Below are 72,089 nucleotides of genomic sequence, written 5' to 3'. Positions count from 1 at the left end.
AAAAAAAAATTAATCAAATTTTAATATGATGTAATTATTTGGACTTGATTTCTCTTTATACATATATTCTTCTTCCTATTTTCTAGTATTTCAGTTTAGTAAGTAATTTTAAATTTCGGAGACGAAATTCTTTTAAGAGGGGTAGATTGTTACACCCACCCCCAATTTAAATTGTATTTTCATTTATCTTACTTTTAAAATTATTTTTTGATCTTAATAGGTGTGCCCAGGGCCCACCTTGCTTTTGTGTCACCGTCTCTCTTTTCTCTCAGATCTCTCTTTTCCCTCACTCTCTCATCTCTACCGTGCTCTCTCTCTGCACTCTCTCTGCACTCTCTGCACTCTCTTCTTTTCCCCGTGAACCAACCCACACGCCACACCCTCACTTTCACACCACTTAAACGGCGACACCCCCTCATCGCTCTCTGCACTCTCTCCTTCTCCCCGTGAACAACCCTCATTCTCCCTCTTCGCCCTCTCTGCACTCTCTGCACTCTCTGCACTCTCTCCTTCTCCCCGTGAACAACCCACACCCTCACTTCCACACCACATCAACGGCGACACCACCTCATCGCCATCTCCGTCTCTACGTCTCTGTCTCTGCCTCGGTCTCTCCGTCTCCGTCTCTCCCTCAGTCTCTCCGTCTTCGTCTCTGCCTCGGTCTCTCCGTCTCCGTCTCTCCCTCGGTCTCTCCGTCTCCGTCTCTGCCTCGGTCTCTCCGTCTCCGTCTCTCCCTCGGTCTCTCCGTCTTCGTCTCTCCCGCGATCTAGATCCTTCTTCTTCGATCTGGTTTCTGGATCCTTCTTCTTCGATCGGGTTTCTGGATCCATCTTCTTCGATCTCTCTTCTCCCAAACACACACACACACAGAGATCGCCGTTGATCGTGGCTCAGGCGAAGTCAGAGGTGCGCCGCGGAGCAAGGATCGTTCGTATTCCGCTTCGTCAGGTGAGATTCCATGAAACCCTAAACCCTAATCTCTCCGACTTCACCTTGCCTTGAATCGTTTGTATATTTGTGAAATCTGATGTATATTTGTGAAATTAATGTTAAGATTTGTGTTTTTGCAAGGTTTTTGGGACGAAACCGGCCCGGGAATCGCCCCACGGTCTCCGGCGTTCTTCTCCGACGTCGCCTCGGATTCCGATTCCACCGTCCATGGATATTTCGCCGATAATTTCCAAATATCGCGATATTATCGATATTATCGATAATATCGCGATATTTGGCCGAAAACCCCACGGAAACCAGTTAAAATATCGCCGACCGGAAAAATCGATATTATCGGCGAAATATCGCCGATAATATCGATATTTAAATCTGTGTTCACCACAAGCCTGTCCCCAGATTCCTGCACTCTTAAGTACTTGCTTGGTATTAGAAATGGGAGATTCAAAACATTTTTGAGCAAAATGCTTATTTGAACTTTTTTTTTTATTTCCTCCGTTTTTCTTCTCATCTTACAGCATTATACAATAAAAATAAACGTTTATTTTCTAAATCATGTTTTAAAGATCAAATATGTTGAAACTCAACTAAATTTAAAATTGTGTAGTAATTTAACTGTTAATTAAAATATAAACGAACCATATTATTAAATTAAATATTAAAAATTTGACAATATGAGATAAAGGGCTAGCTTTTAATATATTTGATTTTTCGACATAGTTGATCTTAAAAAATAAAAAAGCAATTTCGAATCATTGTGTTTGTCTGAAAATTTTTAGTTATGATCAGAATACAGATGATATAATACGTGTTTTTATGCAAATGGTGAAAATTTTTAATTTTTAAGTTATTAACTTTTTAATACACATAACCCAACATTTATATAGAAACATATGATGTACTACTTCGTGTGATAAAAACACTAAAAAATCTCTCGTGTTTGTCTGGTAACATCCCCTTTAATTCTTCTCAAATACCAATACAAGGGCACCTCCTCATATCTAGTGTGTATTGTGCTACTGTGTACCATGAGCACGGTAGCTATTGAAGGGCCCGCTTCCTTCACTTCAACTAGATACTTGGAAATCTACAGGTTTGGTGTTTTGCATGTGAAGGAATAAAATAGACTTCATCTTTTTCACCACAAGTCTGTCTCCAGTTTTGGTTTGCATTATATATACAGTACTCTTCATTGTCTCTTCCTCAACAACCACTCTTTCTTTCTTACCCTCATACCATCATCGGACATGGAAGGAAATAGGAAGCAAACAAAACTTGGTTCGAAAACCACCACCTCATCATCTTCATCAACCACAACCACTTTCAAAGATGAAGGTTCATCAGCAGCACTCGTTGTTGGAGCAGAACATGCTGTACCGCTCAACGTCGTTGAGTACGCGCCTATCGTGTCATCCTACAACGACAAAATCCGTCCGCTGCTCGATGCAGTTGACAAGCTGCGTAACCTCATGGTTATGGAGGAAGGTATACAGCTCCCCACCATTGTTGTCGTCGGAGACCAGTCGTCCGGCAAATCTAGCGTCCTCGAGTCCCTCGCCGGCATCAGCCTGCCACGTGGACACGGTATCTGCACCAGGGTGCCTCTCGTAATGAGGCTTCAACACCATTCCAGTCATGAACCGGAGCTCTCCTTGCAGTACAATGGCAGAGTGGAGCACACTGACGAGGACAACATTTCTGAAGACATTGTCAATGCTACTAATTTGATTGCTGGTGAAGGTAAGGGTATTTCAGATACCCCATTGACTTTGCTTGTGAAAAAGAAGGGCGTGCCTGATTTGACCATGGTTGATCTCCCTGGAATCACTAGGGTTCCAATCAATGGCCAGCCTGAAGATATTTGTGATCAAATTAAAAATATGATCAACGAGTATATAAAACAAGAAGAGTGCATCATACTAAATGTGTTGTCTGCTACTGTTGATTTTCCTACTTGTGAGTCGATTCAGATGTCACAGACTGCTGATAAAACCGGTGAGAGGACTCTTGCTGTGGTCACCAAGGTTGATAAAGCACCAGAAGGGTTACTTGAGAAGGTTACAGCTGATGATGTCAACATTGGTCTAGGTTATGTCTGCGTGCGGAACCGGATTGGAGATGAAACGTACGAGGAGGCAAGGGCAAATGCCGACAAACTGTTTCGAACTCATCCTCTTCTTTCAAAGATTGATAAGTCTATGGTGGGAATTCATGTTTTGGCTGACAAGTTGGTGCAAATTCAAGCTGCTAGCATAGCCAGGAACTTGCCGGATATCGTTAAGAAGATCAATGACAAGCTCAACTCTTGCATTTCAGAGCTCAAGAAAATGCCAAAGAGTCTATCCTCCGATGCTGAGGCTATCACTGCTTTCATGCAAATCATTGGAGTATCCAAAGAATCCCTCAGGAAAATTCTTGTGAGAGGAGAATTTGACGAATACCCGGGTGACAAGCGCATGCATTGCACCGCTAGGCTGGTTGAGATGCTCAATCAGTACTCGGATGAACTTCTTAAGTGCAATGAAAGTGACCCAACAGTTAATTTCTTGACTGAGGAGATTAGGATTTTGGAGGAAGCTAAAGGTATCACTCTTCCTAATTTTCTTCCGCGCAACGCTTTTCTTTCCATTTTGCAGGGAAAAGTGGGAGGGATTTCAGATATACCCATCAGGTTTGTTGAGCAGGTGTGGAGTTATATTGAGGATGTGGTTCTTGCTGTGCTAATGCATAATACACAAGACTATTATCATCTCCATTTGGCCACCAGAAGAGCTGGCCATAATCTCATAGCAAAGATGAAAGAAAAGTCAATCCACTGGATCTTGGAGATTGTGGAAATGGAGAAACACACTGATTACACTTGTAATCCTGAATATGCAGCTGAATGTAGTAGGCTTATGACCAAGCAGAATGCCTTCCTAGATGGTTTGAACGACGAGAAACGTCCTTCCAAGATAGTTATAGAGGGTATTGGGGAGGTTGAAGTTGAAGGCCTGAGGAAGTATAAACGTGTTGATCTATCTCAGGCTTACGACTTGAAAATGCGGATGACTGCCTATTGGAAGGTTGTTCTGAAAAGGCTGGTTGACAGTATGGCTTTGCATTTGCAGTTGAACGTTGCTAACCTTGTGAACAAGGACATGGAGATGGAGATTGTGGGAGAGCTAGTCGGACCTAATCACGGCTGTGGGATTGAAAAGATGCTGGAGGAATCTCCATCAACTGCAGTCAAGCGTGAGAAGCTCAACAAGAGCATCAAAAAGCTCAAGGATTCGAAAGAGGTGGTTGGTAAGATCATGGATGGCGTTATAACTTATGCTGGTTAACTTATGTGCATTGCGTGATGCATACTATGAACAATAATGGTCTGTTAATTTCTAGTTTAATATCTAGTTTGCTATCTAGTTGTCATCCATGTGTGGATGATCGGTTTCTACTTAAACAAGAACATATTTTGTTTATCATGTACCTCGATGTGTTCCTGTTTACCTCGATGTGTTCCCGTGTATGATATGTTCCTACTTAATTAACAGTGCAGTTTGCTTATAATCTACATGGATGTTTATCTTTGTTTCTCGGAAGTTTTAACGAAACTTTTTCGGTAATGTTTATTTTTAACGAAAATGATATTTTTACTCTAAAAAATCATTTAGGTACTATTCACTTACAACATATTTTTGTCCTCTTAGTTAAAACCTTTCTGAGTTGCTTCAAATCTTTACTTCAATTGATGAGCTATATGGAATCTAGTATAGCAGAATAACCAAAATGATTTTGTACTGAAAGAGTAAAATAATTTAAATTTAGAGACAAAAAAAATTATATTAATGTCAGTGATTATTTTGGCTTAAAAGCCAATAAAAAATCTTTTTTTTTTCTTATCGTATGGGAAGGTTTGATACGCGGTTCAAGTCCTCTATATTTCACATATCAACAAAGTACCAGTAGACCAGAAGTTAGTTGATACTCTATTTTGCTCTAAAACTTCTAAGAAATCAATATAACGCACGACTTCCAACTCCTTGCGAGCAGAGTTGGAGGAAGTCTTCATGGACCGCTAACATGAAAGATCTAGTACGACTTAATGAGACTGATAAGCAAAATCCAACTACTAGAATTTGGGCAAATTAAATCGAGTTGTTTACAATTCTCCAATTTTTGCAATTTTGTGGTTTATGTTTAAAAATTAACGAGAATGTCTTGGATTCAAAACATTATATTTATTTTTTACTTTTCTAACCTTTACAAATTTATTTTCATGAGAGTTTATTTAAATTTACAAAATTTAGCTAAATGATCAAGAAGTTTAATAAGAATAAAAGGTTTTTGTTGATTAAAATTAATGAGAGGTCATGAGTTCGAAATGCTATATACATGACATTCGTTCCAATTCAAGTCTAACATTCAACAAAGAGTAATGCGTAAACCAAATATTTAGACAAAATTTACAAATCATATGACGTGTCATTAACAAGTTTAATTTAGTGCTCATTCATTAATTATACATATCAATTAAAGACTCAAAAACATCATTATTTTTGGATCTCATATTGACAAGGTTAGTAAATAAAAAAAACACATCACGATTTATACAAAAATACTTTAAAAGTTTAGATAAAAGGAAAACAAAACTCATCGTCTATCTACTTGTAAGCCTGGATTTTTTTATTTCATTCTTTCGGTACAAAACAAATTAGTTTTTCCATGTTTATAAAATTATTATTTGAAGTACTTTTCTAAGTATAATTTTATCAAAATTTTACATGTGAAAACAAATAATTTTCTTATATAAAGCTAGGGCATATTTTTGACATTGCCCCAAGCCTAAAAAATCCCAGAAAACGGCACTATTTATAATCGTATTTTGTCTTCAGCAATATCTAACCTCCATCCTGCAACCCACCATTTTCAACTGCCAACACTCTTTTTCTTCCATCTCCCTCGTTGGCACCTTTTTCACATAGAAAACCCCTCCCACAACGTGTGCACAACACTAGGAGCGGCAATCCGGATCTGGTCGCCATATCCAAATACGTCCCTGATTGATCCTCACTCGACTGGCTTACCAGAATATCGGGGTCAAGCGAGTTGCGATTTTGCCCAAAGCAAGGGTGTCTTAGATGCCCCCTTTAGCCGCATTCGCTTATCATTTGTTTCGTTTGTTCTACTTGCAGGAGCATGTGATGGTAATTTAGATCTAGTGTTTCTCTTTCGGTGGTGACATTTGGTTAAGGATATCATCTTGTTGCGGGTTAAAAAGTTTTGTGTTGCGATACCTTCGTCGAATTCAACGGAGAATTGGATTTGAATAAACAAAAATGAAAATAGAATTTAGGCGGAGAGATCGAGAAAGATGAGAGAGAGATTAAACGGGATAAGGCTTGTCGTCAAGGGTAAATTTGGAAACTCAATAGGGTACTTGCTTGGGCCAAATTTATTAGGCTGTTTTGTCCCTAATTATTAAATAAAGTTGTTTGCATGCTTTTGGTTAATATTTAAAGTTTTAAAGCTATTTTTATTAATTTATCTTAAAATCAATTGATAATATAGGAGTAGCCCAATACTTATACACACGTGCAAGGTTACTTATTTCCCCGATGTTGGACGGATACTCCAGCACCCACCCACCCCCCTCCCCTAGGGCAAGAGCAAACTTTCAAGCCAAATAGGTGGACAAAATAAATTGAGTGAAGTAACGAGGGACAACTTGCTTTAATACCATGAAGAAGTTGAAATTCTACCATAAAATCAAATGACAATATAAGGAGTAGTGATGGGCAAAATACCCGCAGTTATGGGTAACCGCGGTTACCCGCCAATTTAAACTTTACGGTTACGGTTATGAGTAACCATTTAGATAAATAAACGGTTATGGGTATAACCGTTTACTTGTGAAATTTAAATGGATGGTTATGGGAATTAACCGCGGTTATAAACAGGTAACCGTTTACCCATTTATTTTATATATGTAATGTTGAATATTTTAAAAATAAAAATAATATATATATATATATTTATATGTGTGTGTGTGTGTGCGCGCGTGCGGCTGTTTGACAGGGGATGGGGAGTTGTGTTATTAACCCAACAATCACATCTTTTCCATTTGAATGTTGCATCTTTTGATTGTTGCCGAAAAGACATGATTCATGGTCAACAAGTGTAATCCTTCTCCTAACCATGTTCTCTATCGGACAAAATTTAGATCAATGCTATTAACTATAGTGCATGGTTTATATAGCTAATTATAATATAATGTAGCTCATTAGATATATATATATATATATATATATATATTATGTTAATACTTTACATTATGGGTTAAATAACCCAAAAATACTATCTTCTAAATAGTTTTCGTAACCCAAGAATACTTAACAAATAGTATTACCTTCATTGATAACAGTTAAAAATATCGTCCGTAAACTATTATTTCAATTATTAGAATGGTATAAGGACTTAAAAAAATTAAAATACGGAAATGTATGATGAATTATAATGGTGTTTAATTGTCAAAAAAAAAGAAAATTATGACAATTTTTATTTATTTACAAGTTGTTAAAAACATGTAGATGGGTGAAAAATGGGTAATAATAAAAAAACAAAAGATAAACTGGTTAAAAAGGGTAAATGGGTAAATAAGTATTAAACAGTTGCAGTTAAATGAGTATGCGGTTATGGGTAAGGTTAACCGTTTATAAACGGTTATGGGTATGAGTATAACCGTTTAGGCAATTATCCAACGGCTAAACAGTTATGCGGGTATGAACATAAACTGTTATGAGTAAATAACCGTGGTTACCCGCCTGCCACAACCGTTGCTCATCCCTAATAAGGAGTAACCCAATAATTTATAAGTACATGCAAGGTCTCTTATTTCTCTGATGGAATTATTCTCGGCCCAAAAAAGGGTTTAGGGCCTGTATTTGTTACATTATTTACAAAAAATATTTTTATACAAATGTTTTAGATTATTGACTTAACTTGCAAGTCAATGTTTTTTTAGCCTATGTTAGTGTGTGGAAAAGAGAGTTTGGAAAGTTTTTCATGTTTGGTAAAGTCCAAAGATCAGAAATGGATTTCTTGGCCCATAAAACCTTACTTGATTTCATTTCAAAATTACTTTGATTTTATTAAACAATTGCTTCCCTGTAAATTAAACATGAATAATGCACCGAAAATTTGTGAAATATGGTTTTTACATCTCAAATATAAGTTCTGGTGCTTCAAGGAAAAAGATTATTTGAGCCTAAGTGCCAGTACAACAGTACAAAGTAAATACAATTCTGAATTCAATAAAAAAAAATACAATTCTGAATTCAATAAAAAAAAATACAATTCTTTATTATTTCTCCTGGAGTAATTAAGCACATCCAATATCAATTACATTGCTAGAAAGATGCGTATCGTATTTATTTTTGAGGTGACTCCTGGTTTCATTTCAATTAACAAAGTGTGGTTAATGGTGGAAGTCCAAAAGGGTGCTATATTTGCCAACGTATTGTAATATCAATTTATCATCATCTCTCATATTTTACTCTTCGCAACTCCTGCTTTTCATCAGAAAATATTTTACTCTTCGCAACTCCTGCTTTTCATCAGAAATGGGTGGAGGAAAACAAACTCAAACATAAACCCTAGTTCTTTTCTTTTTGGAAAAATTAGTATCCGGTCCTTAGTTCTTACTGTTCATTGACTAAGACCTTATTAGTTCTTAAATTTTGATTCAAGTCCCTAGTATTAATGTAATAATGAATTTACATGTTTATTATATATTTTTTTAATATAAAAATTAGTAATTAATTTAGGGTTTAATACTCACACCTCTATTAAACTTCTAATTAATTTTCAATTCAAACATTTCCAAAATAATAAAAAATTAAATTAAATTAAGTTTGTACCTATTAGTTTTTTTTTATATATAAAAAGATTCTCAATTTTTTTAATCTTAAATGTACCCATTCTCAAGTATATCAATTTGTTATATGTAAAATGTATCCTTTTTTAATATAAAATCCATTCAAATTTTTTAATCCATGTTTAAACTTATATGGGTACATTATTTTTCGTTAATTTGAGAATGTATCCATGTTTTGGTACAATAACTATTTTTGTTAATTTTGGTTAATGTACCCATACATATATGTGTACATATATACACACACACATACACAATATAATAGAGAGTATAATTTATATTTTATTATTTTTAATCCCATAAATTATGGGTTTTATTTAAAATTTCATTAATATAAACAATTACAAATTTCAATTTTTAGTTTTTAATTTAAAAACTATAGTGACTTACATTATTACATTAATGTCAGGGATCTCAATCAAAAACTAAATACTAACAAGGTTTCAATCAAAGAATATTAATAACTAGGGACCGCGTCCAAAGTGTCCCCTTCTTTTTCTTGTCAGTATCAGTAACCCTAGGTTGCTTGTATCCGCATGAGAGCTATCTATTTTCTGTTTAAATGAGTTTCAACCTAAGAGGGTGCTTAGGTGGGTCTGGATGGGCTAGGCGGGTGTCTAGACGGTCTAGGAGGGCCTTAGCAGGTCTAGGAGCTCTTTTTTAATTTTCAAACGCCTAGACATTAATCGGGATGATAGCCAACTACCTAGCGCGGCGATGCTAGGCGGGAATTTTTAGAACAGTGAGCATATCCAAGAATTTACAGGATATTGTTAAGAAGATTGATGACAAGCTGAATTCTTACCTTTCAGAGCTTAACAAAATGCCAAGGTGTTTGTCCTCCGTTGGTGAGGCTACGACAGTTTTGATGCACATTATTGGATTATCTAAAGAATCCCACATGAAATTTCTTGTTAGAGGAGAATTTGACTAGAACCCTGATGACAAGCATTTGCATTACACTGCTAGGTTGGTCGAGATCCTCAATCAGTACTCAGATGAACTTCATAAGTGTGCAACGGAAGTGACCCGAAAGTTAACTTCTTAATAGAGGAGATGAGGATTTTGGAGGAAGCTAAAGGTATTGCTCTTCCCAATTTTCTACCGCTCAACGCCTTTCTTTTCATTTTGCAGGGAAAAGTGAGAGGGATTTCAGATATACCCATCAGGTTTGTTGCAGGTGTGGAGTTATATTGAGGATGTGGTTCTATCTGTGCTAATGCGTAACACGCAAGACTACTTTCATCTTCAGTTGGCCACCCGAAGAGCTGGCCATAATCTCATAGCAAAAATGAAAGAAATGTCATTGAACTGGATCTTGGAGATTGTGGAAATGGAGAAACATACAGATTACACTTGTAATCCTGAATATGCATCCGAATGGAATAGACTCATGACCAAGCAGAATGCCTTCATAGAGAGAATCTTGGACAACGAGAAACGTCCTCTAAGATAGTTGTTGGTGGTATTGGGAAGGTTGAAGTTGAAAGTCTAAGGAAGCATAAACATGCGGATAGCTACGTATTGGAATGTTGTTTTGAGAAGGTTGGTTGATTCCATGGCTTTGCATTTGCAGTTGAATGTTGCAAACCTTGTGAATCATGAAATAAAGATGGAGATTTTCAATGAGTTAACGTTCCCTTAAAGCTAAAACCACTAATCCGCTGATTCTTCTTCCAACGATTAACTAATTCACTGCAACGCCCAACCACTTTGTGCCAAATTGACAACCCCCGGTAACCAATACCAAATCCGAGTGCCAGCTAATGCTCCACAACACGCCACGTGGAAGTACGACACCAAGGAAGTCCATTCCGTCGAGAGTTTTTTCAGTGTGACTGTATACGAGGTGGTACATCACATGTCACTATACAAATAGTAGGATTTGTGTGTTAAAAAGTTAATAACTTAAAAAATAAAAATTTTCATCATTTACATAAAAGTATGTGATGTACCTACTCGTGTCCCGTCAAAATGAAAAATTTCTCCATTTTGTCAAGAAGATCCAAAAACCACCAGATCCCAATCGCATGTATATAGGTATTATTTGGTATGCAGACAGGACGGGACGGGATGTAATGGAGAGGGAGCAAAGATGCTCTCAGATGGAAATAAGGAGGAAGAAGAAGGAGATGGAAATGTTATAATATTGTGTTCCACGGACGTGAAACAAGTCATTCCAATGGGTGAGGTAGAATGAAAATTTATCCAAAACTCGTCCCGTGGAACAGTGCGTTCCATCCGTTTTAGGAGCATCAAACGTGGGACGGAACTTCTCGTCCCACTCCGTTCCGTCCCGTCCCACTTCGTTCCGTCCCGTCCCACGTATCAAACGGTACCATATAAAACCCAATAGTGGGTCCCCATTTGATCTATCGACCACGTGACTTTGACCACCATCACCGTCCGATTCGATCCGGTCTAACCGCTTTTATTTATTTATTTTATAATTTTATTCTCTCTCTCTCTCTCTCTCTCCCCTAAGCCAGCCCTCATTTTTCCCTCTCTTTCTCTCTGCAACCAAACCCTAAAAACAAAAACAGAACGAAATCTGAAATATACAGCCATTGGATGATGCGAGGGAGCGCCGGTTGCCGCCGTCGAAGCCCAGAGAACCAGTGCTGGGAGATTTATCCGGTGCGGGCGTGAGCATTGTGACATCGCGTAAAAAACCAAATTAAAGAACCAGAACGATTTCAATGGCGGAAGAGGAGGAGAGAAATTGTTGAAGATTTTCAAAAAAGAAGAGAAAAAGGATTGATTTTTTTTGGTTTGGGCGCTTAGTATGTGTGATATAGTGGCCCGTACGGGTCGGCATCAGCAACGCTACGAGGCCGGTTGTCGCCTTGTTGCCGGGTACTTAAATTTCTTCTCTGTACATATATTGCTTTATAAATACAAACATATAGGGTTGTCTTTATATGTGTGTGTATATATTCGTTTGTTTATGTTTGATTTGGATTGATGTTGATGTTGTTTGATTTGGGTTGATGTTGATGTTGTTTGTTTATGTGGTGTTCTAGTGGTGGAGGTGGACCAATGTGTCTCCAAAGTTGGAGGATTTTTCTTGTGAAGTGGTTTTTTGTGGTTTGTTTTTCGGATTTTGACTGGTTGATGGCAATCATTTGGATCTTTAAGCAGGGTCGGATTAATGGTTTCTTTTGTTTATTGATTGTGTGTGTATATATTCATGTTTATTATATAAGGCAGGTAGAGAATGTGGGTTTATTAGGACAAACAATGACCTTGTATTGACTTACCTGAGTTTCATCTATAAGTTATTCATGAGAAATTTTGTTGGATCACATATGAAAGTGACAGATATGGCGTGGTTATACTTCCTCAAATTTGTAAATTTTTGGGACTTTATTCAATATCTTGGTGATATTATTTGGGAATGTTTTCATTGATGCAATCATTTGGGCAACGATAAGCTAAGGAGTTGAGTGAACAAAAATTGGAAAGGAACTTATGTTATTTCATTGTTTGTGTCTACATTCCCAACTTAGGACCTAGTGGTAGTAATTATAACGCACCACAAAGTAGCCCACAATAATCTTATTAATTTTCCTTATTAACACTGAGATTTGTCAATTGTAGCATATGAAAATAATGGTCTTTCCCGCAGAAGATTGTTTTATCCAAATACTTAAAATGTCACAAAAACGGGGTGGCTGTCTCCACTGACCAGCCACCGAACAATAATTATTAGACTAACTTAAACTTATCCAAATCCAACGAAATTTTATACACATAAACTAGACACACCAAGCTATGCTCACACAAATTTTTGGGATTTTTGGAGTTGATTTGCTATTTAAATTAAATCGTACAAAAACAGTACAGAAACAGATTTTGAGTAGATCACAAGTTTGAGAAAAACGAGTTAGGGGAATTGTTATCCACCACCAAATAATCATGCAAACATGTTATGTTTCATTCAAATTCCTTTTATTCGGATGAAGATGCTCAAGTTGGCTCAATGTTAGAACACAACCTATTACTCTTTCTTACGTAGTATGTTAAGAGAATGTCGTTTTCAACTTAACGTAGTTCCTAGCATGCAATCTAGAATGGCGTGTTCATAGATTTAACAAGTAGAAATCATTAAGAACGAAAAGAGTTTGAGTCATCACAAGGCATGGTAAGTACTGGCGTTGTCTTACTTATCCTAGAAATCGGTTCACATGTTAACCACAATTAACAAGTGCTACTCTAGAACATATGTAGGTCCTCATTCAACAAGGGCAGACATACATATATTCATAGCATTAAAATCCTAGAAATGCTCACTATGTATGCATCCATAGAAACACATAAAGAATTTATCCATAACATAAGTAGTGAAATAATTTTCATCCTTTCATAAAAGTCATTCAAATAAAATATCACAACAAACTTACAATTATATTCGGGACTTCAAAACAGCCCCTAACTACTAAAAATTAGTTACACATTATTCTCAAATTAAACAAAAAATTAAACATGAGTTTGAGAAGATAAAACCAAGAAAAATGGAATGAAGCCTCTTCTTTTCTCCTTCTGCCTCTCCTGCCGTGCCTGCCCTCGTCTGTCGCTGTGTCTCTGTGCTTACTTCTTCTCACGTCTGACTCTCTCTCTGCTGCCCTCTGCTTTCTTATTTCTTTTATTTTTTTTTTCTTTCCCTCGTTTCTCTTAGTCTCTCCCCTTCTCTTCTGTCGCCCTCTCTTTATTTTCTGTATTTTCTTCCTTTTTCTGCGCGCGCCCCTGCTCCTGTTTTTCTGCTCCTGTTTTATCCCTTTTCCCTGCTACGTCTCTCTCTCTCCCCGTGTCTATATATGTTTTTCTGTTCCTGTCCTCCCTCTTTTATTTTATTTCTCTGCACAGTACGTGCTCTGCCTTCCGTCAGTATGCCATCCTCTCTTCTTTGTTTATGCCGTGTCCCTCTCTCTTTCCTCATCCTTTTCTTATATTTGTTTTCTTTTCTTTTCCTTCCACTCCATTTTGTCTGCCCGTGTCTTTCGAACCACTCCCTCTGATTTATTTCTTTTCTTTTTGCTGTGCCGCACTCCCTTCTTCTTTTCCTTTGATTATTCCTCCATCAGTCCATTATTTCTGCTCCCTTGTCTGCCCTTTGTGCCGTTTCTTTTTATTCTTTTTCTTACTGCCATCCCCACTCCCTCTGCCTATTTTATTCTTTATGCCGTGCTTTCCTTTCCGTTCCATTTATTTTTGTTGCTCCGTGTCTTTTATTTTCTTTTCAGCCCGTTTGAAATTAATTCTAAAATAAAATTAACTGTACATTAACACAAGATAAGGTAAAATATCACAATTTTAACACAAAAACATCACAAAGACTTTAGAAGTGGATGGTATAAATGCATGAAATATATGAGTGATCACCTAGCTTCTAGCCAACCATTTGGGCTTCGTTTTAATAATATTTTGCTCAGAATTTTTTATCAGGTGCTGCTATTTTTTTGCAAATTTAAGCTGTGTTGGTTTTTGGGTGATATATCATATATGCACTAGATGAATGTGACGTTTTGGTTTCCTCTGTGTTAAAAATGAGGAGCTTATCAATTTTCATGTGACTAGTCATCATTGTGTGGTAGCACAAATTGGCAGATAGCGTATGAATTGCATTATGTCTCATGTCTGCATTTTGGGTTGGCAGAGTTGTCTAGGTTGGTGGCCCTCTGTATTATGCTGTGTTTAGGGCCAGTGTGACATGCTGGCGAATGAATTTCCCTTTTCTGGTCTTTGGTTGAATATATTTTGTAATCAGTATTTAATTTTCCTTAATACCAGTTTTGTAGTCATCAATAAATTTTGATTAAAGATGGCTTATTTTATTCTGATTTGAAGTTTCACTAATAAATGTTTGTCTTTCTTCTTCTTCTTCTCTTCTTTTTTTTTTTTTTTTTTTTTTTTGGACAAGAATCACTATATAATTTATTTTCCCCATACACCAAAACCAAATGACGTGTAGATTAAAATGTTGATATAACCTGTCAATCAGACTTATAAAGTGTGAGCTTGGCAGTATGGTTATTGGTTATACAATAAATTATTTGCCAGGGCTGAGCGACCATGCAGACATTTCTATCTATATGCATAAGATTCTCGTTTTTCTATTACTCATCTTTAACTAGATTTGAGATTACTTACTGTTAAATTTTATGTATGTGAACAAGTTTTAATTTTTTATTTTTTCTGATATGAAGTAGCTAACTGAGATGACCTTGACAGGTGTATTCCATTTAGATACAAAAATTCTGATGAGACCGATGAGGCCAATTCTGAGAAGATCATTGAGAATACTCACCTAGTGGACCAGGTCTTTTGTTTCCAAAGGTATGTATATTTTCTGCTGGAGTTAAAAAATGTTTACAGTTGTGTGGTCTTTCTTCCTGACCTTTTTTTTTCTGAATACCCTTTTTTAGTAGATTACTATTGTATTTTTGTTCTGACGCCTCACTAACAGGTCAACAGTAAAAATTAGTTCAAGTTGTGCTAAATGTTAGTTTCAAAGTAACTTATGCTTGTGGGATAGGGATCAAGATCAAATTAAGTTGATAGGATTGCTTTATCTGGGAAACATTTAGGTATTAAACCTTCAAACTAATTTCTTTTCTTTTGATACCTATAGATACATTTAAGTACCATATCATGACTCTGGGCTTTGAAAACCTAGAGCAGAAAATATTAGAAATTTTCTGTAGGCTGTAAAGCCTAAATCCCAGTTACCCCAGTTGCTTGATATTCTCTCTTATTACCTGCTAGTGGGGTGGATTATTTCAATGGCTCTACAGAAACTGTGTGAATAGGTCTGGATTAAAAGGAGAAGGAACATTTGTTGGCTTAAGCCAGTCTTCTGCTTATTGATGATGCTAGACTGGAAGTAGCCTACTTTGTTTTGAATTGGAATGAGGCCTTTTAATTTTATAACCAATTATGTCATGAATTTAATTTTGCAGAAAATACAAAACTTTTGAGTAGTAGTCCTTTATAGATATGATCGATTAGTTCATTGGATATTTTTTTAGTCCATGATTCAGTCAATTATGATGCCCATAGACGTGTCGTCTCAAATACGTTTTGACATTTGCAAGGTTGGGAACAGAATTGTTGTTTTCACTTGCCCTAGATATGCAAATGTAGATACGTATGCTTTTGTTATGAATCTGATTATAGTGCCCTCTTAGCATTTGAACTAATATTAACACTGTCAGACTTTTTTTTCCTTCTGCTTTAGTTTGTTTCTCAGCATGATTTTCTTTCATGATGAAAAATAGAGTAAACTGGTTCCTTATAATCGCCAATTAATAGTTGAGTTCATAAAAGATATTGTTTTAGTGATGATTGTTGATTATTGACTCAAACATGTAGTCAAAGTCCAAATCTTTGGGCTACTTTGTGGTAATGGGAGGCAAACAACATTTGTGCCTAATTTGTGCCTAACTCTTTTTTGACTTGATGTTAGGCCTTTGGCCATTGATGTCTTTAAGAAGCTTTTCTTTGGCTATAAAAGGAGAGCAAGGTGCAGCTCATAAGCATGGAGTAGAGACAAGAGGAGAACAAGGAAGAGAGAAAAATAGCAAGAAGTCATTCGGCATAGAGAAGAATTTTCTCAAATTGTCTTGCTTTGTATTTTTGGTTTTCTCTTCCTATTGTAAGTGTGAGAGCTTGGGTTATTTGGGTCTTTGGGAAATTGAGTGATAAACACTATTGTATGTTCTCATTGATTATAGTGGAATACTCCGTCGTCTCCAAACTGGATGTAGGCATTGCCGAACCAGTATAAATCTTGGTGTTCTTGTTGATGTTGTTTTTATTCTGTTCTGTCTTACTATTCACTTACAGTCGAATGCCGCTTCCGCACAACAAGTGGTACCAGAGCCCAGTTTCGTGAATAGTGTTGGCGCTACAGTTCCGTGAACAGTGAACTGCTACAGTATCTATGAACAGTATTGTACCTGTGAACAGTGCAGTATTTGTGAACAGTGCCGAGTAGATGGCTGGAGATAAAGATGAATCTGTAAAGAGGGGGTCAGCATCGTCTTCGTCTACATCCAATAGACATCCAACTACTACTACAAGGTTAGAGGTTGATAAATTCAATGGCTCTAATAATTTTGGTATGTGGCAATGTGAAGTTATGGATGTGTTGTATCAACAAGAGTTGGATATGGTTCTGGAAGATAAACCAGAAGATATTGATGACAAGCAGTGGACGCGAATTAATCTTCATGCTTGTGCTGCTATTCGATCGTTCCTTGATAAGGAGTTGAAATACCCGTATATGAAGGAAACTTCTGCTAAGGAGTTATGGACGAAATTGGAGGAGAAGTATATGACCAAGAGCGCAGAAAATCGTCTCTTCTTGAAGAAGCGACTCTTCCGATTTCAGTATCGTCCAGGTATCTCTATGCACGAACACCTCAATGATTATAATAAAATACTTGCTGATTTAGCAAACCTTGATGTGAAAATTCCTGACGAGGACAAGGCACTATGTTTGTTAAATTCATTGCCTGATGATTATGATCATTTGACAACTACTCTGTTGTATGGAAAATCCGAGGTGAAACTTGATGAGGTGTCTGCGGCATTGGTGAATCATGAGTGTCGTAAGAAGGAACTGAAGACTCACAATTCACAAACCGAGGCATTTGTTGCAAGGGGTCGAACAGAGGAAAGAAAATCTGGGAAGCGGGGAAAATCTCGTTCAAAGTCACGAGGGAAGTTTCCTGCTAAAGATGAATGTGCTTTTTGTCGCCAAAAGGGGCATTAGAAGAAAGACTGCCCCAAATTGAAGAACAAAGAGAAGGAGAAAGCGGGTTCTGAAGCAAATATTGCAAAATCTGGAGATGATGATTTCGAGTTTGCTTTGGCTAGTTCATATGCTGATGGTCACTCAAATGAGTGGATTTTGGATTCAGGTTGCACCTATCATATGTGTCCCATTCGGGAATGGTTTTCTAATTTCGAGGAGCTGGATGGTGGAGTTGTTTTGATGGGTAATAATAATGCCTGCAAAACACAAGGGATAGGCAAAATCTATTTGAAGATGCATGATGGAACAGTCAGAGAATTAAGTGATGTTCGGTATGTACCGGATATGAAGAAAAATCTCATCTCACTGGGTGCATTGGAATCCAAGGGTCTCAAGATCACCATGGAGGGTGGAGTTCTTAAAGCTGTGTACGGGGCACTGGTGGTGATGAAAGGTACAAGACGAAATAACTTGTATTTCTTGCAGGGGAGTACAGTTATTGGTGGAGCAGCTGTCACCGAAGCTGCTGACGCAGATAGCACAGACACCACGAGGTTATGGCATATGCGTCTTGGGCATGCTGGTGAAAAAGCGTTGCAAGGATTGGTGAAGCAAGGCTTATTGAAAGGTGCAAAGGCATGCAAATTGGAATTCTGTGAGCATTGTGTGTTGGGTAAGCAAACTAGAGTAAAATTTGGCACTGCTATTCACCACACTAAAGGCATTCTTGATTATGTTCACACTGATGTTTGGGGACCTTCCAAGAATGCATCTTGGGGAGGTAGCCATTATTTTGTCTCCTTTGTTGATGACTTCTCTAGAAGAATATGGGTGTACACCATGAAGCGTAAAGATGAAGTCTTGAAGATATTCCTGAAGTGGAAAAAGATGATTGAAACGCAAAGCGGTCGAAAGATCAAGACTCTCAGATCAGACAATGGGGGTGAATATAAGTCTGATCCTTTCTTGAAAGTTTGTCAAGATGAGGGTATTGTGAGGCACTTCACGGTTAGGGAGACACCGCAACAGAATGGGGTGGCGGAGCGCATGAACCGTACTTTACTTGAGAAAGTTCGGTGTATGTTGTCTAATGCTGGATTAGGCAAGGCATTTTGGGCTGAGGCAATTACTTATGCAAGCCATCTCATTAATCGATTGCCAGCTGTTGCGAACGAGGGCAAAACGCCCATGGAGGTATGGTCTGGTAAACCTTGTACTGATTACAAGTTTTTACACATATTTGGTTGTCCAGCTTACTATCATGTCAGAGAAGGCAAGTTGGATCCAAGAGCAAAGAAAGCTCTATTTATGGGCTTTAGCACTGGCGTGAAGGGATACCGACTTTGGTGTCCAGATGAGAAGAAATTTGTTGTAAGCAGAGATGTGACTTTTGATGAGGCTGCTATGGTTAATAAGAACAAGCATGAAGGCGAAACTGAAGCGACCAAAACCATGAGGAGCTCAAAGCAGGTGGAGTTACTGAAGACTCCAGTTGTTCCAGTAAGGTCTGATGTTTCAAACACTAGTCCTACAGTTAATTCTGATGATGAGGACGAAGATGATGAAGAGGAGGCACCTACCCAAGAGCTTCCACAGCAACAAGACTATATTGCAACCAGAAGATCGAGAAGGGAAATCCGAAAGCCTGCTCGATTTACTGATATTGTGGCATATGCACTTCCCGTTATTGAAGATGATATTCCATCCGCCTACAAAGAAGCTGTCGTGAGTTCAGAGTGCGAGTTGTGGAAGAAATCTATGGATGAGGAGATGAAATCTCTTCATAAAAATAAGACTTGGAAGCTGGTTCAGTTACCAAAGGGGAAGAAAGCAATTGGTTGTAAATGGGTGTATGCCAAAAAGATGGAATCTTTGGGAAAAGACAATGTAAGATTCAAAGCCAGATTGGTAGCTAAAGGCTACGCGCAGAAGGAAGGCATTGACTACAATGAGGTATTTTCTCCTGTAGTAAAACATTCTTCTATTCGTATTTTGTTGGCTTTGGTTGTGCAGTTTGACCTTGAGTTGGCCCAACTTGATGTCAAGACTGCGTTCTTACATGGTGATTTGGAGGAAGAGATTTATATGTCTCAGCCAGAAGGTTTTAAGGTTGCTGGAAAGGAAAATTGGGTTTGCAAATTGGAAAAATCATTGTATGGCTTGAAGCAGTCTCCAAGACAATGGTACAAGCGATTTGATCGATTTATGATCGGGCAGGAGTACACAAGAAGTCACTATGACCATTGTGTATACTTTCGCAAACTACAAGATGGAACCTTCATTTATCTGCTTTTATATGTTGATGATATGCTTATAGCATGTAAGAGCAAAGTGGAGATTACAAGGTTGAAGACTCAACTAAGTAATGAATTTGAGATGAAGGACTTGGGAGAAGCTCGGAAGATACTAGGTATGGAAATTGAAAGAGATAGAGCGAAGGGCAAGATTAGTCTGTGTCAGAAGCAGTATTTGAAGAAGGTACTACAACGTTTCAGGATGAATGAAAATTCAAAACCGGTTAGTACACCTCTTGCCTCTCATTTCAAACTTAGCGCTTCTATGTCTCCTAAAACTGTTGAAGAGAGTTAGTACATGGCTCAAATTCCTTATGCAAATGTTGTTGGTAGTTTGATGTATGCTATGGTGTGTACTAGGCCTGATATTTCACAAGCTGTTAGTATTGTCAGTAGATATATGCATAATCCAGGAAAAGGGCATTGGCAAGCTGTGAAATGGATTCTACGGTATATTCTGGGTACTGTGGATGTTGGTTTATTGTTCCAGCAGGATAAAATTACTGGTCAATGTGTTGGATATGTGGATTCTGATTACGCAGGTGATTTGGACAAGCGTAGGTCCACTACTGGTTTTGTATTCTCTATTGCTGGAGGTCCAGTAAGTTGGAGGTCGATTCTGCAATCTACAGTTGCTTTGTCGACTACTGAGGCAGAATACATGGCTATGACAGAAGCTATAAAGGAAGCCATCTGGCTTCAAGGGTTGCTTGATGACTTAGGGGTTCAACAAGACCATGTGGATGTTCATTGCGACAGTCAGAGTGCTATTCATTTAGCAAAGAATCAAGTTCATCATGCACGTACGAAACACATTGACGTGAGGTTCCATTTTGTTCGTGAGGTTATTGACGAGGGAGATATTCTTCTTCAGAAGATTGGGACTGCTGACAATCATGCGGATATGTTAACAAAGCCAGTTTCATTGCACAAGTTTAAGCACTGCTTAGACTTGATTGGCATTTGTAAAATTTGTTGATTGCCCCATGGGGGATTGGGAGACGACTATTAGGAGTTCTACTTAAAGGGTTTGAGTCAAGGTGGAGATTGTTGATTATTGACTCAAACATGTAGTCAAAGTCCAAATCTTTGGGCTACTTTGTGGTAATGGGAGGCAAACAACATTTGTGCCTAATTTGTGCCTAATTTGTGCCTAACTCTTTTTTGACTTGATGTTAGGCCTTTGGCCATTGATGTCTTTAAGAAGCTTTTCTTTGGCTATAAAAGGAGAGCAAGGTGCAGCTCATAAGCATGGAGGAGGGGGAGGGCGTCAGGTAGTCGACAGCCGGCACTCCATGATCACGTCAAATCCTTATGAAAATGTAACTTTTTGTTTGATGAGTTAAATGTGGTGACTTCTTTGTTGACTTGTAAAATATTTATGTTGTACATACTTATAGGGTTATACATTACAATCTCATGTGCTTTGGCTTCCTCTGTTTTTTGCTCTTTTTATTTATGATATCCAAAGAAAGTGTGCATAAACTAGTGAGTTTTACACTAGTGGTGGGTAATTTAAATATGAGTAAACTAAACAAGGAACTACTTTGGAGTTTCCCTTTGGAAAGGGATTTCAGATGGAATTCTATGAGCCTATGATCAGAAACAAAATATTCAATTTATGTTAATGGCTGGAAGTCCAAAATAGTGAGTGGCTAGAGTCATCTCCCAAGGAAATACATTCTCAAGGCATCACTTATTTCTCTTGTTGTAGTGGATAATTGGTTGAAGGGACTTTTAGAAAATGGTATATTACACTCATCTAGACCAGACAGTAGGAGGTGGAAGTTGGAGTCAACTGGGACATTCTCTTGCCGATCCTATGTCATAATCAATCTATTTCATTGTTTCATCTCTCTTCTGATTTGGAAGGCTAAATTATCTCTCAAAGTGATTATGTGCTTCTTCGGGTGTGCGGGAAGTAGAGAACTTATAATAAGTTACTATTTAATTTAAGAATATGTTATTCACATGCAGGGAGGCTGGGAGAATGATGAAACTGTTGAGGAGGCAGCCGCAAGGGAAGCTGTTGAAGAAGCTGGAGTTCGAGGAGAGCTAATGGTGAAATACGTTTTTTCAACTTAAATTTCTTCTAATTGTTATTTCTTGAGCTTTTTCCATATTATCGCCTCTAACTTCTTTGAATAGTTTCTCTTCATCTGTTGATGACTTGAATTGCTTTTGGGGATTGCAATTTCTTACTTTTGCTTTGTTGCAAGATGATACATCCATTTAAGGCTTTAATTCTTTAGATTGTTTATCAGTTTGTGTCTTGATTGGATTTCTTGTGTTTAATATTGAAATGCTTTTGGGGATTGCAATTTCTTACTTTTGCTTTGTTGCAAGATGATGCATCCATTCAAGGCTTTAATTCTTTAGATTGTTTATCAGTTTGTGTCTTGATTGGATTTCTTGTGTTTAATATTGAAATGCTTTTGGGGATTGCAATTTCTTACCTTTGCTTTGTTGCAAGATGATGCATCCATTTAAGGCTTTAATTCAAGGGTAGTTTCAATGTTTTGATGGCTAAGGGGTAAGGTGGGTGCCTCGAAATGAGGCTTTCGGTACGATTGAGCGGCGGCCTAGGGGGATCTTCGCTACCTTTGAGTCGGAGATAGTCTAGGGTTCTTGGTGCTTCTGTCCGGTAGGTGAGAAGGAAAGGGCAAAGTAGGAAACCGAGAGGGCGGCTAGGGTTGTGGAAAACGGGTTGCGGAGAGGGTATAGGAGCGCGAAGCGGTGTTCATGAAAGAAGGGTGCCCTGCGAGGAGGGTTCCTGGGTTTTGAATGGTGGGCTCCTACATGGTGGAATCTGAGAATCCCTCTGCCTTCTGGTAAGGAATCTCTAAATTTGCGGCTTCCCTGTTATAGATCTATAGATTGGATAGATATATAAGGTTATAGTGGGTAATTCCGGGTGTGTTTGGGAGATCTATCGGAGTTCGTGGTTCGGAGGCGTCATCACTGCCTGGCTGTGCAGATCTAGGATCCCGTTCCTGGTGGAGCAGTGGGCGACGGGCATGGCAAGGGATGAACCTAAGAGCGATGTGGAAGACCTGGGGGCAGGATTCAGATCCAAACTCAGATTGTCAGAGAAAGAGCGCGGAGGCATTTGTATCGAAAGGAAAGATGTTGAAGGTGCTTTATTGGGCCTCCAATACACCATGATTGCCGAGGTTCTCACCTCTAAGGTGGTGAATGGGGAAGTGTTCATTGATTGCTTTATGTCACTATGGCGAGGACGGGAAGGGGTCTCCATTAGGGATATTGGAGAAAACAGGTTCTTAGCACGTTTTGCGAGTCAACAGGATTTGCTAAGGATCGTTGAAGCTGACCAACCTTGGTTCTTCAAAGGGGATTTGGTTATGACGGCGGACCGATCTGCTAAAGGGCTAAATAGATGGACTCCGTTACACCTTGGCACATTCTGGGTTCAAGTTCACAATGTTCCGGTTCTAAATATGACCCAAGCTGTGGCGGAATCTATTGGGGGTCTGATGGGTACGGTTCGAAAGGTGGATAAGTCCGGAAGTCGGGATTGCATTGGGAGATTTCTCCGAGTCAAAATCCGATTTAATGTCCGGGAACCTCTTATGCGTGGTACCTTTGTAGACTTCCCTGATGATGGAAGGATCTGGGTTGACTTCCGATATGAGGCGCTAACGAAATACTGTCTAATGTGTGGGATGCTGGGCCATACAACAAGAGCATGCACCGATACACGGGAGGAGGGGGTGAAAGGAGAGGGCTCTGGGGATTTAAATGATGGGTTAGGTTTCAAAGGTCTAGATGTTGTTATCGACTTACGAGGGAACCATTTAGGATCGGGGATCAGAAGTAAGGGATCTCGTGGGTCAAATGGTGGAGGGGTTGAGACGGGCAGTTGGAAAAGTAAGAGACATGATGAGCAAGACGATGGTAAGCGATCTGACCGATCTTCAATGGCCTCCGGCATGGGAAGTCGCTCATAATACGGAGGGCACACCCCACAAAGCGGGAGTGAGTACACTGATCAGGGAAACGAGGAGGAGAATGATACTGCTACCTCACCTAGTAAACCTCGTTGGTCATCAAGCAAAATTGAAAGAGGCGGAAAAATGCTGGCTGAAAAGATACGTAACCAACGGATAGAAGAGGAGAATGCACGACAGGCCAGAGAAACAGCCTTTGATGCAGGGCTAATTGGCCCTGGAGGGGTAATTGCAGATACTGCTACTCACATTATCCTTCATAAACCCCCTGAAATGGAAGCACAGCTGAATGATCCATGCTTGTCAGCAGAACGGGGGCAGAGTTTTGACTTAAACAGTGAGCCACTTGTAGTGGAGGACTATAATGCTGCAGAGAACAACATTGAGGTGAGTTGTGAGGGGCAGAAAAGAGAGGTGACACACACTGGAGAAGTTAGAGACATGGAGGATGACCCCTTTGAGCTAGTGCCCATTATTGAGGCGGTAATGAAAGATTCAAAGAGGAAAAAAAGACCCTTTCAGGAAGTGGAGTACAGCACTATGGAGAAGGGTGCGGAGCCAAAAAGATCCAAAATCAGGAATTGTCCTGATGCTGAGGCGGAGGGGACCAGCCGAAAGGGGTCCCCTACGACTCCATGAAGATAATCGCATGGAACTGTCAGGGTATTGGGGGTGACCTGACAGTTGACAACCTGATGGAGCAATATCGGCTCCACACCCCTGACATAGTGATTCTGCTTGAAACAAAGAACAACAGTAAAAACTATGTTCACTTGAAAAAGAGACTTAAAATGGAGCATCTATTTGCGGTTGAACCACGAGGAATTGGAGGTGGTCTTTGTGTGTTCTGGAAGGATGAAGTTCAGGTTATTCTTATGAACTCTGAGGAATTTATGATTGAGATAAAGCTCTGGGATGAATCCTTCAATTGCTTCTGGCGTCTGTTTGCCATTTATGCAAGCACTGATGAGAGGAACAGACGAATCCAATGGGTGTCCCTGAGTAAACGGATTGAGAAAGACAATGATATATGCCTTATTTTGGGAGACTTTAATGATATTTTGTGTAATGAAGAAAAGGAAGGCGGGAACTTCAGAGGTGCGGCTAGTATGAGAGATTTCCGAGGCTTTGTGGCAGGTAACGACCTCATGGATCTGGGGTATGAAGGATACCCCTTCACGTGGCGAAATAACAGGGAGTCTCTTCCCATTCAGCAGAGGCTTGACCGCGGCCTTGTTACTCATGGGTAGCACGACCTTTTTCCTGATACTATTATCAGACATGTTGACCTTGAAGGTTCGGACCATGCTATGCTGCTGCTATCTACGGAAAAGTTTCGGGCCTGGAGAGGTAGGAAATTTTCCTTTGATGGTCGTTGGAGTAAATCGAAGGAGTGTCGTGAGCTTGTGGTGGGGGAGTGGAAAGATAAGACCAGTGGATCCCATGCTTACCGGTTCTGTGAGAAAATTAAAACGCTCAGGAAAAGTCTTAAGCTCTGGTATAAAGAAACTGGCAGGAACTCTAAAAAGAAGGTTGAACTTTTAAAAGCTGAGATCAGAGTGGCGCTTCAGTCTAAGGATTTCTCCTCTGAGGCGGTTAAGCAAAAAGAGAAAGATCTCAGGGCAGCCCATAAGGACGAAGAGCGCTACTGGAAAACTAAGTCTAGGAATCAATGGCTTAATGAGGGGGATAAGAACACCAAGTTTTTTCATGCTCAGACGCTAAAAAGAAGGAGGCTAAATCAGATTCGATGGATTGAAGACTCCCAAGGGGTGTGGCACGAGGAGGACAAGGTGATTGCCGACACGGCTGTTGTCTATTTTACTGACTTGTTTCAATCTTCTAGATCGAATCAAATCGATGATATTGTGAGAAATGTTGAAGCCAGGATCACACCTGAGGATAACAATGCACTGACTGGCCCGGTGACTACCGCTGAAATCATATTGGTGGTCTCTCAAATTCCTCCTTCTCGGGCTCCGGGACCGGATGGATTCTCTGGTTGCTTCTATCAAGACCATTGGAATACTGTGGGAGAGGATGTGGTTAAGATCATTAAAGCCTTTTGGCATTCCGGTACTCTGTTGCGAAAGCTAAACCATACTAATTTGGTTCTCATCCCAAAAGTCAGATGCCCAAAGAATATGGCGCAATATAGACCCATTGCCCTGTGTAACGTAATTTATAAGATTCTTGCTAAGGTTCTCACCAACAGGTTAAAAGGGGTGATGTCTAAAGTGATTGGGGATAATCAGTCTGCCTTCGTTGCTGGTAAACAAATTCAGGATAATATTCTTGTGGTTCACGAAGTCCTTCACTCATTGCTTCATCAAAAGAGGGAGGACCAGGCTGGTATGGCTATCAAACTTGATATGGCTAAAGCCTATGATCGGGTCGAGTGGAACTTCCTTACCTCCATTATGTCCAAGTTGGGGTTCGCGCCCCTATTTTGCAAGTGGATTAAGGCATGTATCTCCACTGTATCTTTCAGCATTGTGGTTAATGGAACCCCGACCGGGTTCATCGTGCCGCAGCGAGGTTTGAGACAGGGTGATCCCTTCTCCCCCTTTTTATTTCTCTTGTGCACTGAAGGCCTCTCGGTGATACTCAGGAAAGGGCTTGAACTTGGTGCTCTCCACGGCTTCAAGGTCACGGCCACGGGAACCCCGCTTACCCATCTTTTCTTTGCTGATGATTCAGTTGTTTTCGGCAACGCCACAGTGGATGATGCGCGTGCGGTTGCTGAAGCTCTGAAGGTTTATGCTTGCGGATCTGGTCAAGAAGTTAACTTAACCAAGAGTTCGGTGTTCTTCAGCCCTAAAACCCCTAACCGCACAAAGAGGGAAATTGAGGGAACGTTGGGGATCCAAAGTAAGCAGGGTTTTGGGAAGTATTTAGGGCTGCAGGCAGATTTTGGTCACTAAAAAAAAGCTATCTTTGCGGAGGTTCGCGATAAGGTGGAAGCCCAGTTGGCTGGATGGACTGAACAATACTTATCCCAAGCTGGTAAGGAAGTTTTAATCAAAAGCGTGGCCATGGCTTTACCAAATTATGCCATGAGTTGTTTTAAGCTCCCTATTGAAGTGTGCAGGGACATTGAGAAAGCCATTCGGAAGTATTGGTGGAAAGGTAACGATCAACGCCACGGTATTCATTGGGTGTCCTGGGATAGGATATCGAAATGGAAGATGTCAGGAGGCCTGGGTTTTAAGGACATTCAGTGTTTCAACTTGGCAATGCTAGCTAAAATTGGATGGAGATTGACTTGCAATCCGACGTCCCTGCTAGCTACAGTACTGAAAGACAAATACCATCCTGGGTGTTCCTTTAAAGAAGCTGGGAGAGGGAAGCTCACTTCCTGGGGATGGAAAGGTATTTATGAGGCCCGGAAGGTCCTGCTGAAGGGGATTAGATGGAGGGTCGGGAACGGAAAATGTATAAATATCCGAGATGACCCTTGGTTCCCTAAACCCTCTACCTTCAGAGTTTGTCCTTCAGAAAACCTGGATGCCACTATGGTTTGTGATTTAATCGATCCGGGTTCAAATTCTTGGAAGGCTAACATCATTTTTGCAGGTTTTCAACGTGAGGATGCAGATACTATTCTTAGTATTCCGCTAAGTCATTTTGGCTGTGAAGACAGATTGATGTGGCACCACTCTGTGAATGGGGTTTATTCCGTGAAATCCGGATGTGGGATCGCTATGGAATTGATGGAAAATGGAGCTTTGGGAAAGAAGGGGCTAGGTGCCTCTAGTGAGCCGATGCAGCTAAACAAGATTTGGTCCAGGATTTGGCGCCTACAGGTCCCTAATAAAATCAAGCTCTTTATTTGGCGTTGTTGCAACAATGCTTTGGCTGTGCGGAGAAATATCCAGAGACGTCACATGAGGGTTGACAATGTCTGCGGAGTGTGTAATGCGGTGGATGAAATTGAGAATCACATATTTTTCCGATGCAGGTTCAGTCATATTTTCTGGTTCTGCTCTCCTCTTCACCTGAATTCCCACGAACTGGAAGGCTTTGACTTTCTCGATAGTTGGGGAAAGTTCCATGAGGGCATGAAAGGTAAGGAAAATGCAGAGGAGATATGTCAAGAATTTGCTTTTGGATTATGGAGACTATGGAAAAACAGGAATGATGTTGTCTTTAAAGGGCTGTATCGACAGCCCCTAGATGTTATGGATTTATGGTGGAAGAACATTATTGAATTTAGGGAGGCTTCAACCAGTTTGGGAGATGATGCGTGGAACTTGGATGCCACCCCCTCCCTGCTACTGCCCGTCTCAGCCTTCACTGGCAGAGACCTAGGTACGGGACCATCAAGATCAACACGGACGCGGCCTGGTGCAAGGTAACCCTCCGTGCTGGTGTGGGTTGGGTGGGGCGTGATTTTGCTGGGGTGCTCCAAGCTGCGGGTGGAATGGGTACTGTGCGTTGCCTTAGCGCAGCGGCGGCCGAAGCAATCGCGATACGTAATGCGTTGAAGGCTTGTATTACCCATAGATTCAAACATGTTGTTATTGAATCTGATGCTAAGCTGATTATTCAAATGATCAAAAAGGAAGTGACGATCGACTGTAATTTGGATTGTGTTTTTGGCGATATTGAGATCCTAGCGCAAATGTTGACGTCGGTGACGTTCGCGTTTGTGCCTAGGGAGAGCAATCATGCTGCTCACTTGGTGGCTAAGCACGTGTTCAAGGAAGGTCGTGACTTTATCTGGGATTGTATTGGCCCAGAGTTTTTGTTTAATGCCCTTGCTAAAGATGTAAACCTTTTGATTCGTCTTTAATTTATGCTATCCTTTGACAAAAAAAAAATTTAAGGCTTTAATTCTTTAGATTGTTTATCAGTTTGTGTCTTGATTGGATTTCTTGTGTTTCACAAGACTTGAGCAGTATGATTTACCTTGACAGAACTGTATGTTAGTTATATGGGCACCAGTTGAGTTTAGTAGTTGTAGAAAGCATAACTGAATTGAGCTGACCTCTCAGGGCATTGTAGTCTAAAGTAGTTATTTTCTCTATCCTATCTTATTGATAGATGAAGGAACTTGGGGGTTATTAAATTCCAGGTGCCGATGTCCAATTTAATCAATATATTGGCTGTCATGGAGAATAATAAGGATGCATTGAAATGTGGGCCTAGATAAATGAAAGACTTCTTTCAGTCTCTATTGAAATGTGAGAGACTTGCTGTTTACAAAGCCTTCAGAAAAGTAAGGTTGATCTTAATCGTTCCATTCGAATCCTATGGAGATCCCTTGCCTGATGCATGACAAGTGGGTGCATCCTCAGTTTTTATGCTCCCTAGGACATGGTTTGAAGAGAGGGGAGAGAGCCGTTTGGCCTCTGTGTTTGATGATTGACAGAGATAGACGACTGATGCCAGCTGCATGCCTTTCTTTAAAGGGAATCCAATGTTTATATCAAAAGGGCATTGCGTGCAGCAAGTGGCCCGTAGATTCAAAAAAAAAACAATTTATTGGCTGCCCTCCATCATGGCTTATTGTTCAAAGCATGCCACTTTTCAAATTGCATGCCACAATGGAGTCCACTTCTCTCAGGTTTTTTCTTTTCAAATTTTTTTTTAATGTTTTTTATTATGTTCCTTGTCATGCCGTTTTTGTCCTCTTTTTGTTAATTATTCATAGGTTTAGTTAGTGTCCTTTGTAATATTTAATTTTCTTTGTAAGGTTGTTGCTACATTTTTTTTTTCACACTTTGAGGACAAAGTGTGAAATAAGTTTGGGGGTGGGAAAGTAAATTTTAGTTTTTTTATTATTGTGTCAGTTTAAAATTTTCATTCTTGTTAAGTTAATATCCATAGATTATTTTAAACGTTAGAACAAATGGACATGGTGAAGATTAATCCCACATTAGAGTCTTTGCTATTTATCGTTACTTAGACACTAATTCATGAATTATACTTTGAACTTTGCACATCATACCAACATGGTTTGTGGGGAGTGAGATTGAAACACTTGCTTTTAGTCTAAGTTTATTTTTAATTTTTGTTTTAAGTAAAGTCAGTTATTATTGTGAAAAAAGTAATAATTGTCTCACCCGAGGTTTTGCCTAGTAACCGGGCCAGTCCTGCCTAATCAGCAGTGATTCTCGCGTCAAACGGTAGAATTTTGGCATGGGGCAGGGTGGTTAATTGGTTTCGTAGCCTTTTCAGCTCGGGTTAATAAGTCCTTAGGAGTGTTCTACACTTAGTGCCCTAAAGCCCTAGTGGTTTGGGAATCATTGACCTAAAGCTCGCTACATGGATTGGATTGAAAGCTTAAGTGAACCGACATTGCACGACCACTACTGTTACTGAAAAAAAAAAAAAAAAAAGAGCCAGAAAAAAAATTGAAAAGAAAAAGAAAAAGAAAAATAGTTATATTTAAAGTTAGTATGTGTGAAATAAAGAAGGACGAGAGGTAAGGGTTTTAGTCGAGTCTCCTTAATTATGTGGTTCACTTTACACCAAAGGAAGTTTGTGAATTCTTTTCTAATTGTTCTAAATGGTTTAGACTCTGTGGTGGGATTGGTTGGAACTTTTGAAAAAATGTTCTAGTTTTTAAAATTTGCTATGGATTGCAACTTTGAAGGTCAAATTTTTGTCAGTTAATTTTAGCTAGTTGTCTAGTTTGTTAAGTTTTTATTTTTGTTTGAGTCTTGTTTTGCTTGAGGACAAGCAAAAAGCTAAGTTTGGGGGTATTTTGATGAGTAGATTTTATATTATATATTTTACCCTAATCTTAGTATATTTTGGTTAATATTTTGGAAGAATTTTGATACTTTGAATTGTATTTTCAATATAGGACTTTCGACTTCCTCTGAAGCAAAACAGGACCAAATGGACGAATTTTGGAGTAATTCCAGTTGGAGGACATTCGTGAGTCACTTAGCTTGATCGTATCAAAATTTGTGATTTTTCCACCTAGCGGTTATTTTCTGGCAATGAAATAAAGAAGCAGTGCGCAGTGCTGAAAAATGACGTTTTTGGGCTTAAATTACGTTTTTGGAGCCCAAGATGACCTCGGATGGGTTCGTGGCCTTCTGGAAAAGTGTTCAGAATATTCTAAACATTAAATCCAGCTATATTGGGCCAGTTTTGGAGCAGCTTATGGGTCCAAAACATGGCTGTTCAGATTTTAGGCAAATTTTACCATTTAATTTAGGGTTATGTTTCCTAATTTATTGGATTATTAATTTTAGTTTTTAGGGTTTGTGTGGAGGCTTAGCAGATATATTGCTTGGCCGTCTACCATTTTTCTTTACGCTTCTTTTAAGCAATTTTGGAGACAGAGAGAATTGTTAGGGTTTTGGAGACTTTTTACTTGGAGGTACTTTCAATCCTTTTCTTGAATATATTTTCTATGATTTCAATTATGAATATGCAGAACTAATTTTTTTTTGCTAGGGCGAAGCCTTGAGCCTTAGCATGAATATGTGATTTTTATTTAATTGTTTATGATTGATTGCATGCATACTTTGAATTGTTAATCACCGGGATAAAAACTATCTAATTGTCTTAATGCTTGATCAGCATTAGGATATTTAGAAAAATAATTTGATGCAATTTTAGTCAGAAGGTTCCCTAAAATTGACGCTGGCTTCTTGTGATTAATAATTGTAATTTCACTTAGGATGAATATCACGTCTTAAGGATTGCATGGTTTTTCAAAGGATTTTCATAAAGCATAATGAGTCTTTCATGTTCAGATTTGATCCGAACGTCCGGACGGGTTGTATGTTAGATATACGTTCTATGTTGGAGGTTCCAAGTAGAATATGAATTAGGAAAATCTAACCTTCAAAGTGGCATGTGTAGATCATAAGTAATTGGTAAAAATTCATAGGATTGCTAGGTGATGGTAGAATCCTAGTGCTTTCTTAATTTTACTCCCAAAACTGTTTTCTTCTCTCTAGCTCTTGACACACCCTTAACCCGAAGACTAGGACGTGCTGGCCGTCACGTGAGCGTGACGTAACCATAAACGCAAGCGGAAACGATTATATAACAAAATACGAGTCAACGAAAACCACTAATTATACAGTTATTAACAACTTAGCATTCTATGTGCATAAAAGTGTACTAAACACACGTAAACAGAGCATAAGCATCTAGGTGCAGTCAAGTAGGAACATAGCTATTTTACAACACCCTCAGGTGAGTCCTACATTTATTTATTCTGTCAGAAACACGAAGTAGTCCTCGTAGGCCACCAACACCTCAACTATCAACTAGAACCTGGAGGGGCGAAAAACAGAAAACGTGAGTGGGCGAAAATCAAGCTTTTTCCAAATCATTTCATAAATCCACATTTATAACCCCTTTTTGGAAAACCTGTATACTTTCCCAGAAAAATAGTATATAGCATATATATCTCAACATCTCGATCATCAATCTTATAACAGATTCAATAAGAATGTACCATGCCAATTTCAACAGTTTATGAATGCATTGACATGATATAAATCAGGTAAAAGAAACAATCAATCGGAGGCCCTCTAATAGCCCTGAACGATTGAACCTAGAGCTCAACATCTATCAATCTCACTCTGCCGGAGTCACCTCTGTGACCTGTCCGACCTTCTGCACATAAGTCGGAACCACCTAATGTAGTCTGAACGACTCATGGTAATATTCGCTCTAGTGCTTCTCTCATCAATCATCTGTATACAATAATCTAAGGTCACCCACCAGTCATAATCTCACTAACACTCTAAGACTGGCCCGTCGCACCCACTCCGCGTGGACTGTGCGACCAGCATCTACTTGGATCCAAGACGAGCGTGCGATGCGGTGAATACTATAAGCACTAAACCATGGTGCAGGATATGAGCTCAGTATATGTCATCATCATCATAATATTAATTAAATACTTACCTGTGCGTCCACAGCACCATCATACATATATGCATCATACGACAGTTCATAATATCCATAACATTCTATGCATGGCAATCACATCATATTTCATTTCATTTCAATATACTTTTCATTTAGATTTGATTTCTGGGGAAATCGAGTATATAGGTATATATATAGAAAACAATGCACACTCACTGGTATGTCGCCGGGTCGTAACCCCCTTGACGCCCCTGGATGTGCTCGTCCTCGTTATATGACCCACCTATAAGTGAAATAACTTAAAACAATCATTTAACGCACATTTAACGCACCTAAACCAAACTAGACAATTAATTCTTCATACGATGCCCAAATTGGGTATATGAATATACCACAGTGACCTACACAACCTCAGGATCATCCCCATATTTTTAAAATAATTTTTGGAGGTCTCACGCGCCCCCACGCGCCTGACGTGGCACTGCCCTACGCGCCCCCACGCGCGGCCCACGTGCTTGGCACACTGACGGCACAGTAACTGCCGTTAGGAATATTCTCGGAATATTCCGTTAAAACCCAACGGTAACGGTAACGGCGTTAGGAATATTCCGTTAAAGTTAACGGAATATTCCATTGTCTTCTCCGACGGTCCCTCGCCGGACTCCGGTCACCGGAAAACTGGGAAAAATTTCAATTTCACTATTCTTCTTCATTTTTCGTCCATTTTTCACGTAATTTATACCAAAATGAATCATTTAACACCTACTATCACGTTGGAAGGGTTTTAAGGTCTAAAAACAACAAGATCATACCTTCCAAAATTCCTCAAATTCGGCCAAACTCGAACCCAACGATCCCGACGTCCATTTTGTTCAAACGAGGCACTCCGAGCCTCCTTGGAACTTCCTAAGACTCGTGGTGATCTTGTTTTAACCTAAAACATAACCATATTTAAGTTTGTGAACAGTACAAAATCACGGGGCTTTAAAAACTAGGGTTTCCCGAAGTGAAACTCACCTGAAACTTATACCCCCGTGCTTGTGAAGTTCCCAAGATCACGATGGTGATCTTAGATTGGACGTTGGTGTAGGATTGTGGTTATGCTTGGTGTTTGCCGTGAGTTCGAGTGAGTTCGAGAGTAAGAGAGAGAGTCTGAAATGATAGAATAAGAGAGAGAGTGACTAAGGAGATGAGAGAGAGACAACAAAACGGGTTTTGGGGAAGGATTTCAGGGTATAAGGCCCTACCTTAACCCATATAATATTAACACATACAATAAAATAATTCTAACCATAGTTTAGGATCTTAAAGTAAAACAAATGTCATACAATTACACACCTTAATCCCGTTTAAGGGTATTTCTGTAATTTCACGTCCTCGGAATTAAAATTCCGGGACGGGCTGTGACAGCTCTAATATTGCAGATTGTTTATTTTAATTCATTAATTTCGTTTTTATTTTAATTAGGTTATAAAATCAATCACCTAAACTTCTACTTTACAGTAATTAAATGGAATCTGATTAGTTTCGAATGATTTAATAGTCCATGTGGAGATGACCTTGCGAAATCCGTTTATACTACAATAACCTTGTGATTCTTGCAAGTAAAATAGGAAATTTAAGCCCGTTCACATGAGTAGTAAAAATCCTATCAATAATATACTTACTATAATGAGAATTAAAATTTAGGAAAAATTAGTATCCGGTCCCTAGTTCTTACTATTCATTGACTAAGACCTTATTAGTTCTCAAATTTTGATTCAAGTCCCTAGCATTAATGTAATAATGAATTTACATGTTTATTATATAATTTTTTAATATAAAAATTAGTAATTAATTTAGGGTTTAATACTCACACCTCTATTAAACTTCTAATTAATTTTCAATTCAAACATTTCCAAAATAATAAAAAATTAAATTAAATTAAGTTTGTACCTATTAGTTTTTTTTTATATATAAAAAGATTCTCAATTTTTTAATCTTAAATGTACCCATTCATATAATTTTTCAATTTTTTTAATCTTAAATGTACCCATTCTCAAATATATGAAATTGTTATATGTAAAATGTACCCTTTTTTTAATATAAAATCCTTTCAAATTTTTTAATCCATGTTTAAACTTATATGGGTACATTTTTTTTCGTTGATTTGAGAATGTATCCATGTTTTGGTACAATAACTTTTTTGTTAATTTTGGTTAATGTACCCATACATATATGTACACACACACACACACAATATAATAGAGAGTATAATTTATATTTTATTATTTTTAATCCCATAAAATTATGGGTTTTATTTAAAATCTCATTAATATAAACAATTACAAATTTCAATTTTTAATTTTTAATTTAAAAAATATAGTAACTTACATTATTACATTAATGTCAGGGACTTCAATCAAAAACTAAAAACTAACAAGGTTTCAATCAAAGAATATTGATAGCTAAGGACCGCATCCAAAGTGCCCCTAAAATTTATAATATAATCTTAAAATCTTATTTATGAACACCATAAAATTATAAATAAATAAGAGACATTAAATACATATACTGACATTAAATAGAGTCTAGAGACTAAAAATCAATTTTTAATCTTGTATAAAACATTTTTCTAAACTTCATCTTGTTTAAGGATTAAAATATATTTATTTATTTTTTTTCAATTTTCCTTTTGATCTTGCAACGTTGTATAATAATAAGAACAATTTACTTTTTAAATAATCTTTCTCATTTATTTTTGTTTTGTCAAGATAATCTTTCTCATTTTATTGTTTGATTTTTTGACATAGTTAATCTTTAAAAAAGTCATCGTTCGAATCATAACATTTGAAAATGAAAATAAATCAACATGATTCTTTTCGGATTCTTTTGGTGAGAATTCTGATAATTTGTGATTCGTGTTCGTTCATTGAATATCGTATAATCAGTTTTTATCAGATATTATTTATGTTTTATTTTAAATAAAAATATTTTAAATAATTTCTAACCGATATATAATTACCAAATACGATTTACGAATTTCTAAAATTCTCAAAATAAAATTCGGCGAGAATCCGGAATTGAAAATAAAAGCCTAAAAAGTTAGAAAATCAGTAACATCCTCTTATTTCTTGACACATCCAATACTGTGATAATATCTAGTGTACTATGTACTGTGGACATCCCATCAGCACAATTGGCTATCGAAGGGTCTGCTTCTATCGCTTCAACTAAATATTTGGAAATCCAGAGGTTTGGGGTTATGCATGTGACGGAATAAATTAACTTTAGCAAAATGCTTATTTGAACTTTTTTTTTGAATCTATTCTCATCTTACAGCATTTTTTTTTGAATCTATTCTCATCTTACAGCATTATACAATAAAAATAAACGTTTATTTTCTAAATCATGTTTTATAGATCCAATATGTTGAAACTCAACTAAATTTAAAATTGTGTAGTAATTTAACTGATAATTAACATATAAAGGAACCATATTATTAAATTAAATATTAAAATTTTGACAATATGAGATAAAGGGCTAGCTTTTAATATATTTGATTTTTCGACATAGTTGATCTTAAAAAAAAAAAAAGCAATTTCGAATCATTGTGTTTGTTGGAAAATTTTTAGTTATGACCAGAATACAGATGATATAACACGTGTTTTTATGCAAATGTTGAAAAATTTTAATTTTTAAGTTATTAACATTTTAATACACATAACCCACAATTTATATAGAAACACGTGATGTACCATTTATATAGATACTTGGAAATCTACAGGTTTGGCGTTTTGCTTGTGAAGGAATAAAATAGACTTCATCTTTTTCACCACAAGCCTGTCTCCAGTTTTGGTCTTCATTATATATACAGTACTCTTCATTGTCTCTTCGTCAACAACCACTCTTTCTTTCTTACCCTCATACCATCATCGGACATGGAAGGAAATAGGAAGCAAACAAAACTTGGTTCAAAAACCACCACCTCATCATCTTCATCAACCACAACCACTTTCAAAGATGAAGGTTCATCAGCAGCACTCGTTGTTGGAGCAGAACATGCTGTACCGCTCAGCGTCGTTGAGGACGCGCCTATCGTGTCATCCTACAACGACAAAATCCGTCCGCTGCTCGATGCAGTTGACAAGCTGCGTAACCTCATGGTTATGGAGGAAGGTATACAGCTCCCCACCATTGTTGTCGTCGGAGACCAGTCGTCCGGCAAATCTAGCGTCCTCGAGTCCCTCGCCGGCATCAGCCTGCCACGTGGACACGGTATCTGCACCAGGGTGCCTCTCGTAATGAGGCTTCAACACCATTCCAGTCGTGAACCGGAGCTCTCCTTGCAGTACAATCGCAGAGTGGAGCACACTGACGAGGACAACATTTCTGAAGACATTGTCAATGCCACTAATTTGATTGCTGGTGAAGGTAAGGGTATTTCAGATACCCCATTGACTTTGCTTGTGAAAAAGAAGGGCGTGCCTGATTTGACCATGGTTGATCTCCCTGGAATCACTAGGGTTCCAATCAATGGCCAGCCTGAAGATATTTGTGATCAAATTAAAAATATGATCAAGGAGTATATAAAACCAGAAGAGTGCATCATACTAAATGTGTTGTCTGCTACTGTTGATTTTCCTACTTGTGAGTCGATTCAGATGTCACAGACTGCTGATAAAACCGGTGAGAGGACTCTTGCTGTAGTCACCAAGGTTGATAAAGCACCAGAAGGGTTACTTGAGAAGGTTACAGCTGATGATGTCAACATTGGTCTAGGTTATGTCTGCGTGCGGAACCGGATCGGAGATGAAACGTACGAGGAGGCAAGGGCAAATGCCGACAAACTGTTTCGAACTCATCCTCTTCTTTCAAAGATTGATAAGTCTATGGTGGGAATTCATGTTTTGGCTGACAAGTTGGTGCAAATTCAAGCTGCTAGCATAGCCAGGAACTTGCCGGATATCGTTAAGAAGATCAATGACAAGCTCAACTCTTGCATTTCAGAGCTCAAGAAAATGCCAAAGAGTCTATCCTCCGATGCTGAGGCTATCACTGCTTTCATGCAAATCATTGGAGTATCCAAAGAATCCCTCAGGAAAATTCTTGTGAGAGGAGAATTTGACGAATACCCGGGTGACAAGCGCATGCATTGCACCGCTAGGCTGGTTGAGATGCTCAATCAGTACTCGGATGAACTTCTTAAGTGCAATGAAAGTGACCCAACAGTTAATTTCTTGACTGAGGAGATTAGGATTTTGGAGGAAGCTAAAGGTATCACTCTTCCTAATTTTCTTCCGCGCAACGCTTTTCTTTCCATTTTGCAGGGAAAAGTGAGAGGGATTTCAGATATACCCATCAGGTTTGTTGAGCAGGTGTGGAGTTATATTGAGGATGTGGTTCTTGCTGTGCTAATGCATAATACACAAGACTATTATCATCTCCATTTGGCCACCAGAAGAGCTGGCCATAATCTCATAGCAAAGATGAAAGAAAAGTCAATCAACTGGATCTTGGAGATTGTGGAAATGGAGAAACACACTGATTACACTTGTAATCCTGAATATGCAGCTGAATGTAGTAGGCTTATGACCAAGCAGAATGCCTTCCTAGACGGTTTGAACGACGAGAAACGTCCTTCCAAGATAGTTATAGGGGGTATTGGGGAGGTTGAAGTTGAAGGCCTGAGGAAGTATAAAAGTGTTGATCTATCTCAGGCTTACGACTTGAAAATCCGGATGACTGCCTATTGGAAGGTTGTTCTGAGAAGGCTGGTTGACAGTATGGCTTTGCATTTGCAGTTGAACGTTGCTAACCTTGTGAACAAGGACATGGAGATGGAGATTGTGGGAGAGCTAGTCGGACCTAATCACGGCTGTGGGATTGAAAAGATGCTGGAGGAATCTCCATCAACTGCAGTCAAGCGTGAGAAGCTCAACAAGAGCATCAAAAAGCTCAAGGATTCGAAAGAGGTGGTTGGTAAGATCATGGATGGCGTTATAACTTATGCTGGTTAACTTATGTGCATTGCGTGATGCACACTATGAACAATAATGGTCTGTTAATTTCTAGTTTAATATCTAGTTTGCTATCTAGTTGTCATCCATGTGTGGATGATCGGTTTCTACTTAAACAAGAACATATTTTGTTTATCATGTACCTCGATGTGTTCCCGTGTATGATATGTTCCTACTTAATTAACAGTGCAGTTTGCTTATAATCTACATGGATGTTGTTTATCTTTGTTTCTCGGAAGTTTTAACGAAACATTTACGGTAATGTTTACTTTTAACGAAAATAACATTTTTACTCTAAAAAGTCATTTTGGTACTATTTACTTACAACACATTTTTGTCCTCTTGGTTAAATCTCAAAGTTTTCAACCTCATTTCATTAGTTTTCCTTGTTTCTACTTGATGGAGAACGCATATCTTGTTTCTGAGTTGCTTCAAATCTTTACTTCAATTGATGAGCTATATGGAATCTAGTCTAGCTGAATAATCAAAATGATTTTGTGCTGAAAGAGTAAAATAATTTACGATAGACAAATTTAGAGACAAAAATAAATTATGTTAATGTCAGTGATTATTTTGGCTTAAAAGCCAATAAAAAATCCTTTTTTTTTCTTATCGTATGGGAAGGTTTGATACGCGGTTCAAGTCCTCTATATTTCACATATCAACAAAGTACCAGCATGTTGAAGAAGATCGAGCTTAGAATAGGAATGTTGACTTTGTTTATATTGTAAATAATTCCTTTCCTTATTTATGAATGTTTTAGCTTGATTGTAGGAACCATATTAGGTATTATTGTGACTACAAATAGGCTGTTCTGCCTCTTGAATATATATCAAATCTATTATACATCATTCTTTTACATGGTACTAGAGCATTGATCTGGGCAATAAAACAAACACAACAAAACCCTAGCCGACCTCCATGGCAGACGATAAACCATCAGGCACGGCTTCAGGAACCCAGTGGGATAATCCCACTCATCAACTATATCTTCATCATTCAGACCAACCCGGCGCTATTCTTGTGCCGCAGCCATTGGTCGAAGACAATTACAGCACATGGAAACAATCCATGACTATGGCCTTAACGGTCAAGAACAAAATCGGACTCGTAGACGGTTCGATCGAAGAACCAAGTGGAAAGAATCTCCATGAATGGCAGCAGTGGAATCGCTGCAATAATCTGGTCCAGACTTGGCTGCTAGGGTCGATGTCGAAAGACATCGCTAGCAGCGTTATCAATTGTAAGAACGCCAGGCAGATGTGGCTGGAACTGCAGGAGCGATGCTCGCATGTGAACGTGGTTCAACTGTTCAATATCGAGAACGAGATTCATGATTGTGTGCAAGGAGGTATGTCTGTGGGATCTTACTTCACGAAGTTAAAGGGACTCTGGGATGCCCGTGACGCTCTCTGCACTTTTCCGATCTGCACCTGTGGCTCAGTCAAGGAACTGGCTGCATATTTGGACACACAGAAAACTATGAAGTTCCTCATGGGCCTCAATGACTCATATGCAAGTGTTCGCAGCAACACCTTGCTGCAAGATCCATTACCCACAGTAAACAAAGCGTACTCCCTTGTTCTGAGGCATGAGAAGCAATCGGAAGTAACAGCAGGAAAAGCTTCAACACAACCGGATGCGGCTGTGTTTGCCGTGAAGAATGCCGTGAAGAATGCCAACCGTGAATCCGAAGGAGAAAAAGATGAGTTGAAGTGCACCAAGTGCAACAAGACAAACCACACTACCAAGACTTGTCGGGCACATCTCAAATGTGCATTTTGTGGCTGGAAGGGTCACACGGCAGAATACTGCCGCAAGAAGAAGGCAGCGGCTGAGACTAATTTTGGGGCAGTGCTTTCCAAAGGGAATCAAGCAGCAACGTGTTCGACAGACAAGAAGGAGATGAAGTTCCCGTTTACTGCTGAAGAATGCAAACAAATCTTGAGTATGCTACACAATAAATCCTCATCTGCCAATCATGTTAGTAATCCTGCAATCCATGAAGAACTTTCAGGTAAAGCTTTTTCACTCAACTCTCATGGAAAACAAAGCACTTGGATTTTAGACAGTGGCTGCACAGATCATATGATTTATGATCCCGACATGTTCTCCACCTCGAGGCCTGTCACTAATCACACAGTGGAATTGCCGAATGGATCCGTAGCACAAGTGACTCACATTGGCAAAGTTGTCTTGACCCCCAATTTGATCCTTGAGAACGTTTTATGTGTCCCGTACTTTAAGTTGAATTTGGTTTCAATTAGCAAATTAGCCAATTCATCTTGTATTACAATTTTTCTGAACCAATTTTGTATCATACAGGACCTACGTTCGGGGATGATGATTGGGACGGGAATTGAACGGGAGGGCCTCTACTATCTCGACCATACCAAGAAAGGAACATGCAATCAAACCCACAAGGCCCATCCCATCCTTTGGCACCAACGCCTTGGCCACCCATCTACCAGGATTCTTCCATTATTTCCTATTACTACTTTTACACATGCATCTTGTGATACCGACAAGTGCACAATTTGCCCCTTGGCTAAACAAACCAAGCTTCCCTTTTCTTCCAGTTTAATTACTACTCATTCTAGTTTTGATTTAATTCATATAGACATATGGGGTGGTTATAAAATTGCTTCCACTTCAGGTGCAAAATATTTCCTTACTATTGTTGATGATTATACTAGATGCACATGGATTTATCTTATGAAACACAAGTCTGATGCTCGGCATCTTCTAGTTAATTTCATCAATATGGTTTCCACTCAATTTGATTCCAAAATTAAAATCATTCATAGTGATAATGGCCCTGAATTCAAAATTGACAGTTTCTATGCAGAAAAAGGTATTATGCATCAAACTAGTTGTCTCAACACACCACAACAAAATGGGGTTGCTGAAAGAAAACATAGACACTTGTTAAATATGGCACGTGCCTTGCTTATTCAGGCCAGGCTTCCAACTTATTTTTGGGGGGATGCCATTCTCACATCAGCTTATCTCATCAATCGTACCCCTACTCCTCTTCTCGATGGCAAAACCCCGTATGAAAAATTGTTTAACAAAACTCCCAGTTATTCCCATTTGCGTGTTTTTGGTTTTTTATGTTTTACTTCTACCCATGCCCAAACTCGTTCCAAATTTGATCCACGAGCCTCTCGGTGTATTTTTTTGGGCTATCCTTATGGTAAAAAAGGCTATCGGGTTTTTGATCTTAGTCAACAAAAGGTCGTTGTGTCTCGTGATGTGAGTTTTTTTTAGGATGTGTTTCCTTTTCTTCTTCCTCACCATTCCGCTGCGTCACCACATTCCCAACATTTCTTCATCGCACCCTGACCCGTTTTTACCATCTGATTTGGACTCCCTTTCCGCAGCCTACCTGTCTACACCTCCCGTTGGGCCTTCACCCACACCTGGCCCACCTGACCCCACCTCTCTTAACCCCCTTCCTGCAGAATCCACACCCGCCGAACTCACACCTCTGCTTTCTCCTTCTCCGCTCCCCGATCATTCTCCACCGACACCTCTCCTTTCCCCACCACCGTCACCCCCGCCTACCAGCCTCGCTCCGCGCCGCAGCGGTCGCTCCACCCGACCGCCCGTCTATTTGCAGGACTTTCATCTCGAGACTAGCCTCCCTTCCCGGACCGCCTCATCATCGTCTTCGAACATGGTCACCCGTTCAGGTACGGCTCACCCGATCTCTCAATTTTTGTCTTATGCTCACCTTTCTCACCCTCACAAAACCTATCTTGCTCAACTTACTCTCCTTAAAGAACCCACAAGTTTCTCTCAGGCAGTCCAAATCCCCCACTGGCGTGATGCCATGAAAACTGAGATTGCTGCCTTACAAGCTAATGGGACTTGGAGCTTGGTGCCGTTGCCTCCTCATAAGCGGCCGATCGGGGCACAGTTGAACGCTACAAAGCCCGCTTAGTGGCCAAGGGCTACAGTCAGGTTGAAGGCGTTGATTACCGGGAAACCTTTGCCCCCGTTGCAAAAATGGTGACAGTTCGTGTTCTTCTTAGTGTGGCCTCTCTGCGTGGCTGACATCTCCATCAGTTGGATGTGAACAATGCGTTTCTGCATGGTGACCTTGATGAAGAGGTCTTTATGTCCTTGCCTCCCGGTTTTGGACGAAAGGGGGAGCATCGGGTCTGCCAATTGCACAAGTCGTTGTACGGGTTAAAACAGGCATCTAGGCAGTGGTTTATCAAGCTTTCCACTACCCTCAAGGCCGCGGGATTCCAACAGTCACGATCTGACTATTCTCTCTTCGTCCGACGTCGTCAAGACAACTTCCTAGTGTTGCTTGTATATGTTGATGATGTTATACTGGCAGGGAACAATTTGGAAGATATAGAAAACACAAAGTTGTTCTTGGCTAACCGATTCAAACTCAAGGATTTGGGGCAGTTGAAATATTTCCTTGGCATTGAAGTTGCCAGGTCACGACATGGAATTAGTTTGTCACAACGAAAGTATGCTTTGGAAATCTTGGATGATGCAGGCTTTTTGGGTGTCAAACCTTCTCGATTCCCTGTGGAACCGAATTTATCACTTACACAGCTCGATGGAAAGCTGTTAGAAGATGCTTCGGTATACAGAAGAATGGTTGGGAGATTAATATATTTGACCATAACTAGGCCAGACTTGACTTATGCTGTACATGTACTAAGCCAGTTCATGGACAAACCACGACAACCGCATCTGGAGGCAGCCCACAAAGTGCTTAAGTATATTAAGCGAACACCGGGCCAAGGCATCCTACTGCCATCTACAGGGTCACTACAATTGCGGGCATTCTGTGATGCCGATTGGGCACGTTGTAAGGATACAAGAAGATCGATCACGGGATACTGCATCTTACTTGGGCAAGCACCGGTTTCTTGGAAGACTAAGAAACAGACAACAGTATCACGTTCAAGTGCGGAAGCCGAGTATCGTTCCATGGCTACCACTTGCTGCGAAGTTACATGGTTGAAGAACATTTTGAAGGATTTGGGAGTTGATCACACGCAGCCAGTAGCCTTATTTTGTGACAATCAGGCGGCTATACACATAGCATCGAATCCGGTGTTTCATGAGAGAACCAAACACATAGAGATAGATTGCCATCTGGTTCGAGAAAAGGTACAAGAAGGGACGATCCGGACAGCTCACATTCGAACCACAAATCAGCCAGCAGATTTGTTCACTAAACCATTAAGCTCGACACAATTTGAGGTGCTACTTAGCAAGTTGGGTGTCATAAACATACACTCCAACTTGAGGGGGAGTGTTGAAGAAGATCGAGCTTAGAATAGGAATGTTGACTTTGTTTATATTGTAAATAATTCCTTTCCTTATTTATGAATGTTTTAGCTTGATTGTAGGAACCATATTAGGTATTATTGTGACTACAAATAGGCTGTTCTGCCTCTTGAATATATATCAAATCTATTATACATCATTCTTTTACACAGCAGACCAAAAGTTAACTGATACTCTTTTTTGCTCTAAAACTTCTAAGAAATCAATACAACGCACGACTTCCAACTCCTTGCGAGCAGAGTTGGAGAAAGTCTTCATGGACCGCTAACATGAAAGACCTAGTACGACTTAATGAGACTGATAAGCAAAATCCAACTACTAGAATTTGGGCAAATTAAATCGAGTTGTTTACAATTCTCCAATTTTTGCAATTTGTGGTTTATGTTGTTTAAAAATTAACGAGAAGGTCTTGGATTCAAAACACTATATTTATTTTTTACTTTCTAATCTTTACAAATTTATTTTTATAAGAGTTTATTTAAATTTACAAAATTTAGCTAAATGATCATGAAGTTTAATCAGAAGAAAAGGTTTTTGTTGATTAAAATTAATGAGAGGTCATGAGTTCAAAATGCTATATGCATGACATTCGTTCCAATTCAAGTCTAATATTCAACAAAGAATGATGCGCATACCAAATATTTAGACAAAATTTACAAATCATATGACGTGTCATCAACAAGTTTAATTTAGTGCTCAGTCATTACTTATACATATCAATTAAAGATTAAAAAACATCATTATTTTTGGATCTCATATTGACAAGGTTAGTAAATAAGAAAAAACACATCACGATTTATACAAAAATACTTTAAAAGTTTAGATAGAAGGAAAACAAAACTCATCATCTATCTACTTGTAAGCCTGAGTTTTTTGATTTCCTTCTCTCGGTACAAAACAAATTAGTTTTTCCATGTTTCTAAAATTATTATTTGAAGTATTTTTCTAAGTATAATTTTATCAAAATCTTACATGTGAAAACAAATAATTTTCTTATATAAAGTTAGGGCATATTTTTTGGCGTCGTCCCGAGCCTTAAAAATCTCAAAAAACGGCACTATTTATGATCGTATTTTGTCTTCAGCAATACCTAACCTCCATCCTGCAACCCACCATTTTCAACCGCCAACACTCTTTTTCTTCCATCTTCCTCGTTGACACCTTTTTCACATAGAAAACCCCTCCCACAACGTGTGCACAACACTAGGAGCGGTAATCCGGATCTGGTCGTCATATCCAAATACCATCCAGACTGATCCTCACTCCACTGGCTTACCAGAATATCGGGGTCAAGCGAGTTGCGGTTTTGCCGAAAGCAAGGGTGTCTTAGATGCCCCCTTTAGCCGCATTCGCTTTTCATTTGTTTCGTTCGTTCTACTTGCAGGAGCATGTGATGGTAATTTAGATCTAGTGTTTCTCTTTCGGTGGTGACATTTGGTTAAGGATATCATCTTGTTGCGGGTTAAAAAGTTTTGTGTTGTGATACCTTCGTCGAATTCAACGCATAATTGGAATTGAATAAACAAAAATGAAAACAGAATTTAGGAGGAGAGATCGAGAAAGATGAGAGAAAGATTAAACGGGCTAAGGCTTGTTGTCAAGGGTCAATTTGGAAACTCAATAGGGTACTTTCTTGTGCCAATTTTATTAGGCTGTTTTGTCCTAACTATTAAATAAAGTTGTTTGCATGCTTTTGGTTAAGATTTAAAGTCTTAAAGCCTTTTTTATTAGTTTCTTTTAAAACCAATTGATAATATAGGAGTAGCCCAATACTTATACGCACATGCAAGGTTACTTATTTCCCCAATGTTGGACGGATACTCCAGTACTCACCCACCCCCTCCCCCGGGGCGAGAGCAAACTTTCAAGCCAAATAGGTGGACAAAATAAATTGAGTGATGACACACCCCGATCCTAGAATCAGGGGCCGTCACGTGGGGCATGACGTAACCAAAAGTGCGACGCGAAAACAATAGATAAGAGAAATACGAAGGAATAAAAACCCAACTACTAGCAATAATATCCAACTAGCATGCTAGCGTAGGTTTAAGTGTGAAATACACATATTCAGAGCATAAGTACTAGGTGCAGTCAAGTAGGACCATAATAAATTACAACACCCAAAGGTGAGTCCTACATGAGTAGTCTGTCAGAATGCCGTGGGAATCCTCGTGAGCTACCACGCGACTAACTAAAACCTGGAGGGGTGCAAAACAAAATTAAGTGGGTCAGTAAAACAAAGATTTTCGAAAACATTTCAATTTAACAACATTTCTAACCCGTCGTTGTAAAACCTGTATACTTTCCCAGAAAATAACATAATATGCATATAATTCTTCGAATATCTCAAATCACCAATCTTTATCAAAAACTAGAAAATATGTCATGCTATAAGCGTCAATTACAAAATAAGGATGCAACATTATAACATGTGAAATAAGGAATCAACTAGAGACCCTGCAGTTGGTCCTGTACGGTTAATTCTAAAGCTCAATATCCAATCCAACCGGAGTCACCACAGTGACCTGTACGTCGCCACTCTGCACATAAATCGGAACTACCTGAAGTAGTCTGTACGATAAGAAAGGTGTAAGAATACGCTCTAGTGCTTCTCTCATCAACAGCTGTATAATAATCTAAAATCACCTACAAGTCGGAACCACCTCTCATGGTCTGTACGACATGTTGGAACCCTCTAACGGTATGTACGACATGCACCTACTTGGATCCAAGGTGAGCGTGTGGTGCGGGGTGAATAATATAAGCACTAACACCAATGGTGCATGTTTGAGCTTTCAATACAATTCACATCACAATAAGTCATATGATTAACATAAAACTCACCTGATACTCACATGTGCGTCCACAGCACCATTTCACATATATATATGCATCAATTATCAATTCATATAATGTATGCATGGCATTTTAAAACATACTTTCATTTTTTTTCAATTTCTGGGAAAAATCAATAGTATATAGGTAAATACAGAAAATACTGCCCACTCACTGGTAAGTCGAACAGTCGTAACCCCCGTGATGTCTTTGAATACGCTCGTCATCGGGATAGGTATCACCTATATGCGAAACAACTATAAAAAAGTTATTTAAGGCACATAACCGACAATGCATAATAACTTCTTATACGATGCTCAAATTGGGTATATGAATATACCACAATGACCTACTCGACGTCACGGACGTCGAGGTATTTTTAGAAAAAAATTTGGACTTGCCACGCGCCCCCACGTGCCGAGATAGGCACGGGTCCACGCGCCCCCCACGCGCGTCATCTTCTTCCTCCAGATGCCGGAAAAACTCGCTGGTGCCGGAAGCTGGGCAGACCTGTAATCGCCCTTTTCTCGCTCGATTTTCAACTGTTTTCCATGAAATTTTCACCAAAACTTGACAAATTTCGAGATGAAGAAGGCTATACCTTTAAAAACTTCCAAATACTTCGAAATCACGTCGGGAATTTTCACCAAAATCGGCCACTTTCGAACCTTGTGATCCCGACGTCCAAAACCGTCAAACGAACGTCCCCGAGCTTCGTGAGAACCTCCTAAAGCTCACTGTGAGCTTGGATTGTCCTAAAAACCAACCATTACAAAGTTCGTGAACAGTACTCAAATCAAACCTCAAGATTTCAACGTGAAATCGAAAGATTTCTTACCTGAAATGCGTATGGGTGAGTTCGTAGGGTCCTGACGAGTACAATGGTACCCTTGAAACCTTCGATCCGTGCTTGGATGATCGTGGGTGAATGTGTCCGTACGGTTCGACAGGGAGAGATAGAGAGTTCTGAGAGAATGGAGAGATACACGGGATAGAAGAGAGAGAGTGATAGGGAGTTGTGTGGTCTAAAAAGCCACCAACCAAAACTAAGAAGGATCTTAGTTCTAATTGGTTCCAAAGATCCTGAAATTAAACCAAATGTAAGTCACACCCCAAATAACGTCCGAGGGTAATTCTGTCATTTCACATTTCCTGATGAAAATCTCGGGACGGGCTGTGACAAGTGAAGTGACAAGGGACAACCTGCTTTAATACCATGAAGAAGTTGAAATTTTACCATAAAATCAATTGACAATATAAGGAGTAGGGATGAGCAAAATACCCGCGGTTATGGGTAACCGCGGCCCGCGATTATGACACGCCCCGACCTTGATATTACCCGAATACCAGGATAGGCACGTGGTGGCCGACACCCGAGGGTGACGAAAGCCATTTATTAAATGCAAAAGCTAGGAATAAGAAATAAATACGGGTTATGAAGTAAAAAAAAAAACAATGAATTAACAATTTAGGAATGTGTTCAGAGCATACAACTAAACCTAGTCACTAACAAGAATTAAGATAAGATTGAATGAACAAAGGAGTGGCTTCTACCCCGAGAGGACTCGAAGATGCCGCTGTGGAAGTACCTTGATGCCGGGATTCTATGCCTCGTTTCTAAGACCTGAATGGGGGCACAAAACAAGGGTGAGTGGACCAAATTTATACATACATAGTACGAAAACAGTTATGAACATACTAACCCCCACAGTTTAATAATGAAAACTATTAGAATAATAAGTGATAAGCTTTTCAGAAAACTCTAACATGCCATAAAACAATTGATATATCCATCTGCAAATCAATCTCAGAAAATCATATCAGAAATTCATAAAACAATTGATATATCCATCTGCAAATCAATCTCAGAAAATCATATCAGAAATCATATCAGAAATCATATCAGGAAGCATAACACAAGTTATGTTGCTAGTGAGTGCACTGAATAATAATACTCCCGGCCCAATGCCTGCACCTCAGTCTCTGTGCCCGTAGTCAGAGATATCTCCCTCCCGGCCCAATGCCTGTCTCCGTGTCCCTCAGCCTTTCGCTAGGGATTATTTCTCCCGGCCTCAATGCCAACACCAGATCCTCGTCCCAGACGGCATATTGTTCACTAGGTACGCACAAAACATAATTCATCTCTAAAATACAACTTTGTAGCATAAATTCATCGATCCTCTATACTACGAAGAGGTGTTCGAAAGTCATTTGAAACACATTCTTAGCATCCTATCGTCATCGATCAGATAGTCTACCAGAATAAGGGTTCTATAGAAAATACGATATAATGGAAATAGTTCAAAACATATATATATATATATATATATATATATATATATAATCACGTATAATCAAATCATCATACTTCCTGTAAAGTATTCCTCAAATCAACAATTCTGCAAGGCATGCTATTAAATTATGCAATTCTATCAATAAAACATGCAATTTTCGAAGGTGGTCCACTCACAAATACTCCGAAGCAGCAGAATTGTGCGGAAAATGATTAAGGAAGTCTCCACTAGCAACTTCACCTAAGCACGAAAATGTACAATTTAATAAACTACCCAAAAGATAGAATTTTAGAAAATGGAAATGGGCCTTGGGTTTGGATAGGTTAGGATCAAGAGGTGGTTAGCCCAAACCCATACTCACCAACACACACACACAGAGAGCATGCATAAGCATGCGCTGCACACACACTTGCATATATATAAACACACACACACAGAGCATGCATAAGCATGCGCTGCACACACACACTTGCATATATATATATATATAAACACACACACACACACACACAACATGCATAAGCATGCACTTCACACACACACACATAACATGCACCGTACCCCACACACACACATACATGCACACGGCATGCACTCACACAGCACACATACTCACAGCACATACACGCACACGGCCCAACTTCCTACACAAACATATACACACCTGCATAGCATGCACACACATACATATATAATCACACACCTACACACACAGTTCACACACCCACTTGCACAACATATACAGCATGCATATACATATGCACGGACACACATACACATATGCACTGCACCGCACATGCACATATGTATTGCACCACACATGCACATACATATACATATATAAACACACACACACCGCATGCACATGCACAACATATACATACACATGCACATGCACCTGCACACACACACACACACACTCACAGTACCACCAACAAATAGCAATGTAAAATAACTACCTGGGTTTAGGTTCGAAGGGATCCGTGCAATCCACAGCAACAAACTCGCCGGAGTTCGTTGTCGGAACCGGGTTCTTGGCATAGAGAAGAGATAAGGTCAAAACCCTCAATTTTGACCATAAAACCAACACAACAGTGTGTAAAATAGCATGATTAAACCCATAAATTTGAAGAAGGAACACACTTCTCACCTGGGTTCTAGTTTTAGAGCTTTGAAGCTCTCAGCTTCAATGGCAGAAAAGTCCACAGTGCTTTGATGGCGCATGCAAGGGTACCATTGAGTTTGTTAGGTCTCAAGGATTCCAAATATATAAATTTTGGGCTTGATTTGTTGTTGATTCGAAGGGAAGAGGGGTTGGGAGTTCTCGGAGCTTAGAGAGTTAGAGAGTGAGAAGAAGAAACAGAGAAAAAAAAAAAGAGAGAGAGGTTCTGAGATGAGTTTCGGGAAGAGAGGGAAGAAGAGAGAGAGAGACTAGAAACAAAGATATAAAAATAATGCGGGTCCCACGGTTCCAATTAAAAACTAAAGAAGTCATTTTAATAAGTAGAAAGTGGGTGTGGTTGTAACAGATTACCCGTCCATTTAAATTTCACGGTTACGTTTATGGGTAATCATTTAGATAAATAAACGGTTATAGGTATAATCGTTTACCCGTGAAATTTAAATGGGTGGTTATGGGAATTAATCGCAATTATAAACGGGTAACCGTTTACCCATTTATTTTATATATGTAATGTTGAATATTTTAAAAATAAAAATAAAAATAATGTATATATATGTGTGTGTATGTGCGCTTGCGGCCATTTGACTGGGGATGGGGAGTTGTGTTATTAACCCAACAATCACATTTCTTCGATTTGAATGCCGAATCTTTTGATTGTTGCTGAAAATACATGATTCATGGTCAACAAGTGTAATCCTTCTCCTAATCATGTTCTCTATCTGGATAAAATTTAGATCAATGCTATGAACTATAATGCATGGTTTATATAACTAATTATAATATAATGTAGCTCATTATATATATATATATATATATATATATATATATATATATTATGTTAATACCTTACATTATGGGTTAAATAACCCAAAAATACTATCTTATAAACTTTTTTCGTAACCTAAGAATACTTAACAAATATTATATTACCTTCATTGATAACAGTTAAAAATATCGTCCGTAAACTATTATTTCAATTATTTGAATGATATAAGGACTTAAAAAAATTAAAATACGGAAATGTATGATGAATTATAATGGTGTTTAATTGTCAAAAAAGAAAATTATGACAATTTTTTTTATTTACAAGTTGTTAAAAAACATGTAGACAGGTGAAAAATAGGTAATGGTAAAAAAACAAAAGATAAACTGGTTAAAAAGGGTAAATGGGTAAACGGGTAAACATGTATTAAACGGTTACAGTTAAATGGGTATGCGGTTATGGGTACGGTTAACCGTTTATAAACGGTTATGGGTATGAGTATAACCGTTTAGGCAATTACCTAACGGGTAAACGGTTATGTGGATATGAACATAAATGGTTATGGGTAAATAACCGCGGTTACCCGCCTGCCACAACCGTTGCCCATCCCTAATAAGGAGTAACCCAATTATTTATAAGTACATACAAGATCTCTTATTTCTCTGATGGGAAATAGATACTCTAACAATATAGATCAAGTTTATTCTCGACCAAAAAAAATATTCTCGGCGCAAAAAAGGGTTTAGGGCCTGTATTTGTTACATTATTTACAAAAATTATTTTTATACAAATGTTTTAGATTATTGACTTAACTTGCAAGTCAATGTCTTTTTAGCCTATGTTAGTGTGTGGAAAAGAGAGTTTGGAAAGTTTTTCATGTTTGGTATGTCTAAAGATCGGAAATGGATTTCTTGGTCCATAAAACCTTACTTGATTTCATTTCAAAATTACTTTGATTTTATTAAACAATTGCTTCCCTGTAAATTAAACAAGAATAATGCACCGAAAATTTGTGAAATATGGTTTTTACATCTCAAATATAAGTTCTGGTGCTTCAAGGAAAAAGATTATTTGATCCTAAGTGCCAGTACAACAGTACAAAGTAAATACAATTCTAAATTCAATAAAAAAAAAACAATTCTGAATTATTTCTCCTGGAGTAATTAAGCACATCCAATATCAATTACATTGCTAGAAAGATGTGTATCGTATTTATTTTTGAGGTGACTCCTGGTTTCATTTCAATTAACAAATTGTGGTTAATGGTGGAAGTCCCAAGGGGTGCTATATTTGCCAACGTATTGTAATATCAATTTATCATCATCTCTCATCTTTTACTCTTCGCAACTCCTGCTTTTCATCAGAAATGGGTGGAGGAAAACAAACTCAAACAGCAACCCTAGTTCTTTTCTTTTTCTTGTCAGTATCAGTAACCCTAGGTTGCTTGTATCCCCTTGAGAGCTATCTATTTTCTGTCTAAAAGAGTTGCAACCTAAGAGAGTGCTTAGGTGGGTCTGGATGGGCTAGGCGGGTGTCTAGACGGTCTAGGAGGGCCTTAGCAGGTCTAGGAGCTCTTTTTTAATTTTCAAATGCCTAGACATTAATCGGGATGATGGCCAACTACCTAGCGCGGCGGCGCTAGGCGGGGATTATTAGAACAGTGAACATATATCCAAGAATTTACAGGATATTGTTAAGAAGATTGATGACAAGCTGAATTCTTACCTTTCAGAGCTTAACAAAATGCCAAGGTGTTTGTCCTCCGTTGGTGAGGCTACGACAGTTTTGATGCACATTATTGGATTATCTAAAGAATCCCACAGGAAAATTCTTGTTAGAGAAGAATTTGACTAGAACCCTGATGACAAGCACATGCATTGCACTGCTAGGCTGGTCGAGATCCTCAATCAGTACTCAGATGAACTTCATAAGTGTGCAACGAAAGTGACCCGAAAGTTAACTTCTTAATAGAGGAGATGAGGATTTTGGAGGAAGCTAAAGGTATTGCTCTTCCCAATTTTCTACCGCGCAACGCTTTTCTTTTCATTTTGCAGGGAAAAGTGAGAGGGATTTCAGATATACCCATCAGGTTTGTTGCTGGTGTGGAGTTATATTGAGGATGTGGTTCTATCTGTGCTAATGCGTAACACGCAAGACTACTTTCATCTTCAGTTGGCCACCCGAAGAGCTGGCCATAATCTCATAGCAAAAATGAAAGAAATGTCATTGAACTGGATCTTGGAGATTGTGGAAATGGAGAAACATACAGATTACACTTGTAATCCTGAATATGCATCCGAATGGAATAGACTCATGACCAAGCAGAATGCCTTCATAGAGAGAATCTTGGACAACGAGAAACGTCCTCTAAGATAGTTGTTGGTGGTGTTGGGAAGGTTGAAGTTGAAAGTCTAAGGAAGCATAAACATGCGGATGGCTGCGTATTGGAATGTTGTTTTGAGAAGGTTGGTTGATTCCATGGCTTTGCATTTGCAGTTGAATGTTGCAAACCTTGTGAATCATGAAATAGAGATGGAGATTTTCAACGAGTTAACGTTCCCTTAAAGCTAAAACCACTAATCCGCTGACTCTTCTTCCAACGATTAACTAATTCACTGCAACGCCCAACCACTTTGTGCCAAATTGACAACCCCCGGTAACCAATACCATAACCGAATGCCAGCTAATACTCCACAACACGCCACGTCGAAGTACGACACCAAGGAAGTCCATTCCGTCGAGAGATTTTTTAGCGTGATCTGCATACGAGGTGATACATCATATGTCACTATACAAATAGTAGGATTTGTGTGTTAAAAAGTTAATAACTTAAAAAATAAAAATTTTCACCACTTACATAAAAATATGTGATGTACTACCCGTGTCCCGTCAAAATGAAAATTTTTTCCATTTCGTCAAGATGATCCAAAAACCACCAAATCCCAATCGCGTGTATATATGTATTGTTTGGTATGCAGACGGGACGGGACGGGACGGGACAGGACGAGACATGATGGGATGGAATGGAGAGGAGCAAAGATGCCCTCAGATGGAAACAACGAGGAAAAAGAAGGAGATGGAAAAGTTATAATTTTGTGTTCTACAGATGTGGAACGAGTTATTCCAGGGGATGAGGTAGAACGAAAATTCACTCAAAACTTGTCTCGTGGAACAACACGTTCCATCCGTTTTAGGCACACCAAACGTAGGACGGAACGTCTCGTCCCACTCCGTTTCGTCCCGTTCCACGTATCAAACGGTACCATATAAAACCCAATTGTTCTCCAATAGTGGGCCCCATTTGATCTATCGACCACGTGACTTTGACCACCATCACCGTCCGATTCGATTCGGTCTAACCGCTTTTATTTATTTATTTTTTTATTTTATTCTCTCTCTCTCTCCCCCCCTAACCCAGCCCTCATTTTTCCCTCTCTTTCGCTCTGCAACCAAACCCTAAAACAAAAACAGAACGAAATCTGAAATCTACAGCCATTGGATGATGCGAGGGAGCGCCGGTTGCCGCCGTCGAAGCCCAGAGAACCAGTGCTGGGAGATTTATCAGGTGCGGGCGTGAGCATTGTGACATCGCGTAAAAAAACCAAATTAAAGAACCAGAACGATTTCAATGGCGGAAGAGGAGGAGAGAAATTGTTGAAGATTTTCAAAAAAGAAGAGAAAAAGAAGAGAAATTGTTAAAGAACCAGAACTAGTATGTGTGATATAGTGGCCCGTACGGGTCGGCATCAGCAACGCTACGAGGCCGGTTGTCGCCTTGTTGCCGGGTACTTAAAATTTCTTCTCTGTACATATATTGCTTTATAAATACAAACATATAGGGTTGTCTTTATATGTGTGTGTATATATTCGTTTGTATATGTTTGATTTGGATTGATGTTGATGTTGTTTGATTTGGGTTGATGTTGATGTTGTTTGTTTATGTGGTGTTCTAGTGGTGGAGGTGGACCAATGTGTCTCCAAAGTTGGAGGATTTTTCTTGTGAAGTGGATTTTTGGATTTTGACTGGTTGATGGCAACCATTTGGATCTTTAAGCAGGGTCGGATTAATGGTTTCTTTTGTTTATTGATTGTGTGTGTATATATTCATGTTTATTATATAAGGCAGGTAGAGAATGTGGGTTTATTAGGACAAACAATGACCTTGTATTGACTTACCTGAGTTTCATCTGTAAGTTATTCATGAGAAATTTTGTTGGATCACATATGAAAGTGACAGATATGGCGTGGTTATGCTTCCTCAAATTTGTAAATTTTTGGGACTTTATTAAATATGTTGGTGATATTATTTGGGAATGTTTTCATTGATGCAATCATTTGGGCAAGGATAAGCTAAGGAGTTTAGTGAACAAAAATTGGAAAGGAACTTATGTTGTTTCATTGTTTGTGTTTACATTCCCAACTTAGGACCTAGCTTCTAGCCAACCATTTGGGCTTCGTTTTAATAATATTTTGCTCAGAATTTTTTATCAGGTGCTGCTATTTTTTTTGCAAATTTAAGCTATGTACCGGTTTTTGGGTGATATATGCACTAGATGAATGTGATGTTTTGGTTTCCTCTGTGTTGAAAATGATGAGCTTATCAATTTTCATGTGACTAGTCATCATTGTGTGGTAGCACAAATTGGCAGATAGCGTATGAATTGCATTATGTCTCATGTCTGCATTTTGGGTTGGCATAGTTGTCTAGGTTGGTGGCCCTCTGTATTATGCTGTGTTTAGGACCAGTGTGGCGAATGAATTTCCCTTCTCTGGTCTTTGGTTGGATATATTTTGTAATCAGTGTTTAATTTTCCTTAATACCAGTTCGGTTACTGTTCACATTGTTCCTGCTTCAGCATTTTGTTATAATTATGAAATTTAAGTTCATTGTTGTTTCAAACTTTGACAAGCTGGAAAAGGTAAAAAAAAAAAAAAAGACACTGAGGACACAGAGAACCAATTTGGATTCTTTAGGCTTCTTTCTTTAGGAACCAGATCCCCTCTGGATCCAAGGAAATTGAGCCCACTAATCAATGAATCCGGGCCGTTGAAATTTGATCCAACGGCTACAATTATTATAAATTTTAGAGGGGCCTTCTGTTTGTAGCCGTTGGATCAAATTTGAACAGCCCGGATTCATTGATTAGTAGGCTCAGTTTATTGGGATCCGGTTCCCTTTCTTTATACAGGGAGTCTACTGTTGCTTCGAGGAAATAATTGTGCTAAATTTTTTGGTCTTAATAGAAGCTCTTTGTGAGTGATAAATTGCATAAAGTAATCGAGTTATGATGGACAGGTTGTAAATGCACTCAACACCTTTCAGTTTTGTAGTCATCAATAAATTTTGATTAAAGATGGCTTATTTTATTCTGATTTGAAGTTTCACTAATAAATGTTTGTCTTTCTTCTTCTTCTTCTCTTTTTTTTTTTTTTTTTTTTTGGACAAGAATCACTATATAATATCTTTTCCCCATACACCAAAACCAAATGACGTGTAGATTAAAATATTGATATAATCTGTCAATCAGACTTATAAAGTGTGTGAGCTTGGCAGTATGGTTATTGGTTATACAATAAATTATTTGCCCGGGCTGAGCGACCATGCAGACATTTCTATCTATATGCATAAGATTCTCGTTTTTCTATTACTCATCTTTAACTAGATTTGAGATTTTACTTACTGTTAAATTTTTTGTATGTGAACAAGTTTTTATTTATTTTATTTTTTATTTTTTTTGATATGAAGTAGCTAACTGAGAAGACCTTGACAGGTGTATTCCATTTAGATACAAAAATTCTGATGAGACCGATGAGGCGAATTCTGAGAAGATCATTGAGGTGCTTATGATTAACTCACCTAGTGGACCAGGTCTTTTGTTTCCAAAGGTATGTATATTTTCTGCTGGAGTTAAAAAATGTTGACAGTTGTGTGGTCTTTCTTCCTGAGCATTTTTTTCTGAATACCCTTTTTTCGTAGATTACTGTTTTATTTTTGTTCTGACGCCTCACTAACAGGTCAACTGTAAAAATTAGTTCAAGTTGTGCAAAATGTTAGTTTCAAAGTAACTTATGCTTGTGGGATAGGGGTCAAGATCAAATTAAGTTGATAGGATTGCTTTATCTGGGAAACATTTAGGTATTAAACCTTCAAACCAATTTCTTTTCTTTTGATACCTATAGATACATTTAAGTACCATATCTTGACTCTGGGCTTTGAAAACCTAGAGAAGAAAATATTAGAAATTTTCTGTAGGCTGTAAAGCCTAAATCCCAGTTACCCCAGTTGCTTGATATTCTCTCTTATTACCTGTTAGTGGGGTGGATTATTTCAATGGCTCTACAGAAACTGTGTGAATAGGTCTGGATTAAAAGGAGAAGGAACATTTGTTGGCTTAAGCTATTCTTCTGCTTATTGATGATGCTAGACTGGAAGTAGCCTACTTTGTTTTGAATTGGAATGAGGCCTTTTAATTTTATAACCAATTATGTCATGAATTTAATTTTGCAGAAAATACAAAACTTTTGAGTAGTAGTCCTTTATAGATATGATCGGTTAGTTCATTGGATATTTTTTTAGTCCATGATTCAGTCAATTATGATGCCCATAGACGTGTCAGTTTCAAATACGTTTTGACATTTGCAAGGCTGGGAACAGAATTGTTGTTTTCACTTGCCCTAGATATGCAAATGTAGATACGTATGCTTTTGTTATGAATCTGATTATAGTGCCCTCTTAGCATTTGAACTAATATTAACACTTTCAGACTTTTTTTTTTTTCCTTCTGCTTTAGTTTGTTTCTCAGCATGATTTTCTTTCATGATGAAAAATAGAGTAAACTGGTTCCTTATAATCGCCAATTAATAGTTGAGTTCATAAAAGATATTGTTTTAGTGATGTAACTTTATGTTTGATGAGTTAAATGTGGTGACTTCTTTGTTGACTTGTAAAATATTTATGTTGTACATACTTATAGGGTTATACATTACAATCTCATGTGCTTTGGCTTCCTCTGTTTTTTGCTCTTTTTATTTATGATATCCAAAGAAAGTGTGCATACAAAACTAGTGAGTTTTACACTAGTGGTGGGTAATTTAAATATGATTAAACTAAACAAGGAACTACTTTGGAGTTTCCCATTGGAAAGGGATTTCACATGGAATGCTATGAGCCTATGTTCAGAAACAAAATATTCAATTTATGTTAATGGCTGGAAGTCCAAAATAGTGAGTGGCTAGAGTCATCTCCCAAGGAAATACATTCTCAAGGCATCACTTATTTCTCTTGTTGTAGTGGATAATTGGTTGAAGGGACTTTTAGAAAATGGTATATTACACTCATCTAGACCAGACAGTAGAAGGTGGAAGTTGGAGTCAACTGGGACATTCTCTTGCCGATCCTATGTCATAATCAATCTATTTCATTGTTTCATCTCTCTTCTGATTTGGAAGGCTAAATTATCTCTCAAAGTGATTATGTGCTTCTTCGGGTGTGTGGGAAGTAGAGAACTTATAATAAGTTACTATTTAATTTAAGAATATGTTATTCACATGCAGGGAGGCTGGGAGAATGATGAAACTGTTGAGGAGGCAGCCGCAAGGGAAGCTGTTGAAGAAGCTGGAGTTCGAGGAGAGCTAATGGTGAAATACATTTTTTCAACTTATATTTCTTCTAATTGTTATTTCTTGAGCTTTTTCCATATTATCACCTCTAACTTCTTTGAATAGTTTCTCTTCATCTGTTGAAGACTTGAATTGCTTAGGTTGTATCTGTGTTATTTGGATTTCTTGTGTTTTATATTGAAATGTTTTTGGGGATTGCAATTTCTTACTTTTGCTTTGTTGCAAGATGATGCATCCATTTAAGGCTTTAATTCTTTAGATTGTTTATCAGTTTGTGTCTTGATTGGATTTCTTGTGTTTCACAAGACTTGAGCAGTGGATCTAATGTTTGCATTAGATCCATTTTACATACTTGTTACTTTTCATTGTGGGCAGTATGATTTACCTTGACAGAACTGTATGTTAGTTATATGGGCACCAGTTGAGTTTAGTAGTTGTAGAAAGCATAACTGAATTGAGCTGGCCTCTCAGGGCATTGTAGTCTAAAGTAGTTATTTTCTCTATCCTATCTTACTGATAGATGAAGGAACTTGGGGGTTATTAAATTCCAGGTGCCGATGTCCAATTTAATCAATATATTGGCTGTCATGGAGAATAATAAGGATGTATATAATTTTGGTTGGCTTTGTATGTTAGCATCGAGTGTTAATATGCCTGCTGCATATATTTCGAGAATTCTTTGCCAAATCTTTTTGTATGTTCTTTCTATATCACAGTACATGGAGAAAGCGAACCAACTGTTTATCTATTTGGTTTGCAGGGTTTCCTGGGGTATTATTATTTTAAGAGCAAGACACACCAGGATGAGTTCAGTCCGGAAGGTGTATGTAAAGCTGCTATGTTTGCTTTGTTTGTCAAGGAGGAACTTGAGTCATGGCCCGAACAGAGCACCCGAAACAGAACATGGCTGACTGTAGCAGAGGCTATCGTGAGTTGCCGGCATGCATGGATGAGGGATGCCCTGGTGGAAGGCTTCTCAAAGTGGCATGCAGAAAAGATGATAGGTACGGGGTAGGTTGAGGAGGATGCAACATTGACTTGCTAATAGGGTGTGTGAGCGTGAACAGAGGCCATTTTAGTTGCACGCTCATGAACACAAGTACAAACATGCTGGAATTGATTATTCGGTGCAGTTTTCTGCTTACCAATTGTTCATCAAGTAACAACACTATTAACGATACTACCGTTGGAAGTTACGTAGTCTCAGTCCCTTCAAGTTTATGTTCAACATTTTCTGGTGCATATCCAAACGTTTACTTGCCCTTTCTGCAATGGTGCATTATTGTTAAGTTGGAAACAAATTTCCAAAGCTCTTTGAAGATATTGTTTCCTTTTGCACTTGAGTTTGATCCCCCTTCTCCCCTTCTTGTAGGTTAGAGTAAGTTAGAATACTGAATAAGAAAAACTAATTTCGTACCGCATCATCCTATGGAGGACATTGGTGAGAAAAAGTTCATCGCACCGCGGCGCCACCATCATATGCGGCAGTGATTGACAATTACACTTGGATTCATGGCAGCAAATGCAAGAAGCATCTTGTTGCGTTGCGTTAAAATCTAGTCATCTCTTCTTGTTCTTCCAAGGTCACCAAAGCTTTCCAGAAACATATCATTCCCATCCTTGTAAGTTTGATCATCCTCTTCCTCGCTACGAGACTTGCAAAGCATAGAGGAACGCTCTTCACCTTTGAATCTATTTGCCTTATCGCTGAAAAATATCAACCCTCTCCCCATCTTTGCCGCCACCTCATGCAACTCCAAATTATTTTTTTTCCCAGTGTACTTTGGAATCCCCAACCAGACTCCCTCTCGCATTTTCCGGCAGAGGAGGACCATTCTTTTCGGTAAGTTCACCGCTTGGAGCACTACTGAAGGCGTTGGTGGTGATGGTGATGATGATGATCTACTTGTACAATTGTGGGGGTTTTTTTTGTTAATAACATCATTACCACGTTGATTGATAAGCGCAATAGTAATTTTTTCATTGAGATTAGCCACCTTCGAGGCACTGAACACATATGGTATAATCTTCGAAGTATCTTCCTTAAAATCTCTCGTCAATCCAACTTGGCTTAACTGCTTGCTGAGTCACGCTTCTTGGGACAGTAGGTAACTTGACAGTCATAGATAAAACCATGCTAAACTAGCAATATTAAACCTCCTCTCTTTGACATAGATTTTGATCCAAAGAGTATAATGGAGGGACCATATAGATTCAGTGGCTTAAGTGATTGAAGTAGGGATCAATTTATTACTCCCTGTTGAGCAAAAATTGTACACAATATGTAAACAAATAATTCACTCGACACAATTTCACCTTTGTTCATTTTTCCGAAGAGAGTTTTATTAATTTGAGTTCGACCCATTCTAAGCTACGCGCCTATTAATTACAACCCTTCTCCCTTTGATTCTAATATGAATAAATCGTAACTTGGGGATTTGAGTGTTTATTTGATTTTGTGACTGCACCTAGGTAGAGCCCTAGATTGCCTACGTACCCTCGTTGAGGGATCAAGTCACTTGTAGTTCCTTATGTGTTTGTTGGGGTTTGATGCCTTGTGCAGTTGTAGCTCGTGGGGGCGAGGACTTTGAACCATTGGAGCATTTAACGCCTTGTGCAGTTTTAGCTTATGCGGGCGAGGACTTTGAGCCATTAGAGCATTTGATGCCTTGTGTAGTTTTAGCTCTTGCGGGCGAGGACTTTAAGCCATTGAAGCGTTTGATGCTTGTGCATTTTTAGCTCATGCGAGCAAGAACTTTAAGCCATTGGAGCGAGATGTGGCTTCGTGCCATTTGAGACTTGTTGCGGCTTCATGCCATTTGATACAGCTTAATGCCATTTGATATTTGATACGGCTTCATGCCATTTAATACTTTTATTTGGCTTCGTGCCATTTGTAGAGCTTTGTGCCATTTGAGTGGCTTTGTGCCATTTGTAATTTGAACCGGCTTTATGCCATTTGAAGTTTGATGTGGCTTCGTGCCATTTGAGTGGCTTTGTGCCATATGAGAAAACTTGATGGTTGGGTGATTGTTGAAGAGCTTTCGTTGTTTTGTACCACTTCATTTGTCAAATGAAATTAACGGGTATATTTGTAATAAACCCATTAATATTTAGTTTTGGGTTGGTACAATTTCTTGCTCCATGTTTAATTTTAACTTGATGGAGGTCATACTTGTGATAAACTCGCATGAGAGGTATTTTATTTTTTCTCTTACTTTGCAGCTTCCTTCTCCAATAGGTTATTCAATCCTATTTGAAATAGGTCTTTGAAAGCAGGAAAGTTGGCCCCTTTGTTTTTTATTGTGAAAAAGACCTTTTTTTTACTTTTCTTTCCTTTTGAGTTTTAAACTCTTTCCCTTCTTTTGGAGAAAATTTTAGTTGTAACGAAAATACGGATGGTATATCACGTGCTTTTATACAAGTGGTGGAAAATTTTAATTTTTAAGTTATTAACCTTTTAACACACATAGCCCTCCATTTATATATAGACACATGGTGTACCACTTCGTGTGATTGAAAAAATCTCTCATTCTTTTGCTTTTGGCTTGTAGCTTTTGTTAGAGTCGCGACAAACTTCACCTCTTCATCTTTTTATTTACTTTCTAGAAATCACTAGTAAATTGTACCCGCACGTTGTTGCGGGAGCAAAAATATAACTATCGATTATATTTTTAACATATAAATAAGTACACACTAAGTTAAACATTAAGTAGAAAATGGAGCAAATATTTTTACAAACCTGTCTAAGTTTATGTAACTTAGAGAAAAAGACATTGTCAAATGCCTTGTCATTGATATACAAAAATGGCTAGTCTAGTATTCCCCATCGACAGTCATCCCAGTGCTTCATTTGCATAATTACTTGACAATAAATTTCTTCCTAACCAAACAGAAAATAAAGCAACGCATGAACAAACACATCTAACCAGAGCGATTCGTTAGTGGAAAACAGCGAGAAAAACAGGCCAAGCACACTTCCACACGATCCGATAGAAATTAAAAGAAGACACACGGAGGAGAAATATAGAGAAACGGAAAGACTGAGAAAAGAAAAGAAAGGAAAGTGAAAAATGAAATGCACCTTGCCTGAAATATGAAAGATGCTGGAAACATGTTCCTTGAAATATGAAAATCTTGAAAGCATCTTCCCTAGAAAAAACAAAACGCAAGGGAACAAAAATGAAGAGTACAAAGGACAAAACCGGGTGGGAACTGTTAATTAACAGTAGTTTTAATATTTTTTTAGTTTTTTTTTATACTAAAAAACTTGTCGTGCCACGACAATGAGAGATTTTTCAGTGATTACTACACGGAAAGATACATTTATTATACAAATGATGAGATATATATGTTAAAAATTTAATAACTTAAAAAATAAATATTTTCATCACTTTCATTAAAAACACGTCCTAGTCACAACTAAAAATTTCCCCACGCCCAGTTTAACTCACATTTTAAAAGGTTTTTTAGCCTTACGATCAGTTGCTTTATCACATTGAAAAGCAGGGAAAGAACCAGTTGATGACTGCTTTATCTATGAAACATAACCAATAATGAAAAGTCGGGAAAGAAGAGCAATGATACATAATTTTTATTGTTTGTTGTGCCAATTTACATTGTTTAATATTTTTTTCTCTTGCCACCGGCATTTTTGTCACAATTTTAATATTTTTATAAATTTTTATTGTTTGTTGTCCCACAAACCATGTAGCCGGGATAAATTGTTCTTGCTTATTGTGCCATTCTCATTTTTTAATATTTTTATAAATATATATTTCTGTCACTTGCATTTAATATCACTTTTTTGAGAAATAAGCGTCTGTCATTACCATCAGAGCTCTCATTCAAATGGAACCGGACCTCTTTCTCAGATGGAAAGGGATGATCAACACGTAGCATAATGTAAACCAAAACCAACCAAAACTTGCTTTCAGCATCTTTTCTACAAAACACATAGCATACGCACCAAAGGACACGATTGGACGATGACCGACGTGTGGCAAACATGGGTAAAAGCGTCATCTCACTGTACCAAGCAGTAAGACCACAGGAAACAAAGAAGACACTAAGGGGCATTTTAGCCATTACACTGCTCGTAAACAGTATTTTCCACCGGGTTTTAGTATATAGATAATTTCTTCCAATTCCTAATTTAGACAGAATCAACGCCTATTCTTCTTTGGCTGGGCTTTCTTCGGGTTTCTGTTGCAAGAAAGAACACCAAGGGCTTTTGAGGATAACCATGATCAATAGGTAATTTATGCAAGTAATTTTCTTCTTTGTCGACATCTCGAACCACGGATGCGCGTTGTCCTATTTCAGTAACCAATGGTCTTCTTCTCTGCGGAACAAAGGCACCAGTTTAGGTGGACTTTGCTTCTTCTTCTTCTTTATTGTCAGCAACCCATCTTCTTCTTAACTCCAAAACGACGGCTGCGATGGGTTTGTTTTTTTCTTTGCTAGAAGCATCCTTCTTTGTGGTGTGACTTCTGTCTCCGACTTTGTGCCAAATTCTTCGAAATGAGCTCCTAAAACGGAGCAGCAGCAACCATTTCAACTTCAGCAGCCATTGCGGTTGTTGTTCTCACGGCAGAGGACTTCGTTCATGACCACCTTATTTTATGCCGTAGGTGAGAAAATGGATCATGCTGTGTCGTTGGGCTTGCAGATCGGAGGATGACGTGACTGTTGTTGCCGTCGGTGTTGTTGAAGTGGTGGTGTTCGGCGGCGCTCTCTCTGGGCAGAGAGGTAAGATGCAAATAGGTTGGGCAAAGATGCTTGGTGGCGCTCTCGTACATACGTGGCTGCTATTGCCTCATTTCGGAAACCGCCCTTGCATCGTTGATGAATTTCAGAACCATTGTTAGGCACAATGGGTAGGCATTGTTCCTCCATGAAAATCAGACTTCCAAACTTCTTTGGGCACCACAGGTTGTAGGGTGCTGATGACGGCGAAAGCGCAGCGACGGTAATGCTTTTCTTTGTTGATGCCGCTGCTGGTACTAGGATCTTGACGAAGGATTGTAGAGAAGTCGAAGGTGTCGACAACGTGGCAGCGGCGGCTGTTGATCCCATATAGGCTTCCGTCTGACGTTGGCGGTTGCTAGCGTATAGGTTCGTGTTGCTGGCCAAAGTTTACTCAAGATGACACTTGCCTACAAAATAAATTTACTGGAGAGAAAATGAAGAGACAAGAAACATAGGTTTTGTACCTTCTGATTGTTGCTTGTAGTTTGCTCTGCTTCCTTGAAAGACTTGGTTTGAAATCGCAGGTAAGGGAATTACTTCGTCTTCTTTCCCAGCAGTACTTCGTTGCTTCTTTCCTCTCTCAATTCCTCTCTCAATTTCTACAGCGTACCTCCTCTTGTTTTTTTCTTCCCAATTTTCTTTGGATTAATGCCTTTTAGGCGAACGGTGGAAACAGAAGTTGTGGTTAGTGGGTGAGTGCTACCACGTACTCTGTGGGATATCCGTATAAAACCACCCACGTCTCTAGGTGTGAAGGGATTTTATTATCCCACTTTTTATATATATGGGATAGATCAAGGGACAAATATTTTTACAAATACTTTTACACTTTTTTTTAAGTCTTTTGATTACATGACATCTAATGGTTCTTATTTATTCATTAAATGACATGCTTATATGGATTTTAACTAATATTAAAGATAAAATAAAATTAAAAATAAAAATAAAATCTGGAAAATTAAAAATATAATTAAAAAAGGAAGATAATTTAACTGAATTGGTTCTTCCATTCCCATTTCGATCAAGACTTGGATTCAGACTTTGTATTTTCTTTCATCTTTAGTTCCCGATTACTTGAATTTTATATTTTCTGAGATCAGTTCCAGTTGGAGCGAGTTCAAATGCTGGAAAGAAGCATTTATGGATGACTCTTGAATGACTCCATCAATATATGGGTTCAATTACAAAGGAGACATTTGCAGGTGAATGTGCTTATTTTCAACTGGGTTTATGAACATTTTAATGAGAGACTGAGAATCTTGCTGGATGAAACACGCACTCCCTCTTTTACATCTGAAAACCCACAAACCCCTAAAATCGCTAACCTTCAAGAACGATTTGGTAAGCATTCTCCAATCTTTACATTTAAAAGTTGATGAACTAATATTGAAATATATTATATGGATGTGATTTTGAAAGCCGAATACAATTTTGTGTGGAAAATATACATGATACTGTATTAGATAAACTTTTATATTCCTCTGCGTAAGAGTTTTGCTTGCATTATGGGTGTGTTTGAGTTTCCTTATAGTAATGGTGACCATTCACGGTAATTCATTGCATGATCATCCTTATCACAAAATAAGGATAAATATGTCCCGCGCTTGATTAGTAAAAGTGTTTTCACCAGGTCCTATAGTTTAACGTTAATACCATTATTGTTTACTCATTCATGAAACAAATGTAAAGTGATGTTTAGGGGTTCATATAGTGTCGGTGCTAAAATTAGATTCAGTTTGGAAATAACTCTCAGTTTCTAATCCATGAAAACTGTGGTGAGAAATTTTGAATTGATCGATATAGAGTTCCGTTACAAACCTAAATGAATATTGACTGTTAGAAGACATGAATAATCACACTCTTTACATGAAATGTCAACATATGAGTACATGTTCTCTTCTTGATGCAATGCATATACATGGGTGGATTGGCCCATGTAGATATTTCTCACAAAGAAGGAATTCATGCATTAGAGATGAGATCAACATAGGTCGAGAAGAGTGGTCACACAAATGGTCAAATTTTTTAGAAGACTTTAATGATGTGTATGCATGAGCTAATTTAAATTTCTAAAAACTTAGGCTATATGTATTAAGACTGCACCACCAAGTGAATAAAATGTAAAGGTATTGTATTCACATACTCTTTAACTTAGGCTATCTGTAATTCTTTTGAACAATTTTTCGTACATGTGTCAAAATGATAGAAAAGGTTTGAGTTTTTTTGTGATGGAATTCCAGGACTGCCATGTTATGGACTTCCAAGAGATTAAAAGCATAAAAGTAAAAAAGGGCATTTCAGAGATGAAGCATCAGGCCACGGCATCGCAATATTCTAATTGGGTTTCTACTGCAGTTTTATTTTAATTTTGTTTTGGTTTTGGATTGCTTTGCGATATTTGCGGTTTCCGATTGACTCTCTTGGATTGTTTTTTGTGACATACAGTTTTACTTTTATTTTCAGAGCCTTTGTTAGAGATGAAAATTTGAATAAGAAGAAGACGGCAAGGAATTTCTAAGTAATTTTTTCGTTTCTTTTTTATTTTTCTGAATAGATTATTTTTTTAGTCTATGATTGGATGCAAGTGTTCCCAAGCAAATACTGAAAATTTTAATCACTTTCTTAAATTTATGTCCATTTTATATACTGATCTATTTGTAAAAAGTTAATTTGATAACAATGTAAAGTAGTGTATTTATATGTGAATTTGTTATTTGATTTGTGCAGAAATTATTATTTTAATGATGGCTTACAAATGAAAACCAAATGCTCTACATGACTAATAGTTAGTTTAAGATGATTGATGTGCATATTACATGATTAATTATTGATAGTAAATTTTACATGTACTGTATAGATAAAGATCAAAATTTTCACATTATTGATAAAAAAAAAAAAGCCAACATAATGTATAAGGCGGTGTTGTGGAGTTTTACATATAAAGACCAAGTTCCACTATGTAGTAGCATCTGTGATGTACAAGATTGATTTGAAAGATTATGTTTAGCTTCATTCTATTTATGTGCTTCTCTCTTTTTAGGTTTGGAGGATTAAACAATTTCAGTTCAAAGAGATAATTTTGACAATTATCCCATTGAAATACAAGTTTGGGAGGATCAAGAAAAGAATAGATATTGGATAGTTAGATTATTTTGTCTTATTTATTTGTCAATTTTAAACTCAAAATAACATTTGAACAAATTTAAGTCTTTTCGACCAAGGTGGAATTCAACCATTTTTCATGGTAGCTGACTGTGATCATACTTATTCTTCTGTGTAGGTTGGTAGAAAACGCCTGAACAAGTGTGCCAATTTTATTTGATCTCTGAACGGTTAAAAAAAGTAGAGCACGTGTGTTTTTTTTTCAATAGAATGCAAATTTCATTCAACTTGGAGAAATACTATTCCAGGGTTGTGCTTACTACTTCTAATCAAAAGAAGAAGAAAATACACACTTGAATGTATCTATTAAAAAGGTAGGCGGAAACATGGATGTTGGCCTCTCATAAATTCATTGGAAAAATGAATGTTAGTATTTCAAAGTTTAAAATTTTGGATGGGCAAATAAGAAAACAGCTAAAGCAATACATTCTTAGAGGCACGTAGCTCCCGTGATAAAAAAATGCCTCTCGCATGCGCATGAATAACATTTAAATCATTACTTTACGCAAAGTAAAAATGAAAAAAATGATAATTTTTTAGGATGTGCATGGTAAAAAAAAAAAAGTTCCTCTTTGCACGATACATTTAAAGTATATCTTGACAATTACAATGGAAAAAAACTAATACCATACATCTTTAGGGGCGCGTAGCGCCCGTGATGCAAAAATGTCTCTCACATGCACGTTAGTGCGTGCGGAGAGGCTAGTATATATAAGGGGAGAGCCCCAGTTTGGTGAAGCATTCCAAAATACCAAAAAGATCCCTATGTTTCCTTCACAATCAAAATGTAAAAAATCCAAAAAAGGAGGACAAATTGGTAAAAAAAAGGAAGAAAAAACTGAATAAAAAAACTGTATTAGAATAAATAAATAAATAAAGAAAAAAAAACAGAATTTTAAACCAATACACGGAGAAGGCACATGGAGAATAGATTGGAAACTGCTTTGCGTCTTAACTGGGAATCGTTTTGCGGAATGAGAGATAAACGTGAACGTGCAGAATGGGGTTGAGGAGGAAAAGAAACAACTAATCGTGCAAAAAGAAGCAGTTTTGCTAGATGAGAGATATATAGAATGACACAAAGTAAGAACCTGAAAAGAAAAAACTGAGACAGTTTTGCAGGAAGAGAACATGATACAAAAGCCATTGCTTGCTCCTAAATTTGAAGAGAATTACAAGTTTGCTCTTCTTTAATTCCATGCAGTTGTTGGTGTTAGGGAATGACTTAGGTTAGTTCCAGGTGTCATTAGTAGAGTAGAGAATATGGAGTTAGTTATAAGGTGGTTGTATTTATAAGTAAGGGATGTAAACAGATTGTAGCTGATATCTTGGAATATACATAACATTCTTTTTACTCTCTCTCTACTTCCTCTCTCTACATTTTCTCTCTGTACTTTTCTTCATTACTGTTGACATGGTATCTTCGCCGGCAAAGGGTAACACCGTCGTCGGTTCCTGATCTCTATGCTTCCGCTCCCTGATCTCTGTGCTTCCGCTCGTCTTGTTCGTGCTTTCATCTTGGTAAAAGTTGTTCTCGTTTCGTCGAGGATCTCCGTCGATGGCTGAAACCCTAGAAAATTTGGGGCTTTTTCGTCTGTCGGTCGGTGATTGTTCTTCTTGAAATTCCTTCGTTAATTGTTGCTGTTGTGTGTTTCTTGAAGGCATTGTGGTGTAGTTTTATCGTCATTTTGTCTCGCTCATTTGCGATTGTTGCTGCAATTGGATTGTCGAGATTTTCTTGATATTATCTCGATTGGAGTTTATTGCGTTGCTTGATCTGGTTTCTTGATGTGCCTCTTTCTTGCATACGTATTGTTGTTCGTCTGTGGAGAATTCTGTTGACAAATTGTGTGTTTTGGTTGTTTTCTGAGTCTTGACGATACGTTGATCTTTTACAGTTCTCATCATGGTTATAGTTACTCAATTAGCACTTACTCAGTCACCAATTTCTTCACTGATTCCTAGTGTTGGTAACACTGTCATTGTCAAATTGGATGATTCCAATTATGTTACCTGGAATTTTCAAATGGGGCTTTTATTAGAGGGAAATGGAATTTTTGGTTTTGTGGATGGATCCATTCCTTGCCCAGATAAATATCCTGATTCTGATTCTGAGGACGAAACTGTTACTAATTCACATCATATTACTGATGATTACAAAGTATGGAAGATTCATGATAAAGCTCTCATGACTCTCATCACTGCTACATTGTCCACTGCTGCCCTGTCCTGTGTTATTGGTTGTCAAAGTTCACAGGAAATGTGGAATAATCTGAGGGAACGGTTTTCTAACATGACTAGAACCAATATTGTTCAAATGAAGATTGATCTGCAGAACATAAAGAAAGGGTCCGAGTCTATTGATTTGTATCTGCAGCGAATCAAGGACTGTAGGGATCAACTTGCTGCTGTTGGAGTGTTTATTTCAGATGAGGATATTGTAATTGTTGCTCTTAAAGGTCTTCCACATGAGTTTAATACTATCAAGGCAGTTATAAAGGGCAGAGAGAATCTTGTGTCTTTAAAAGAATTGCGCTCCCAATTGAAAGCTGAAGAGGCTACTTTGGACGAAGTTATTAAACAGGCTCCTATAATGTCTGCTATGTATGCTTCTAATTCAGTCTATGATGCTGGGGGATCATCTGGTGGTGCCGCACATAATGCATCTCAGCATTTTTTCAATGGTTCCCATTTTCCGATCTCTTCAACCCCAGTGTTTCAACAAATGCCATTTCCTAATCCAATGTTCCAGATGAATAGTCCTCTTGCTTGTGTATCTCAGGGTGGTTCAGGGACTTATAACAATTTCAGGGGGAATAACTTCAAACCAAAGGGGAAAGGCAAGAAAGTTTATAATAATTTTCAGCAACCTCAACAAACTGGTGCTTCATTTCCACAGCAGTCTTCATCAAATAATTTTCATCAGGGCTCTTCTTTTCAGTCTCTCCATTCTCCTCTGCCTACTGAGCAAGTGTATCAACCGTTGCAGATTTGTCAAATATGTAATAGGAAAGGTCATAGTGCTCTTCATTGTTTTCAAAAAGGGTGTCAAATTTGCAATCGAAAAGGGCATACTGCTGCCACTTGTTTTGATCGAAATAGTGGTTTTTCTTCGATGGTGCCTCCCCAGTTTTCTTCATCATCATAAGGGTTCTCTCCACAGCAATTTCAACCCTCTCAACAGGCTACTTTTCCTGCACCATTTCCACCTGCCCATATGGTTCATCCTCCTCAGTTTCATCCTGCAATGATGAGCTCTCAAAATCATTCTCCGATTGCTATGACTGCGCGGTCTACTTCTTCTCCCTCTGCACCACAGCAAGAGTATTAGTTACTTGACTCACGGGCCACACATCACATGACTTCTGATTTGTCTAACATTCAAATGGCTGCTCCTTACTCATCCTCTGATACTATCACTGGTGCTAATGGAGAAGGTTTACATATTGCTCATATTGGACATTCTACTTTTCCATTACAGTATCATAATCTTTGTCTAAAATCTGTCTTACATGTACCTCAATTATCACAACATTTATTGTCCATGCATCAACTGTGCAAGGATAATAATTGTAGGTGTATTGTTGATGAGTCTTCTGTGTGCATACAGGACAAGGTCACTCAGGAAGTTCTGTATCGCGGACTGAGTAACAATGCTGTCTATCCTTTACCAGTCATGAAGTCTTCTCCTGTGTCTCCCGCATCATATATTGGACAAAGAATAAATTCTGCACTCTGGCATTGCAGATTGGGTCATCCTGTTCCTTCAGTAGTCAAGGTAGCTCTTTCTAAGGATGATATTTCTTTTAAGTGTCTTAATTCTTCCTATACTTGTAAAGCTTGTTTACAAGGCAAATTTGCCAATCTACCTTTTCCTTCTTTGGCTTCAAAGTCTGTAGTTCCTTTTGAAGTCATTCACACTGATGTTTGGGGTTCGTCCCCTAGTTTGTCTATTGAAGGATATAGGTATTATGTGTCCTTTATTGATGAATGTACAAGGTACACATGGATATTTCCTATCATGAATAAAGCTGCTATTTTTGGTCTGTTTGTCCAATTTCAAGCTTTTGTGCAAAATTTCTTTAATGTTCATATCAGAATATTGCAAAGTGATGGTGGTGGAGAGTATATTGGGATTCGTTTTCAGAATTTTCTTAAGGACAAAGGTATTTTGCATCATAAGTCTTGCCCTTACATTCCTCAACAAAATGGGCTCGTAGAGAGAAAAAATCGGCTGTCTTCCTCCTCAGTTTTGGTACCATGCATGTGCCACAGCAGTATATCTTATTAATCGAATGCCTACACCGGTCTTGTCTATGAAGTCTCCCTTTGAAATGTTATATCATTCTTCACCCAAACTAGATCACTTGAAGATTTTTGGTTGTGCTTGCTATCCGTCATTGAATCCTTATAGATCTCATAAGCTT

General features: G+C 38.4%; 5 protein-coding genes and 1 long non-coding RNA gene across 11 annotated transcripts; 5 read left to right on the top strand and 1 right to left on the bottom strand.

Annotated features, from left to right (window-relative positions):
* The first annotated feature begins 2,065 nt into the window (after positions 1-2,065).
* LOC103412006 (dynamin-related protein 4C-like) lies at positions 2,066-4,497 on the top strand. Its single transcript, XM_029095851.2, has one exon. The coding sequence runs from the start codon at positions 2,196-2,198 to the stop codon at positions 4,272-4,274; it is 2,079 nt and encodes a 692-aa protein (XP_028951684.1). The 5' UTR covers positions 2,066-2,195; the 3' UTR covers positions 4,275-4,497.
* Positions 4,498-36,523: 32,026 nt separating this feature from the next.
* On the top strand, positions 36,524-38,935 carry LOC114822011 (dynamin-related protein 4C-like). The gene has a single exon (XM_070809973.1). The coding sequence runs from the start codon at positions 36,654-36,656 to the stop codon at positions 38,730-38,732; it is 2,079 nt and encodes a 692-aa protein (XP_070666074.1). The 5' UTR covers positions 36,524-36,653; the 3' UTR covers positions 38,733-38,935.
* A 479-nt stretch (positions 38,936-39,414) lies between these two features.
* Positions 39,415-41,195, top strand: LOC108171468 (uncharacterized). Its single transcript, XM_029095833.2, has 2 exons — positions 39,415-40,749; positions 41,058-41,195. The coding sequence occupies exons 1-2, from the start codon at positions 39,654-39,656 to the stop codon at positions 41,093-41,095; spliced, it is 1,134 nt and encodes a 377-aa protein (XP_028951666.2). The 5' UTR covers positions 39,415-39,653; the 3' UTR covers positions 41,096-41,195.
* Positions 41,196-42,003: 808 nt separating this feature from the next.
* On the top strand, positions 42,004-42,678 carry LOC139192025 (pollen-specific leucine-rich repeat extensin-like protein 2). The gene has a single exon (XM_070813117.1). The coding sequence runs from the start codon at positions 42,004-42,006 to the stop codon at positions 42,676-42,678; it is 675 nt and encodes a 224-aa protein (XP_070669218.1).
* A 3,341-nt stretch (positions 42,679-46,019) lies between these two features.
* On the bottom strand, positions 46,020-50,585 carry LOC108171592 (uncharacterized). Of its 6 annotated transcripts, none has more exons than XR_011574943.1 (7): positions 50,334-50,585; positions 50,143-50,216; positions 49,360-49,423; positions 47,728-48,513; positions 47,230-47,644; positions 47,065-47,146; positions 46,020-46,252 (listed from the first exon to the last, which is right to left on the bottom strand). It is a non-coding gene; the product is annotated as an uncharacterized lncRNA (long non-coding RNA). The 6 variants fall into 6 exon arrangements; XR_011574945.1 differs by having other exon boundaries at positions 47,065-47,399; positions 47,491-47,644; XR_011574947.1 differs by having other exon boundaries at positions 47,491-47,644.
* A 3,919-nt stretch (positions 50,586-54,504) lies between these two features.
* On the top strand, positions 54,505-60,016 carry LOC103418554 (nudix hydrolase 16, mitochondrial-like). Its single transcript, XM_029095821.2, has 4 exons — positions 54,505-54,914; positions 56,901-57,015; positions 58,684-58,767; positions 59,510-60,016. The coding sequence occupies exons 1-4, from the start codon at positions 54,844-54,846 to the stop codon at positions 59,762-59,764; spliced, it is 525 nt and encodes a 174-aa protein (XP_028951654.1). The 5' UTR covers positions 54,505-54,843; the 3' UTR covers positions 59,765-60,016.
* Positions 60,017-72,089: the final 12,073 nt, after the last annotated feature.

This window comes from Malus domestica, chromosome 02, assembly GCF_042453785.1.
Source record: "Malus domestica chromosome 02, GDT2T_hap1".
Taxonomy (NCBI): domain Eukaryota; kingdom Viridiplantae; phylum Streptophyta; class Magnoliopsida; order Rosales; family Rosaceae; genus Malus; species Malus domestica.
Note: the sequence above shows the minus strand (reverse complement) of the source record. Positions and strands in the feature narration are given on the sequence as shown.

Bases quoted from the DNA above. Each gene is read 5' to 3' on its own strand.
- LOC108171468 (XM_029095833.2), top strand. From the start codon at position 39,654: ATGGCAGACGATAAACCATCAGGCACGGCTTCAGGAACCCAGTGGGAT. The intron at 40,750-41,057 runs GTAAAGCTTTTT...TGTATCATACAG, and splicing joins AATCCATGAAGAACTTTCAG to GACCTACGTTCGGGGATGAT.
- LOC103418554 (XM_029095821.2), top strand. From the start codon at position 54,844: ATGTGTGATATAGTGGCCCGTACGGGTCGGCATCAGCAACGCTACGAG. The intron at 57,016-58,683 runs GTATGTATATTT...ATTCACATGCAG, and splicing joins CAGGTCTTTTGTTTCCAAAG to GGAGGCTGGGAGAATGATGA. The intron at 58,768-59,509 runs GTGAAATACATT...TTTGGTTTGCAG, and splicing joins GAGTTCGAGGAGAGCTAATG to GGTTTCCTGGGGTATTATTA.
- LOC103412006 (XM_029095851.2), top strand. From the start codon at position 2,196: ATGGAAGGAAATAGGAAGCAAACAAAACTTGGTTCGAAAACCACCACC.
- LOC139192025 (XM_070813117.1), top strand. From the start codon at position 42,004: ATGTGTTTCCTTTTCTTCTTCCTCACCATTCCGCTGCGTCACCACATT.
- LOC114822011 (XM_070809973.1), top strand. From the start codon at position 36,654: ATGGAAGGAAATAGGAAGCAAACAAAACTTGGTTCAAAAACCACCACC.